Raw genomic sequence first — 72,089 nt, forward strand, 5'->3', positions numbered from 1 at the left:
TGTTATATATTATACCGCTGAGGTAACATAAAAGCTGTGCTGTGATTGGTTGTTATATATTATACTGAGGTAACATGAAAGCTGCGCTGTGATTGGTTGCTATATATTATACTGAGGTAACATGAAAGCTGTGCTGTGATTGGTTGTTATATATCATACTGAGGTAACATGAAAGCTGCGCTGTGATTGGTTGTTATATATTATACTGAGGTAACATGAAAGCTGCGCTGTGATTGGTTGTTATATATTATACCGCTGAGGTAACATAAAAGCTGTGCTGTGATTGGTTTTTATATATTATACTGAGGTAACATGAAAGCCCCTCTCTCCTGTCACAGACTGCTCCCCATACCAGCTCCTCTCCCCTGTCACAGACTGCTCCCCATACCAGCTCCTCTCTCCTGTCACAGACTGCTCCCCATACCAGCCCCTCTCTCCTGTCACAGACTGCTCCCCATACCAGCCCCTCTCTCCTGTCACAGACTGCTCCCCATACCAGCCCCTCTCTAACGTCACAGACTGCTCCCCATACCAGCTCCTCTCCCCTGTCACAGACTGCTCCCCATACCAGACCCATCTCTCTCAGTCTGCTTCCCATACCAGCCCCTTTCTCCTGTCACAGACTGCTCCCCATACCAGACCCTCTCTCCTGTCACAGACTGCTCCCTATACCAGCCCCTCTCTCCTGTCACAGACTGCTCCCCATACCAGCCCCTCTCTCCTGTCATAGACTGCTCGCCATGCCAGCCCCTTTCTCCTGTTACAGACTGCTCCCCATACCAGCCCCTCTCTCTTGTCACAGTCTGCTCTCCATACCAGCCCCTCTCTCCTGTCAGACTGCTCCCCATGCCAGCCCCTCTCTCCTGTCACAGACTACTCCCCATACCAGCCCCTCTCTCCTGTCACAGACTGCTCCCCATAGCAGCCCCTCTCTCCTGTCACAGACTGCTCCCCATAGCAGCCCCTCTCTCCTGTCAAAGACTGCTCCCCATACCAGCCCCTCTCTCCTGTCACAGACTGCTCGCCATACCAGCCCCTCTCTCCTGTCACAGACTGCCTGCCATACCAGCCCCTCTCTCCTGTCACAGTCTGCTCCCCATACCAGCACATCTCTCCTGTCACAGACTGCTCCCCATACCAGCCCCATCTCTCTCAGACTGCTCGCCATACCAGCCCCTCTCTCCTGTCATAGACTGCTCGCCATGCCAGCCCCTTTCTCCTGTTACAGACTGCTCCCCATACCAGCCCCTCTCTCTTGTCACAGTCTGCTCTCCATACCAGCCCCTCTCTCCTGTCACAGACTGCTCCCCATGCCAGCCCCTCTCTCCTGTCACAGACTACTCCCCATACCAGCTCCTCTCTCCTGTCACAGACTGCTCCCCATACCAGCTCCTCTCTCCTGTCACAGACTGCTCCCCATACCAGCTCCTCTCTCCTGTCACAGACTGCTCCTCATACCAGCACCTCTCTCCTGTCACAGACTGCTCCTCATACCAGCACCTCTCTCCTGTCACAGACTGCTCCCCATGCCAGCCCCTCTCTCCTGTCACAGACTGCTCCTCATACCAGCCCCTCTCTCGTCACAGACTGCTCTCCATACCAGCTCCTCTCTCCTGTCACAGACTGCTCCCCATACCAGCTCCTCTCTCCTGTCACAGACTGCTCCCCATACCAGCTCCTCTCTCCTGTCACAGACTGCTCCTCATACCAGCACCTCTCTCCTGTCACAGACTGCTCCCCATGCCAGCTCCTCTCTCCTGTCACAGACTGCTCCTCATACCAGCCCCTCTCTCCTGTCACAGACTGCTCTCCATACCAGCCCCTCTCTCCTGTCACAGACTGCTCCCAATACCAGCCCCTCTCTCCTGTCACAGACTGCTCCCCATACCAGCTCATCTCTCCTGTCACAGACTGCTCCCAATACCAGCCCCTCTCTCCTGTCACAGACTGCTCCCCATACCAGCCACATCTCTCTGTCTGCTCGCCATACCAGCCCCTCTCTCCTGTCACAGACTGCCTGCCATACCAGCCCCTCTCTCCTGTCACAGTCTGCTCCCCATACCAGCACATCTCTGCAGTCACAGACTGCTCCCCATACCAGCTCCTCTCCCCTGTCATAGACTGCTCCCCATACCAGCCCCTCTCCCCTGTCACAGACTGCTCCCCATACCAGCCCCTCTCCCCTGTCACAGACTGCTCCCCATACCAGCTCCATCTCTCTCAGACTGCTCCCCATGCCAGCTCCTCTCTCCTGTCACAGACTGCTCCCCATACCAGCCCCTCTCTCCTGTCACAGACTGCTCCCCATACCAGCTCCTCTCTTGTCACAGACTGCTCCCCATACCAGCCCCTCTCTCCTCTCACAGTCTGCTCCCCATACCAGCCCCTCTCTCCTGTCACAGACTGCTCCCCATACCAGCCCCATCTCTCTCAGTCTGCTCCCCATACAAGACCCTCTCTCCTGTCACAGACTGCTCCCCATACCAGCCCCTCTCCCCTGTCACAGACTGCTCCCCATACCAGCCCCTCTCCTCTCACAGACTGCTCCCCATACCAGCCCCTCTCTCCTCTCACAGACTGCTCCCCATACCAGCCCCTCTCTCCTCTCACAGACTGCTCCCCATACCAGCCCCTCTCTCCTGTCACAGACTGCTCCCCATACCAGCCCCTCTCTCCTGTCACAGACTGCTCCCCATACCAGCCCCTCTCTCCTCTCACAGACTGCTCCCCATACCAGCACCTCTCTCCTGTCACAGACTGCTCCCCATACCAGTCCCTCTCTCCTGTCACAGACTGATCCCCATGCTAGCCCCTCTCTCCTGTCACAGACTGCTCCCCATACCAGCCCCTCCTGTCACAGACTGATCCCCATGCCAGCCCCTCCTGTCACATACTGCTCCCCATACCAGCCCCTCTCTCCTGTCACAGACTGCTCCCCATACCAGCCCCTCTCTCCTGTCACATACTGATCCCCATACCAGCCCCTCTCTCCTGTCACAGACTGCTCCCCATACCAGCACCTCTCTCCTGTCAGACTGCTCCCCATACAAGCCCCATCTCTCTGTCTGCTCCCCATACCAGCCCCTCTCTCCTGTCACAGACTGCTCCCCATACCAGCCCCTCTCTCCTGTCACAGACTGCTCCCCACGACACCCCATCCCTCAAAGACTGTTCTCCGTTCTCTTCACTCTTCGCTCCATAGCGCTGCAGTAGGACTAAGCCCCTCCCCTTCTCAGTGCGGTCATGTGACTACCGAGTCATGTGACTGGAATGTCAACAGATGCGGCGGCAGCAGCAAGAAGAGCCCGTGTGACCGCCGATGGGGCAGGAGGAAGATGCCGGTGAGTCCGAAGGGAACCGCAGCCTCACTGCTAACAACTACAAGTCCCAGCATCCCTCGCGGTCACCTGATCATCATGCTGGCGTGTAGAATGGAGTGTCTGCTGGTAGTGTCTAGTCGGCTCCGTAGTGGGGTGATGGGGGTGGCGGCGGATGATGCGGGTGATGAGGATGATGGGGCAGTGATGGATGAAGATGGGGATGAGGGGCATGGTGTGATGGGGGATGATGATAGGACGGCTATGGAGGATGATGATGGGGTGATGTAACATAATGGGGTGATTGAGGATGATGGGGAGTGATGGATGATGGGGTGATGGAATGTGATGGGCATTAGGAGGGGGGTTATGGAGGATGATATGGGTGATGCAGGATAATAAGGGGTAATGGAAGATGATGAGGGGTAATGTCGGGTGATGGAGAATGATGGGGCGCTGATGACAGTGATGGGGGATGGGGCGAGTGATGGAAGGTAGTGGAGGATGATGGGGCAGTTATGGAGGATGATGGGGCAGTGATGACAGTAATGGGGGATGAGGGGGGTGATAAGGAAGATGGGTGTAATGGAGGATGATGAGGAGTAATGGCGGGTGATGTAGGATGATGGGGCTATGATGACAGTAATGGGGGATGAGGGGGGTGATGAAAGGTAGTGGAGGGTGATGAGGATGATGGGTGTGATGGAGGATGATGGGGGTAATGTAGGATGATGGGGCGATCATTGGGGTGATGGGGCGATCATTGGGGTGATGGAGGATGTTGGTGGTGATGGAGGATGATGAGGAGTAATGGCGGGTGATGGAGGATGATGGGGCTATGATGACAGTGATGGGGGATGTGGGGGGTGATGGAAGGTAATGGAGGATGATGGGGGGTGAAGAAGGATGATGGGGCGGTGATGACAGTAATGGGGGATGAGGGGGGTGATGAAAGGTAGTGGAGGGTGATGAGGATGATGGGTGTGATGGAGGATGATGGGGCGATCATTGGGGTGATGGAGGATGTTGGTGGTGATGGAGGATGATGAGGAGTAATGGCGGGTGATGGAGGATGATGGGGCTATGATGACAGTGATGGGGGATGTGGGGGGTGATGGAAGGTAATGGAGGATGATGGGGGGTGAAGAAGGATGATGGGGCGGTGATGACAGTAATGGGGGATGAGGGGGGTGATGAAAGGTAGTGGAGGGTGATGAGGATGATGGGGGTAATGTAGGATGATGGGGCGATCATTGGGGTGATGGAGGATGTTGGTGGTGATGGAGGATGATAGAGGATGATGGGGCTGTGATGATGGAAGATGGTAGGGTGATGGAAGGTGATGGGGTGGTGATGGAGGATGATTGTGTGATGGAGAATGATGGGGTGGTAATGGAGGTTGATGAAGATGTAGGTGATGAATGATTATGGGGGTTGATGAACATAATGAGGGGTAATGGAGGATGATGAGGGGTAGTGGTGGTTGATGGGGGTGATGGAGGATGATTGGGCAGGGATGACAGTAATGAGGGATGAGGGGGGTGATGAAAGGTAATGGAGGGTGAAGTAGGATGATGGGTGTGATGTAGGATGATGGATGTGATGTAGGATGATGGATGTGATGTAGGATGATGCAGGATGATGGGGTGATGATGGAGGATGTTGGGGCGGGGATGAAAGTGATGGGGGATGAAAGGTAATGGAGGGTGATGAGGATGATGGGTATGATGGGGGTGATTGTAGGATGATGGGGGTGATAGAAAATGATGGAGGATGATGGGGCGGTGATGGAGGATATTGAGGGGTGATGGAGGATGATGGGAAGTGAAGGAGGATGATGGTGGGGTTGTTGGGTGATGAGGGTAATAGAGGATGATGGGGCGGGGATGGAGGATGATGCGGCGGTAATGGAGGGTGATAAAGATGATGGGGGTGATGGAAGATGATGAGGTGATGAGCATAATGAGAGGTAATGGCAGGGGATGTGGGTGATGGAGGATGATGGGGCAGGGATCACAGTGATGGGGGATGAGGGGTGTGATGAAAGGTAATGGAGGATGATGGGGCAGGGATGGAGGATGATGCGGCGGTAATGGAGGGTGATGGAGGATGATGGGGGTGATGATAGAGGATGTTGAGGCGGTGATGACAGTGATGGGGGATGAAAGGTAACGGAGGTTGATGAGGATGATGGGGCGGTGATGGAGGACGTTGGGGGGTTATGGAGGATAATAGCAAGTGAAGGAGGATGATGGTGGGGTTGTTGGGTGATGAGGGTGATAGAGGATGATGGGGCGGTGATGGAGGGTGATAAAGATGATGGAGGGTGATAAAGATGATGTGGGTGATGAATGATGATGGGGTGATGAGCATAATGAGAGGTAATGGCGGGTGATGGAGGATGATGGGGCAGAGATGACAGTGATGGGGGATGAGGGGGGTGATGGAAGGTAATGAAGGGTGATGAGGATGATGGGTGTAATGGAGGATGATGGGGTGATGAGGGTGATGGAAGGTAGTGAAGGGTGATGACGATGATGGGTGTGATGAAGGATGATGGGGGTGATTGTAGGATGATGGGGGTGATGGAAAATGATGGAGGATTTTGGGGGGTTATGGAGGATGATGGGAAGTGAAGTAGGATGATGGTGGGGTTGTTGGGTGATGAGGGTGATAGAGGATGATGGGGCGGTCATGAGGGTGATGGAGGATGATGCGGCGGTAATGGAGGGTGATAAAGATGATGGGTGTGATGGAAGATGATGTGGTTGATGAATGATGATGGGGTGATGAGCATAATGATAGGTAATGGCAGTTAATGGGGTGATGGAGGATGATGGGGCAGAGATGACAGTGATGGGAGATGAGGGGGGTGATGGAAGGTAATGAAGGGTGATGAGGATGTTGGGTGTGATGGAGGATGATGGGTGTGATGGAGGATGATGGGGATGATGTAGGATGATGGGGCGTTGATGGAGGATGATGGGGTGATGAAGGATAATGGGGCGGTGAGGGTGATAGAAGATGAGGGGTCGGTGATGAGGGTGATGGAGGATGATGGGGCAGAGATGATAGTGATGGGAGATGAGGGGGGTGATGGAAGGTAATGAAGGGTGATGAGGATGTTGGGTGTGATGGAGGATGATGGGTGTGATGGGGCGTTGATGGAGGATGATGGGTGGGATAGAGGATGATGGGTATGATGGGGGTGATGAAGGATAATGGGGCGGTGAGGGTGATAGAAGATGAGGGGGCGGTGATGAGGGTGATGGAGGATGATGGGGCAGTGATGGAGGATGATTGGGTGATGGAGAATGATGGGGTTAAGGGGTGATGCAGGATGGTGGGAGATTTTTGGGTCATGAAAGATGATGGTGGGGATTGAGGATGATGGGTGTGATGGAGGATGATGGGGGTGATGTAGGTTGATGGGGCGGTGATGGTGTATGTTGGAGGGTTATGGAGGATGGTGGGGTGATGAGGATGATGGGGCGGTGATAAGGGTGATTGAGGATGATGGGGCGGTGATGGAGGATGATGGGGTGGGGATGTAGGATAATGGGGTGGAGGATAATGGGGCGGTGATGGATGAGGGTGATGGGGTGGGGATGGAGGATGATGGGGCGGTGATGCAGGGTGATGGGGTGGTGATGGAGGGTGATGGGGCGGTGATGGAGGATGATGGGGTGGTGATGTAGGATAATGGGGTGGAGGATAATGGGGCGGTGATGGATGAGGGTGATGGGGAAGGTGACGGAGGATGATGGGGTGATGAGGGTGATAGAGGATGATGGGATGTGATGGAGAATTATGGGGGTTATGGGGGGTGATGGAGAATGATAGGGCAATGATAGAGGATGATTGAGTGTTGGGAGGTGAAGAAGGACGATGGGGTGATGGAGTGGTGATGGGGGCTGATGGGGTGGTGATGGAGGGGGATGGGGTGGTGATGGGGGGATGGGGTAGTGATGGAGGGGGATGGGGTGGTGATGGGGGGGATGGAGGGGGATGGGGCGGTGATGGAGGGGGATGGGGCGGTGATGGAGGGGGATGGGGCGGTGATGGAGGATGATGGGGCGGTGATGGAGGATGATGGGGCGGTGATGGAGGAGGATGGGGCGGTGATGCAGGAGGATGGGGCGGTGATGCAGGAGGATGGGGCGGTGATGCAGGATGATGGGGCGGTGATGCAGGAGGATGGGGTGGTGATGCAGGAGGATGGGGGGTGATGGAGGGTGATGGGGTGGTGATGGAGGGTGATGGGGTGGTGATGCAGGAGGATGGGGTGGTGATGCAGGATGATGGGGTGATGGGGTGGTGACGGATGGTGATGAGGTGGGGATGGAGGATGATGGGGCGGTGATGCAGGAGGATGGGGTGGTGATGCAGGGTGATGGGGTGGGGATGGAGGGTGATGGGGTGGGGATGGAGGATGATGGGGTGGTGACGGAGGGTGATGGGGTGGGGACGGAGGATGATGGGGCGGTGATGCAGGGTGATGGGGTGGGGATGGAGGGTGATGGGGTGGGGATGGAGGGTGATGGGGTGGGGATGGAGGGTCATGGGGTGATGGAGGGTGATGGGGTGGTGACGGAGGATGATGGGGTGGTGATGCAGGATGATGGGGTGATGGGGTGGTGATGGAGGGTGATGGGGTGGGGATGGAGGGTCATGGGGTGATGGAGGGTGATGGGGTGGTGACGGAGGATGATGGGGCGGTGATGCAGGATGATGGGGTGATAGGGTGGTGATGGAGGGTGATGGGGCGGTGATGCAGGAGGATGGGGTGGTGATGGAGGGTGATGGGGCGGTGATGCAGGAGGATGGGGTGGTGATGGGGTGGTGATGGAGGGTGATGGGGTGGTGATGGAGGGTGATGGGGTGGTGATGGAGGGTGATGGGGCGGTGATGGAGGGTGATGGGGCGGTGATGCAGGGTGATGGGGTGGTGATGCAGGATGATGGGGTGGTGATGGAGGGTGATGGGGCGGTGATGCAGGATGATGGGGTGATGGGGTGGTGATGGAGGGTGATGGGGCGGTGATGCAGGATGATGGGGTGGTGATGGACGGTGATGGGGTGGTGATGCAGGGTGATGGGGTGGGGATGGAGGGTGATGGGGTGGGGATGGAGGGTGATGGGGTGGGGATGGAGGATGATGGGGTGGTGACGGAGGGTGATGGGGTGGGGACGGAGGATGATGGGGCGGTGATGCAGGGTGATGGGGTGGGGATGGAGGGTGATGGGGTGGGGATGGAGGGTCATGGGGTGATGGAGGGTGATGGGGTGGTGACGGAGGATGATGGGGTGGTGATGCAGGATGATGGGGTGATGGGGTGGTGATGGAGGGTGATGGGGCGGTGATGCAGGAGGATGGGGTGGTGACGGAGGGTGATGGGGTGGGGATGGAGGATGATGGGGCGGTGATGCAGGATGATGGGGTGATGGGGTGGTGATGGAGGGTGATGGGGCGGTGATGCAGGAGGATGGGGTGGTGATGGGGTGGTGATGGAGGGTGATGGGGCGGTGATGGAGGGTGATGGGGCGGTGATGCAGGGTGATGGGGCGGTGATGCAGGATGATGGGGTGATGGGGTGGTGATGGAGGGTGATGGGGCGGTGATGCAGGATGATGGGGTGATGGGGTGGTGATGGAGGGTGATGGGGCGGTGATGCAGGAGGATGGGGTGGTGATGGGGTGGTGATGGAGGGTGATGGGGCGGTGATGGAGGGTGATGGGGCGGTGATGCAGGGTGATGGGGCGGTGATGCAGGATGATGGGGTGATGGGGTGGTGATGGAGGGTGATGGGGCGGTGATGCAGGATGATGGGGTGATGGGGTGGTGATGGAGGGTGATGGGGCGGTGATGCAGGATGATGGGGTGGTGATGGACGGTGATGGAGGTCTCGCTGTTCTGTAGTCCCAGACATGCTGTTGGCCCCCCTTCGGTGCTTCTGTAGTAACAGGACGGGGCGCATTCTCATCCACCATCATGTCTGCCTCTGTTTAGTCTTCCTATAAAGTGACACAAGATGACGGAGCAGATCCTGACCCTCACGCTGGAGATCATCTGCCTGCTGGCCGGAGAGGTGAGACTGACCAAGGGAACATGGCCGGAGAGGTAAGTGATTCTGGGATTTTCGTCAGTTACGGGTGCCCTTCTCTACCCCCAGGACTACGCCGTGGTGAAGAAGACGTCCGGGGAGGGTAGTAGTCATCCCTATATATCAAGAGGATGGAGCCGGAGCCCCCCCACCACGGAGCAGAAGATCCTAGACATCACCTACAGGATCATAGAGCTGCTGACTGGGGAGGTGAGCGCTGCGGGGGGACATTGTATTGGGGGTCAGTACCTAGAAGGGGCCGAGCTGCCCCCCTGATCTTATAGTATGGCAGCACTAATGGGCTGTACCCCTCATGGTGCACTACATGTAACTGACGGGAGGTGAGCGCTGCGGGGGGACATTGTATTGGGTGGTCAGTACCTAGAAGGGGCCGAGCTGCCCCCCCTGATCTTATAGTATGGCATCACTAATGGGCTGTACCCCTCATGGTGCACTACATGTAACTGACGGGAGGTGAGCGCTGCGGGGGGCATTGTATTGGGGGGTCAGTACCTAGAAGGGGCCGAGCTGCCCCCCTGATCTTATAGTATGGCAGCACTAATGGGCTGTACCCCTCATGGTGCACTACATGTAACTGACGGGAGGTGAGCGCTGCGGGGGGCATTGTATTGGGGGGTCAGTACCTAGAAGGGGCCCAGCTGCCCCCCTGATCTTATAGTATGGCAGCACTAATGGGCTGTACCCCAGCATGGTGCACTACATGTCACTGACGGGAGGTGAGCGCTGCGGGGGGACATTGTATTGGGGGGTCAGTACCTAGAAGGGGCCGAGCTTCCCCCCCTGATCTTATAGTATGGCAGCACTAATGGGCTGTACCCCTCATGGTGCACTACATGTAACTGACGGGAGGTGAGCGCTGCGGGGGGGCATTGTATTGGGGGGTCAGTACCTAGAAGGGGCCGAGCTGCCCCCCTGATCTTATAGTATGGCAGCACTAATGGGCTGTACCCCTCATGGTGCACTACATGTAACTGACGGGAGGTGAGCGCTGCGGGGGACATTGTATTGGGGGGTCAGTACCTAGAAGGGGCCGAGCTGCCCCCCCTGATCTTATAGTATGGCATCACTAATGGGCTGTACCCCTCATGGTGCACTACATGTAACTGACGGGAGGTGAGCGCTGCGGGGGGCATTGTATTGGGGGTCAGTACCTAGAAGGGGCCGAGCTGCCCCCCTGATCTTATAGTATGGCAGCACTAATGGGCTGTACCCCTCATGGTGCACTACATGTAACTGACGGGAGGTGAGCGCTGCGGGGGGCATTGTATTGGGGGGTCAGTACCTAGAAGGGGCCGAGCTGCCCCCCCTGATCTTATAGTATGGCATCACTAATGGGCTGTACCCCTCATGGTGCACTACATGTAACTGACGGGAGGTGAGCGCTGCGGGGGGCATTGTATTGGGGGTCAGTACCTAGAAGGGGCCGAGCTGCCCCCCTGATCTTATAGTATGGCAGCACTAATGGGCTGTACCCCTCATGGTGCACTACATGTAACTGACGGGAGGTGAGCGCTGCGGGGGGCATTGTATTGGGGGGTCAGTACCTAGAAGGGGCCCAGCTGCCCCCCTGATCTTATAGTATGGCAGCACTAATGGGCTGTACCCCTCATGGTGCACTACATGTAACTGACGGGAGGTGAGCGCTGCGGGGGGCATTGTATTGGGGGGTCAGTACCTAGAAGGGGCCGAGCTGCCCCCCTGATCTTATAGTATGGCAGCACTAATGGGCTGTACCCCAGCATGGTGCACTACATGTAACTGACGGGAGGTGAGCGCTGCGGGGGACATTGTATTGGGGGGTCAGTACCTAGAAGGGGCCGAGCTGCCCCCCTGATCTTATAGTATGGCAGCACTAATGGGCTGTACCCCAGCATGGTGCACTACATGTAACTGACTGGAGGTGAGCACTGCGGGGGGCATTGTATTGGGGGTCAGTACCTAGAAGGGGCCGAGCTGCCCCCCTGATCTTATAGTATGGCAGCACTAATGGGCTGTACCCCAGCATGGTGCACTACATGTAACTGACGGGAGGTGAGCGCTGCGGGGGACATTGTATTGGGGGTCAGTACCTAGAAGGGGCCGAGCTGCCCCCCTGATCTTATAGTATGGCAGCACTAATGGGCTGTACCCCAGCATGGTGCACTACATGTAACTGACTGGAGGTGAGCACTGCGGGGGGCATTGTATTGGGGGTCAGTACCTAGAAGGGGCCGAGCTGCCCCCCTGATCTTATAGTATGGCAGCACTAATGGGCTGTACCCCAGCATGGTGCACTACATGTAACTGACGGGAGGTGAGCGCTGCGGGGGGCATTGTATTGGGGGTCAGTACCTGGAAGGGGCCGAGCTGCCCCCCTGATCTTATAGTATGGCAGCACTAATGGGCTGTACCCCTCATGGTGCACTACATGTAACTGACGGGAGGTGAGCGCTGCGGGGGGACATTGTATTGGGGGGTCAGTACCTAGAAGGGGCCGAGCTGCCCCCCCTGATCTTATAGTATGGCATCACTAATGGGCTGTACCCCTCATGGTGCACTACATGTAACTGACGGGAGGTGAGCGCTGCGGGGGGCATTGTATTGGGGGGTCAGTACCTAGAAGGGGCCGAGCTGCCCCCCTGATCTTATAGTATGGCATCACTAATGGGCTGTACCCCAGCATGGTGCACTACATGTAACTGCGGGAGGTGAGCGCTGCGGGGGGCATTGTATTGGGGGGTCAGTACCTAGAAGGGGCCGAGCTGCCCCCCTGATCTTATAGTATGGCAGCACTAATGGGCTGTACCCCTCATGGTGCACTACATGTAACTGACGGGAGGTGAGCGCTGCGGGGGGGCATTGTATTGGGGGGTCAGTACCTAGAAGGGGCCGAGCTGCCCCCCTGATCTTATAGTATGGCATCACTAATGGGCTGTACCCCTCATGGTGCACTACATGTAACTGACGGGAGGTGAGCGCTGCGGGGGACATTGTATTGGGGGGTCAGTACCTAGAAGGGGCCGAGCTGCCCCCCTGATCTTATAGTATGGCATCACTAATGGGCTGTACCCCTCATGGTGCACTACATGTAACTGACGGGAGGTGAGCGCTGCGGGGGGCATTGTATTGGGGGGTCAGTACCTAGATGGGGCCGAGCTGCCCCCCTGATCTTATAGTATGGCAGCACTAATGGGCTGTACCCCTCATGGTGCACTACATGTAACTGACGGGAGGTGAGCGCTGCGGGGGGACATTGTATTGGGGGGTCAGTACCTAGAAGGGGCCGAGCTGCCCCCCCTGATCTTATAGTATGGCATCACTAATGGGCTGTACCCCTCATGGTGCACTACATGTAACTGACGGGAGGTGAGCGCTGCGGGGGGCATTGTATTGGGGGGTCAGTACCTAGAAGGGGCCGAGCTGCCCCCCTGATCTTATAGTATGGCATCACTAATGGGCTGTACCCCAGCATGGTGCACTACATGTAACTGCGGGAGGTGAGCGCTGCGGGGGGCATTGTATTGGGGGGTCAGTACCTAGAAGGGGCCGAGCTGCCCCCCTGATCTTATAGTATGGCAGCACTAATGGGCTGTACCCCTCATGGTGCACTACATGTAACTGACGGGAGGTGAGCGCTGCGGGGGGGCATTGTATTGGGGGGTCAGTACCTAGAAGGGGCCGAGCTGCCCCCCTGATCTTATAGCATGGCAGCACTAATGGGCTGTACCCCAGCATGGTGCACTACATGTAACTGACGGGAGGTGAGCGCTGCGGGGGGCATTGTATTGGGGGGTCAGTACCTAGAAGGGGCCGAGCTGCCCCCCTGATCTTATAGTATGGCAGCACTAATGGGCTGTACCCCAGCATGGTGCACTACATGTAACTGACGGGAGGTGAGCGCTGCGGGGGGCATTGTATTGGGGGTCAGTACCTAGAAGGGGCCGAGCTGCCCCCCTGATCTTATAGTATGGCAGCACTAATGGGCTGTACCCCAGCATGGTGCACTACATGTAACTGACGGGAGGTGAGCGCTGCGGGGGGCATTGTATTGGGGGTCAGTACCTGGAAGGGGCCGAGCTGCCCCCCTGATCTTATAGTATGGCAGCACTAATGGGCTGTACCCCTCATGGTGCACTACATGTAACTGACGGGAGGTGAGCGCTGCGGGGGGACATTGTATTGGGGGGTCAGTACCTAGATGGGGCCGAGCTGCCCCCCTGATCTTATAGTATGGCAGCACTAATGGGCTGTACCCCTCATGGTGCACTACATGTAACTGACGGGAGGTGAGCGCTGCGGAGGGCATTGTATTGGGGGGTCAGTACCTAGAAGGGGCCGAGCTGCCCCCCTGATCTTATAGTATGGCAGCACTAATGGGCTGTACCCCTCATGGTGCACTACATGTAACTGACGGGAGGTGAGCGCTGCGGGGGGGCATTGTATTGGGGGTCAGTACCTAGAAGGGGCCGAGCTGCCCCCCCTGATCTTATAGTATGGCATCACTAATGGGCTGTACCCCTCATGGTGCACTACATGTAACTGACGGGAGGTGAGCGCTGCGGGGAGCATTGTATTGGGGGTCAGTACCTAGAAGGGGCCGAGCTGCCCCCCTGATCTTATAGCATGGCATCACTAATGGGCTGTACCCCTCATGGTGCACTACATGTAACTGACGGGAGGTGAGCGCTGCGGGGGGACATTGTATTGGGGGTCAGTACCTGGAAGGGGCCGAGCTGCCCCCCTGATCTTATAGTATGGCAGCACTAATGGGCTGTACCCCTCATGGTGCACTACATGTAACTGACGGGAGGTGAGCGCTGCGGGGGGACATTGTATTGGGGGGTCAGTACCTAGAAGGGGCCGAGCTGCCCCCTGATCTTATAGTATGGCAGGACTAATGGGCTGTACCCCAGCATGGTGCACTACATGTAACTGACTGGAGGTGAGCACTGCGGGGGGCATTGTATTGGGGGTCAGTACCTAGAAGGGGCCGAGCTGCCCCCCTGATCTTATAGTATGGCAGCACTAATGGGCTGTACCCCTCATGGTGCACTACATGTAACTGACGGGAGGTGAGCGCTGCGGGGGGCATTGTATTGGGGGGTCAGTACCTAGAAGGGGCCGAGCTGCCCCCCTGATCTTATAGTATGGCATCACTAATGGGCTGTACCCCTCATGGTGCACTACATGTAACTGACGGGAGGTGAGCGCTGCGGGGGGGCATTGTATTGGGGGGTCAGTACCTAGAAGGAGCCGAGCTGCCCCCCTGATCTTATAGTATGGCAGCACTAATGGGCTGTACCCCAGCATGGTGCACTACATGTAACTGACGGGAGGTGAGCGCTGCGGGGGGCATTGTATTGGGGGGTCAGTACCTAGATGGGGCCGAGCTGCCCCCCTGATCTTATAGTATGGCAGCACTAATGGGCTGTACCCCTCATGGTGCACTACATGTAACTGACGGGAGGTGAGCGCTGCGGGGGGGGGCATTGTATTGGGGGGTCAGTACCTAGATGGGGCTGAGCTGCCCCCCTGATCTTATAGTATGGCAGCACTAATGGGCTGTACCCCAGCATGGTGCACTACATGTAACTGACGGGAGGTGAGCGCTGCGGGGGGCATTGTATTGGGGGTCAGTACCTAGAAGGGGCCGAGCTGCCCCCTGATCTTATAGTATGGCAGCACTAATGGGCTGTACCCCTCATGGTGCACTACATGTAACTGACGGGAGGTGAGCGCTGCGGGGGGGCATTGTATTGGGGGGTCAGTACCTAGAAGGGGCCGAGCTGCCCCCCTGATCTTATAGTATGGCAGCACTAATGGGCTGTACCCCTCATGGTGCACTACATGTAACTGACGGGAGGTGAGCGCTGCGGGGGGACATTGTATTGGGGGGTCAGTACCTAGAAGGGGCCGAGCTGCCCCCCTGATCTTATAGTATGGCAGCACTAATGGGCTGTACCCCTCATGGTGCACTACATGTAACTGCGGGAGGTGAGCGTTGCGGGGGGGCATTGTATTGGGGGGTCAGTACCTAGAAGGGGCCGAGCTGCCCCCCTGATCTTATAGTATGGCAGCACTAATGGGCTGTACCCCTCATGGTGCACTACATGTAACTGACGGGAGGTGAGCGCTGCGGGGGGGCATTGTATTGGGGGTCAGTACCTGGAAGGGGCCGAGCTGCCCCCCTGATCTTATAGCATGGCATCACTAATGGGCTGTACCCCTCATGGTGCACTACATGTAACTGACGGGAGGTGAGCGCTGCGGGGGGCATTGTATTGGGGGGTCAGTACCTAGAAGGGGCCGAGCTGCCCCCCCTGATCTTATAGTATGGCATCACTAATGGGCTGTACCCCAGCATGGTGCACTACATGTAACTGACGGGAGGTGAGCGCTGCGGGGGGACATTGTATTGGGGGGTCAGTACCTAGAAGGGGCCGAGCTGCCCCCCTGATCTTATAGTATGGCAGCACTAATGGGCTGTACCCCTCATGGTGCACTACATGTAACTGACGGGAGGTGAGCGCTGCAGGGGGGCATTGTATTGGGGGGTCAGTACCTAGAAGGGGCCGAGCTGCCCCCCTGATCTTATAGTATGGCAGCACTAATGGGCTGTACCCCTCATGGTGCACTACATGTAACTGACGGGAGGTGAGCGCTGCGGGGAGCATTGTATTGGGGGTCAGTACCTAGATGGGGCCGAGCTGCCCCCCTGATCTTATAGTATGGCAGCACTAATGGGCTGTACCCCTCATGGTGCACTACATGTAACTGACGGGAGGTGAGCGCTGCGGGGGGACATTGTATTGGGGGTCAGTACCTAGAAGGGGCCGAGCTGCCCCCCTGATCTTATAGTATGGCAGCACTAATGGGCTGTACCCCTCATGGTGCACTACATGTAACTGACGGGAGGTGAGCGCTGCGGGGGGGCATTGTATTGGGGGGTCAGTACCTAGAAGGGGCCGAGCTGCCCCCCTGATCTTATAGTATGGCAGCACTAATGGGCTGTACCCCTCATGGTGCACTACATGTAACTGACGGGAGGTGAGCGCTGCGGGGGGCATTGTATTGGGGGGTCAGTACCTGGAAGGGGCCGAGCTGCCCCCCTGATCTTATAGTATGGCATCACTAATGGGCTGTACCCCTCATGGTGCACTACATGTAACTGACGGGAGGTGAGCGCTGCGGGGGGACATTGTATTGGGGGGTCAGTACCTAGAAGGGGCCGAGCTGCCCCCCCTGATCTTATAGTATGGCATCACTAATGGGCTGTACCCCTCATGGTGCACTACATGTAACTGACGGGAGGTGAGCGCTGCGGGGGGCATTGTATTGGGGGGTCAGTACCTAGAAGGGGCCGAGCTGCCCCCCTGATCTTATAGTATGGCAGCACTAATGGCCTGTACCCCTCATGGTGCACTACATGTAACTGACGGATGGTGAGCGCTGCGGGGGGACATTGTATTGGGGGGTCAGTACCTAGATGGGGCCGAGCTGCCCCCCTGATCTTATAGTATGGCATCACTAATGGGCTGTACCCCCTCATGGTGCACTACATGTAACTGACGGGAGGTGAGCGCTGCGGGGGGGCATTGTATTGGGGGTCAGTACCTAGAAGGGGCCGAGCTGCCCCCCTGATCTTATAGTATGGCATCACTAATGGGCTGTACCCCTCATGGTGCACTACATGTAACTGACGGGAGGTGAGCGCTGCGGGGGGCATTGTATTGGGGGGTCAGTACCTAGAAGGGGCCGAGCTGCCCCCCTGATCTTATAGCATGGCAGCACTAATGGGCTGTACCCCAGCATGGTGCACTACATGTAACTGACGGGAGGTGAGCGCTGCGGGGGACATTGTATTGGGGGGTCAGTACCTAGAAGGGGCCGAGCTGCCCCCCTGATCTTATAGCATGGCAGCACTAATGGGCTGTACCCCTCATGGTGCACTACATGTAACTGACGGGAGGTGAGCGCTGCGGGGGGCATTGTATTGGGGGGTCAGTACCTAGAAGGGGCCGAGCTGCCCCCCTGATCTTATAGTATGGCAGCACTAATGGGCTGTACCCCAGCATGGTGCACTACATGTAACTGACGGGAGGTGAGCGCTGCGGGGGACATTGTATTGGGGGGTCAGTACCTAGAAGGGGCCGAGCTGCCCCCCTGATCTTATAGCATGGCAGCACTAATGGGCTGTACCCCAGCATGGTGCACTACATGTAACTGACGGGAGGTGAGCGCTGCGGGGGGCATTGTATTGGGGGGTCAGTACCTAGAAGGGGCCGAGCTGCCCCCCTGATCTTATAGTATGGCATCACTAATGGGCTGTACCCCTCATGGTGCACTACATGTAACTGACGGGAGGTGAGCGCTGCGGGGGGCATTGTATTGGGGGTCAGTACCTAGAAGGGGCCGAGCTGCCCCCCTGATCTTATAGTATGGCAGCACTAATGGGCTGTACCCCAGCATGGTGCACTACATGTAACTGACGGGAGGTGAGCGCTGCGGGGGACATTGTATTGGGGGGTCAGTACCTAGAAGGGGCCGAGCTGCCCCCCTGATCTTATAGCATGGCAGCACTAATGGGCTGTACCCCAGCATGGTGCACTACATGTAACTGACGGGAGGTGAGCGCTGCGGGGGGCATTGTATTGGGGGGTCAGTACCTAGATGGGGCTGAGCTGCCCCCCTGATCTTATAGTATGGCAGCACTAATGGGCTGTACCCCAGCATGGTGCACTACATGTAACTGACGGGAGGTGAGCGCTGCGGGGGACATTGTATTGGGGGGTCAGTACCTAGATGGGGCTGAGCTGCCCCCCTGATCTTATAGTATGGCAGCACTAATGGGCTGTACCCCAGCATGGTGCACTACATGTAACCGACGGGAGGTGAGCGCTGCGGGGGACATTGTATTGGGGGGTCAGTACCTAGATGGGGCTGAGCTGCCCCCCTGATCTTATAGTATGGCAGCACTAATGGGCTGTACCCCAGCATGGTGCACTACATGTAACTGACGGGAGGTGAGCGCTGCGGGGGGCATTGTATTGGGGGGTCAGTACCTAGATGGGGCTGAGCTGCCCCCCTGATCTTATAGTATGGCAGCACTAATGGGCTGTACCCCTCATGGTGCACTACATGTAACTGACGGGAGGTGAGCGCTGCAGGGGGACATTGTATTGGGGGGTCAGTACCTAGAAGGGGCCGAGCTGCCCCCTGATCTTATAGTATGGCAGCACTAATGGGCTCTACCCCAGCATGGTGCACTACATGTAACTGATGGGAGGTGAGCGCTGCGGGGGGACATTGTATTGGGGGGTCAGTACCTAGAAGGGGCCGAGCTGCCCCCTGATCTTATAGTATGGCATCACTAATGGGCTGTACCCCTCATGGTGCACTACATGTAACTGACGGGAGGTGAGCGCTGCGGGGGGCATTGTATTGGGGGGTCAGTACCTAGATGGGGCCGAGCTGCCCCCCTGATCTTATAGTATGGCAGCACTAATGGGCTGTACCCCTCATGGTGCACTACATGTAACTGACTGGCACCATATCTTACACTAAGCAGCCCGCCTTCCCATGAAGATGGTTGGTTGCACCTCTACAACCTCTCCCGTATAGCATGTGCCCGTTGGTCGGCTCGGCTGCTTCCACCTGGCCTTGTGTCTCCATCAGTAAGTGTGGCCTTTTAAGTGATTTTAAGTGGACCTTCCCCCAAACAGTAAAGGTCGCCGTACTCGTTTCATTGCTGTTGCTTAATTGACCAGTCTTCTCCCCGACTCTCCTAAGCTAGGTGTGCCTGTGTCATTAAAGGGAATGTCACCTACTTCTATCCCTATGAGCTTGTGGGCTGACAGTAGGTGCCCCGCTGAGTCTGGGGATGTGTTATACTTACCTCCCCCGTGGTTCCCCTGGTGTCAGTGCTGCTAGCCGCCACTTAATGCATTGAGCGATTCTGTTAAGTAGTCCTCCCATTCCACAATTAGAAGAGGTTGGCCACTTAGTTACGCCACTTAATGCATTGGGCAGCGACTTCCAGGGCCAACAACGGGGGAATCATGGAGAAGGTAAGTATAACACTTCCATCCCCGTCCTCAGCGGGGCACCTACTGTCAGCCAGTAAGATGAGCTCATAAGACTGAAGGTAGGTGCCAGATTCCCATTACGGCACGTCCAAAGATCTCTGGTTACTGCTTATCTCCTGCCAGAACAAAGGATGGGCCGTGTTGGTATCTGACATTTCCTATCTATGTGTGTGGGCACCTCTAGGGCTAATCTACCTGGCTGATGACTGTGTATTGTGTATCAGGTTCCTATGAGGTGTCAGGATGTGGCCGTCTTCTTCACCACGGAGGAGTGGGAGTACGTGGAAGAACACAAGGGTCTCTACAAGGATCTGATTGTAAGCCAGCAGCCCGTCCCATCAGCAGGTATGAGACCAATGACCACAAGATGGAATGGAGAAACGGGGTTACAAAGTATTTAACTGCTGTTCTTTCTGTCTACCTAAAGGTGGTACAGACGAGCGTCCACCAATACCGATCAAGGAGGAAGCGGCCTGGTGTGATGGAGGAAGCCTCGAGGACCCCGACAGTCGCTCGCCGCCACATCGTACACCGCTGGATTTGCCATCTGCTATTAAGGAGGATCCAGACTTGCAACAGGAGAAATGTATCACAGACTCTATGGAGGAAACGGCCTCGTGTGATGGAGGAACCTCTGCAGCCACCAACACTAATGCAACATCGGATCATCCCCAACAGCAGCATCATATGAAGGGGGAACCTGCCACCCAGGAAACGGGAGCGCTGCCAGCCCCCGACATGGGTACCCTCGCAGCTCGTACACAACATCCAGCTACTGGTATTAAGGAGGAATCGGTCTCACGGGGTGCTGGAAACTCTACAGCCACCAACACCGATTGTCCATCTACTCCTAGTATAAAGGCACCAGTCACACCTGAGAGAAGTCCTCCAGGCCCCACAGGTCATGCCCAACAATACCCGTCTACTCCTACTATGGGGGAACCCGTCTCATGCCACGCTGGCAACATCACAGGCAGCAACATTTATTCATCCGCACAGCCAGCGGTCTCATTGGAAGGAGAACATCTATATAACAATTATGGCTATATCTTCACAGAACATACATATACACATCCCAGTAGAGAGGCACTCCGTTATGGGGCTGCAGGTTGTGCAGAAGATTGTATAGATTCCTTGCCTCACACGGTCGGGGCTTCAACCTCAGTGGGGGGCTTTTCTACAGAAGCCAGACCTGCCGAACTCCAGTATGTCTCCAATCATGTTCGATCTGCGGACTCGTGTCCGGCTCAGGCAGGGAGGCATCATGCCTTCCTTTCCAAGTGTCTAGAATATGAAAACCATTTCTGCAAGGTATCATGTGCCGGGATCTGTGGGACCCACCTTACTGAATGGGCTTTTAACTGCTCGGAATGTCACAATTGTCTCAATGCTACCCCGAAGCTCATAAGACAGAGTCCAAAGCCTCCACAAGTAAAGAGAAAGTCTGCGAAGAAAACCTCGTCTTTGGAGAAAAAGGAGTTTGCCTGCCTGGAATGTGGCAAACACTTCCCCAATAAGCGGTACCTACTGACACACAGGAGAGTCCACTCCCAGGAGAGCCCCTTTCATTGCCCGGCCTGTGGTCAAAGTTTTCAGAACCAGGAAGGTTTTGTTGCCCATCAGAGGAGTCCGGCCTGCGAGAAGCCCTTCTGCTGTTCAGAATGTGGGAAACGATTTAAAAGTAGATACAATTCAGAGTATCACAAAAAGATTCATACCGAAAACAAAAAATATCTGTGCCCGGTGTGTGGGAAAGGTTTCCGGAAGCAATCGTGCTTCATTGTCCATGAGAGGACCCACACTGGGGAGAAGCCGTATGCATGTCCAGAATGTGGCCGGTGCTTCAGCCAGAACGCATCGCTCATCTCCCACCAGAGGCTTCATACTGGGGAGAAGCCGTTCACGTGTCTCGAGTGCGGAAGGAACTTCACCCAACGCATCAGCCTTGTGGTGCATCAAAGGGTTCACTCTGGAGACAGACCTTACAAGTGTCAGGAGTGCGGCAAGGGATTCACCCAACGCATCGGTCTGGTCCAACATCAGCGAAGACACACGGGGGAGAAGCCGTTTACGTGTTCAGAGTGTGGGAAGTCGTTCACGCTCCACGATAGTCTAGTGAAACACCTGAGGACCCACACTGGAGAGAAACCGTATGTCTGTTCAGAGTGCGGGAAACGCTTCTGCCAGAGCTCACAGCTCACGGCCCATAAACGGTTCCACCATGCCACCCGACACAACAGTGGAGAAACCGTCTAGTAGTATTGGCAATATACATCCGACCAAGTGGGGAAGAGCACAAGGAAAAGGGGGTCAAATTGTCGCATTCTGCCTGACTGGACTTATGTGGTTTGTTACCCATAAAGGGTTCTAGTGAGAGTGATGTCCGCCTAGAGGGACACGTTGGGGGGCTCATTCCAGGAAAACTGGGGCTGCGCCACTTTTGTAACAGGGTTAACCACAGTTTAATTTTTATTCATTTTTTTGTGATGTGAATGTCAAAAAGTAGTAGAGAAAATGATTGTCCAGAACTGCCAGCGCCCAAAGGCTACGGGGCGCGGTGCAATACCGGGCTGGGACTTATGGGCCAATTTAACGCATGCCATTATACGGTTTCCCCACGGAGCCGCCTCGCATCACTTCGGGGAAGTAGCGATCCGCAGCTACAGCGGAGGAGCGCAGAGTTTTACCAGTTCTTTTAATGGGGAAGCCTGGCATTGCAGCTGGTGCGCCTACCACATGGTGCCATGCTGCTGCTGCAATGGGAGATGCAATGCGAGGACACGCTCCAGGATGGGACGCGCCGCCATTTGTTTCCCATATCGCATTGTGTTGCAGCACATAAATGGTGAGCGATTTTGTTGCTCGTGTGAATCCCGCACGAATATGAACGCCGTTCTTTCGAATGGCGTCGTGCGTGAGCGACTTATTTCTTCTTTTTCTGCTGCAGGAAAAAATGGTATCTTTGAGCGTTCCCTCGGAACACCTCAGCCATTGTTTACAACGGGGCCGGAAAAACACTGCAAGGCGTGCGAGGTGCAAAGCGATTCGCAGTCACGGAAACCTCGCACGAGCGCGATATTGGGCCGAGTCTCACAGCCCGCGATCGTACTCGCTGTGTGAAGTCAGAGGCTGGATGTGATTAAAGGGACACCATCGAAAAATCTGCTCATTTTTATTGTATTTTTGAATAGTGTCAGCAGCGCAGGGATTGTTTTTGCTTTCTTTAACCCTTTCCAATCCAATTTTGAATTCAGGGTTTCCTAAAAGGCTTTCTCTTTTTGCTGTTATACAAGGGTGCCATCTGCTGGCTAAACCAGTGTGTGCGCCAGAGAGACTCTGACAGCAGAGTGGCTGGCAATAGACGGTAAGAATATCCTGTCGGACGTCTTCTGATATTGGAGCTGTACAAGCTTCAATCACAATGTAGGAAGGCGTCAGACAGGGGATTGGAAAGGGTTAAAGGGATTGTCCAGCTGTAAACAAGTCATTAATAAAAGAGTAGCAGGGGTTGTTGCTAGGCTGTTTGCCGACCCGGCAGTTCCCTTCCCACTGCAGTGGCGCGGCTTGGCACTCGCTTCCATCCGGTTCACAGCTGGACACTCCCTAAAACACTTTAGATGTATTCTGTATAATTATTTCTTTTACAATGGAGCCCAAAGTCTCTTCTAGTAGACGGATGCCGTGGAGCGGGATGCTTCCTTGGGCTGTGATGTAACCACACTTTCATCTCTCCGAAGCGGTCCGGACCCTCTGAGGATGAGCTCACTGTAGTCTGCGGTGCAGCCCTTGTCGACACCCGAGGTTGGCATTTGGCCACGTTTGATGGTAATGTGCCTTCATGGGGTTCATGCCAGCTGATGCTCAGGACAGTCACGCCTGGCATGTGCCAGTATGAATGCTGTGGCGTTTCAGAATATGCACACTTTAATGTTTGACTTGGGAACGGGGCTCCGAGTCAGAGGCGGGCCGCGACGGCTTCTTCCCTCCTGCAGCATGAAGATTGACAGCTGTCGGTCGGGAGCAGCCATCGCGGCCCGCCTCTGACTCGGAGCCCCGTTCCCAAGTCAAACATTAAAGTGTGTATATTCTGAAACTCCGCCACCTTTCCGAATAACACATATACACGGGGCAATAAGCCTACCTGTCCTAGGGTCGTGACGCCAGGGGTTCGGCCAGCAGGAACCTGATGACAGGGTCTTGTTAGGACTATGGTGGTTCATCCTATAATCTCTATACGTGTAAAGGGTAACAAACTAATAATTCCAACAAGGGGAGTTAGGGCCTGTCCCAGAGCTTACAATCTAGGAGGAGATCTGGGTGATGCCAGAGGCAGCAGTGCTTGTCCTGGACAAGGGGTACTTCTCACTTGGTCATATAGCTTTATGTATACTACCCTGTATACGTTAGGGTGCAGGGAGTGTGGGGGATACTGCTGGATGAAGGAATGGGGTGCTGAGAAGTGTAAGATGGGGTAAAAAGAACGGAGTAGGAATAGGGAATGTGAAGATGTATTTTAGGGCGTGCCTAACACTGGGTGTAGGGAATGAATGTGTCTGGGGTAGTGCATGCCAGAGGACCGCTGCAGCACAAAAGGATCACATGAGGCAGAATCTGAGCAAATCCTGAGTTACAAGTTGGTACAAAGACCATGGTTGGAGCAGTCCTTAATGGCAGAAGACGCTCCCCAAAACATGAGGAAGTGCAACTATTTACGGTTTACTGCTCAAGCCATGACACTTTCTTCATCGCCATATTTCTTCGATGCAAGTGAGATAAGGATGAACTGGCGGAGGAGGACAGGAAGTGTCATTGGGCCAGTGACGCAATCTATCTCGTTTTTGTTTCTTATTGTAAATGACCGCGCAGCGGTCGGGCCCCCTCCCCCCGCACGCTCCTCAGCTCTTGTATACTTTGGGTGGGAAAGTGCGTTGTTGATTCCTTGAGGTTTGTCCCGGTGTGGCCAGTAGAGCGGTGTGTGATTGTCCTCAGAGAAACCGAGTCATCCTGTAGATATGAGACCTCTTAATGGCCAACAATACATGATGGTACAGCAGCTTTCGGGGATCTCGCCCCCTTTGTCAGGCTAGTGAATGTAGTTTGGGTGGCACACAATTATAACATACAGAGCGGAGGGGAACACATTCCTCTTGGCCTAAATTAATGTTCACACATTTATCCGGTGTTTCGGGAGACGACACTCAGAATGTGCGGAGGTGGGGATTGTGATAGTAATGAGTATGACTTACTCACAGGGGGGCTTGTGGTTAGGCACCCCTGGATCCACGATAGCAGGCAGACCTCAAATGAAGTGGACGCAAATTCTTTTATTGCGCCGCGTTTCGGCCGTAATCCCGGCCTTTTTCAAGCATAAAAACATATGCAACATACCTGCATTATATAGTGTAGATGGTGTAAGGGCCATGGCCCGCTCCAATGACATGACCAATGGGTTGTAACCAAAACATGGACTGGGTTGTATAGCGATGCAACAAACTAGATGGCAATATGATGTATATATGTATCTATCTATCCACATACTGAAACATGGACCCATCTACCTGCCCCTAACAGACATATATGACCGATGGGATTACAATCCGCAGGTTGGTTCACACGTATTGCCGGCACTTGGCTAGTGACGTTATGGGCGTGACTATGGTTTATCACATGGTCCCGAACGTAAGTAGTGCGCCGCATTTTCGCCGAAAATGATCGTGGCATGGTACCGGGTGTCAGTAGGCGTGCGCACATCTGATGACACGGGCGTGCGCACATCTGATGACACGGGCGTGCGCACTTCTGATGACACGGGCGTGCGCACTGCTGATGACGTGCATGACGGAGGGGCATGTATTATCCGAAGTCATTCGGAATACTATGATGATTCGTAGGGCGGGGCCAAGAGACCGTCATCAATGACGTTATACACGGGACTCTCTTTAGAGTCTATGGAAGTGTGTCACATGACCGCTTCAAAATGACATAACCTGGTGTAGCCCGTTAACAGGCGCCGCGTGTGTTTCATGGCGCCGCTTTTAAGGAACCGCACACCTTCGGGCGGAACTGCATCGTTCTAATCAATGGCGCAATGGGACACAAGTCCCATATCTCGATGAATAATATCTAAAGGACCATGTCACATGACTGCAGCGAAGATGCATGACTCCACCCATATTAATGTGGGCTTCATCATGTGATACACTGAAAGGCGTGTGCGAAAAGTAAAAATGGCCATAAAGACAATGAGCGCTGGTTACAAGCAAAGAGCCATGTCACTGCTCCTGTCTGACAGAGATACAATGTATCAACCCACATGGATGACATCTCATTACATTCACATATACTAATTATTATAAAACTAAACAATTACATGATGAGTGCGTGTGTGTATGGTATGTACTGATATATGTGATGTGTCTATGGTATGTACTGATATATGTGATGTGTGTATGGTATGTACTGATACATGTGATGTGTGTATGGTATGTACTGATATATGTGGTGTGTGTATGGTATGTACTGATATATGTGGTGTGTGTATGGTATGTACTGATGTATGTGATGTGTCTATGGTATGTACTGATATATGTGATGTGTGTATGGTATGTACTGATGTATGTGATGTGTGTATGGTATGTACTGATGTATGTGATGTGTCTGTGGTATGTACTGATATATGTGGTGTGTGTATGGTATGTACTGATATATGTGATGTGTCTGTGGTATGTACTGATGTATGTGATGTGTCTATGGTATGTACTGATGTATGTGATGTGTCTATGGTATGTACTGATATATGTGATGTGTCTATGGTATGTACTGATATATGTGGTGTGTGTATGGTATGTACTGATGTATGTGATGTGTCTATGGTATGTACTGATATATGTGGTGTGTGTATGGTATGTACTGATGTATGTGATGTGTGTATGGTATGTACTGATGTATGTGATGTGTCTATGGTATGTACTGATATATGTGATGTGTGTATGGTATGTACTGATGTATGTGATGTGTCTGTGGTATGTACTGATATATGTGGTGTGTGTATGGTATGTACTGATATATGTGATGTGTCTGTGGTATGTACTAATGTATGTGATGTGTCTATGGTATGTACTGATGTATGTGATGTGTCTATGGTATGTACTGATATATGTGATGTGTCTATGGTATGTACTGATATATGTGGTGTGTGTATGGTATGTACTGATGTATGTGATGTGTCTATGGTATGTACTGATATATGTGGTGTGTGTATGGTATGTACTGATATATGTGATGTGTCTGTGGTATGTACTGATGTATGTGATGTGTCTATGGTATGTACTGATGTATGTGATGTGTCTATGGTATGTACTGATATATGTGATGTGTCTATGGTATGTACTGATATATGTGATGTGTGTATGGTATGTACTGATGTATGTGGTGTGTCTGTGGTATGTACTGATGTATGTGATGTGTCTGTGGTATGTACTGATGTATGTGATGTGTGTATGGTATGTACTGATGTATGTGATGTGTGTATGGTATGTACTGATATATGTGATGTGTCTGTGGTATGTACTGATGTATGTGATGTGTGTATGGTATGTACTGATATATGTGATGTGTGTATGGTATGTACTGATACATGTGATGTGTGTATGGTATGTACTGATATATGTGATGTGTCTATGGTATGTACTGATATATGTGATGTGTCTATGGTATGTACTGATGTATGTGATGTGTGTATGGTATGTACTGATACATGTGATGTGTCTGTGGTATGTACTGATGTATGTGATGTGTCTATGGTATGTACTGATATATGTGATGTGTGTATGGTATGTACTGATATATGTGGTGTGTGTATGGTATGTACTGATATATGTGGTGTGTCTATGGTATATAGTGATGTATGTGATGTGTCTATGGTATGTACTGATGTATGTGATGTGTCTGTGGTATGTACTGATGTATGTGATGTGTGTATGGTATGTACTGATGTATGTGATGTGTGTATGGTATGTACTGATACATGTGGTGTGTGTATGGTATGTACTGATATATGTGATGTGTGTATGGTATGTACTGATGTATGTGATGTGTCTATGGTATATAGTGATGTATGTGATGTGTCTATGGTATATAGTGATGTATGTGATGTGTCTATGGTATGTACTGATATATGTGGTGTGTGTATGGTATGTACTGATACATGTTATGTGTGTATGGTATGTACTGATACATGTGGTGTGTGTATGGTATGTACTGATACATGTGATATGTCTATGGTATGTACTGATATATGTGGTGTGTCTATGGTATGTACTGATATATGTGGTGTGTGTATGGTATGTACTGATGTATGTGATGTGTCTATGGTATGTACTGATGTATGTGATGTGTGTATGGTATGTACTGATACATGTGATGTGTGTATGGTATGTACTGATACATGTGGTGTGTGTATGGTATGTACTGATACATGTGGTGTGTGTATGGTATGTACTGATATATGTGGTGTGTGTATGGTATGTACTGATACATGTGATGTGTGTATGGTATGTACTGATACATGTGGTGTGTGTATGGTATGTACTGATATATGTGGTGTGTGTATGGTATGTACTGATATATGTGGTGTGTGTATGGTATGTACTGATACATGTGGTGTGTGTATGGTATGTACTGATACATGTGATGTGTCTATGGTATGTACTGATACATGTGGTGTGTCTATGGTATGTACTGATGTATGTGGTGTGTCTATGGTATGTACTGATACATGTGATGTGTCTATGGTATGTACTGATATATGTGGTGTGTCTATGGTATGTACTGATACATGTGATGTGTCTATGGTATGTACTGATACATGTGATGTGTGTATGGTATGTACTGATATATGTGGTGTGTGTATGGTATGTACTGATACATGTGGTGTGTGTATGGTATGTACTGATATATGTGGTGTGTGTATGGTATGTACTGATATATGTGGTGTGTGTATGGTATGTACTGATACATGTGATGTGTGTATGGTATGTACTGATATATGTGGTGTGTGTATGGTATGTACTGATATATGTGGTGTGTGTATGGTATGTACTGATATATGTGGTGTGTCTATGGTATGTACTGATGTATGTGGTGTGTCTATGGTATGTACTGATGTATGTGATGTGTCTATGGTATGTACTGATGTATGTGGTGTGTCTATGGTATGTACTGATGTATGTGGTGTGTCTATGGTATGTACTGATGTATGTGATGTGTCTATGGTATGTACTGATGTATGTGATGTGTCTATGGTATGTACTGATGTATGTGGTGTGTGTATGGTATGTACTGATGTATGTGGTGTGTCTGTGGTATGTACTGATGTATGTGATGTGTCTGTGGTATGTACTGATGTATGTGGTGTGTCTGTGGTATGTACTGATGTATGTGATGTGTGTATGGTATGTACTGATGTATGTGATGTGTCTGTGGTATGTACTGATGTATGTGATGTGTCTATGGTATGTACTGATATATGTGATGTGTGTATGGTATGTACTGATATATGTGGTGTGTGTATGGTATGTACTGATATATGTGGTGTGTCTATGGTATATAGTGATGTATGTGATGTGTCTATGGTATGTACTGATGTATGTGATGTGTCTATGGTATGTACTGATGTATGTGATGTGTCTATGGTATGTACTGATGTATGTAATGTGTCTGTGGTATGTACTGATATATGTGATGTGTGTATGGTATGTACTGATGTATGTGATGTGTGTATGGTATGTACTGATGTATGTGATGTGTCTGTGGTATGTACTGATATATGTGATGTGTGTATGGTATGTACTGATGTATGTGATGTGTCTATGGTATGTACTGATATATGTGGTGTGTGTATGGTATGTACTGATATATGTGATGTGTCTGTGGTATGTACTGATGTATGTGATGTGTCTATGGTATGTACTGATGTATGTGATGTGTCTATGGTATGTACTGATGTATGTGATGTGTCTATGGTATGTACTGATGTATGTGATCTGTCTGTGGTATGTACTGATGTATGTGATGTGTCTATGGTATGTACTGATGTATGTGATGTGTCTGTGGTATGTAATGATGAATGCATGTGTCTATGGTATGTACTGATTGATGTATGTGATAATCTTTTTATTATAAAAGTAAAAAACATTACAGGGCGTAATAACAAAAATAGCAAAATAACAGAAAAATTTGCCAAATACAATCACAAGAAGCATATATATATATATATATATATATATATATATACACACACATAAATACATACACACACACACACACACACATTTACAAAACAGAAATATTTGCAAAAATTACAGAAATTAACAGAAATATTTGCAAGAAATAATAGCCAAACATTCATATTTACAAAATTTTACAAAAAACTGTACAGGAGTGAAAATTTACCGGTCTGGCCGCATCCCCAATCTCACACGTCCCATTTACACTACAAAATTGACATAAGAAAACATATCACAACAAAAACTAGACAACCTATTCCATAATCCCGTGGGGCTGCATATTCCAACCTACTAAACAGAGAAAAAAACACACATTAGTAAAACAAGAATATATATAAATGTTTTTGGGGGTTTTTTTTGTTTTTTTTTTTAATTTTTCTTAATTTTTTTATTTTAAATGTTTTTTTTTTTTATTTAGTTATTTATTATTATTATTTATTCCCCCCCTCCCCTCTAAACTACACACACATTACCCTCTACCCATCCCCTGGTCCGCTGCCAATACCTGCCAATCATGCTTATGAACATATATATATATATATATATATACACACACACACACGCGCATATACACATATATATATATACATATATACACACACGCATATACACACACATACCTATATATATACATATACACATACATATTTTTTTTGTATTTTTTTTTTTTGTAAATACACAGACCGTAATACTAACCCCCCACAAAAACTCATAATACCACCCATAAAGATACCACCCACAAAAACACATAATACCACCCATGAAACCACCCACGAAAAAACAAACAAACATAATACCACCCACAAACCCATATAATGCATAATAATCCACAGCCTAAATATACAGCAAAATATATAAATAACAAAAAATATAACCATTACCCCCAGCCCCGGTTCGGGTCCCGTAAGCCTTTTATTCAACTTTTAACTTAAAACAAAACAAAAAGCTAGGGTGAAAGAATCCAGCCCCCCACCGGGAAACAGTTCTCCAGGTAGGGAACCCCAAAGCAAAAACCCCTCCAAAGGAAGGCTGCTCGAGGCCTACCCAACCTTTCAAACTCCAGAGAACGCACCTTCACCAGGTCACCGAGAATATTCCTACTTACCTCGTCCTCGAGGAGGATTTTATGCTGCGTCGATACTAAACACAGTGCGCTCCACGTGTGATACCTAACCACTAGACTTACTAAAAATAAAGTGCAGCGGTCCCTGCCACCCAGATCTCTGAATGCTCCATAACACCACTCGGCGTAGGTAAGGTCAGCCAGCCGAGGCCAACCGATGGAAGCCCCTACCCTCTTGTATACCTCTATATTGAAGGGACAATGAAGCAGGAAGTGGTCCATGCTCTCCAGAGTGTTGCCACATGCCTCCCGGGGACAACCTCTGTCCTCGGTGTTCTTGTGCTTCAAGTTGTCCCCCACATATAGCTTACCATGGAAGCAGCGCCAGGTCAAGTCCCAATACTTTGAGGGGATTCTTACCGAATTTAAAAGAGACAAACCCACCCACAAATCCCCACCTGGGCAGTCTCTGAGGGCCAATGGATTCTGAAAGTGGGTTGCCAAGACCCTCTGGTCCAGCACATGCCTGGCCAGCGTCCTGACTTCCCCCACGGTCAGCCCCCATTGGCGTAAAACCTTCAGAACCTGTGCAACGTAAGCCAGAAGATGTCCGTGCGGTGTACGAAAGTCCTTCACACGCCCTCCTGTCTCCCACTCCTGGAAGAACGGCCGAAACCATCTCTTACAGGAGGATACCCACGGAGGAGCCCTCTCTTTCCAGAGGTTTGCGATATTAGCTTTCAAAAATGTATTCACGAGGAATACCACTGGGTTGACCATACCCAACCCGCCTAGTCTACTCGTACGGTAAGTAACCTCCCTCTTGACTGGGTTCAGCCTATTCCCCCATAAGAGCTGGAAGAACAGGCTGTAGACCCGTGACCAAAGAGGTTCTGGCAAAATGCAAACACTTCCCAGGTACATTAACAAAGGGAGCAGGTAAGTCTTGATCAAGCAAACCCTTTCCCTCAGGGTCAAAGACCACCCTTTCCATTGATCCACCTTTTGAGCGGCATTCCTCAATCTGCCTTCCCAGTTTTTCTCGGGATAATTCCCTTGGTCGAAATCGATGCCTAAAATTTTAGCGGAATCTTGGGATTCTGGGAGAGCGTCCGGAAGATCAAAAGCAGGATCTCCCCCTCCCAGCCAGAGACTCTCACACTTTTCCCGATTGATCTTTGACCCGGAGACCTCCGAGTAGCGGACAACTTCCGACATCACCCACCCCGCCTCCTCCTGAGAGGAGACAAAGATAGTAACGTCATCAGCGTACGCCACTGTCCTCAAGGCCAGGTCCGGGACCCCCGGGTCCATCCTCACCCCCGCCAACGGTCCCCCATCTACCCTTCTGAGGAAGGGATCAACAGCGAACACGTAAAGCAAGGGGCTCAGAGGGCATCCCTGACGAACTCCAGACCCGACTACAAAAGGACGGCCAACCCAACCGTTCACGAGCGGGAAACTCTCAGCCCCTAAATACAATGTTTTTAACCATTTAACGAACCCCACCGGCAGACCGTATCTCAAAAGGACAGACCAAAGGTACTCCTGGTTTACTCGATCAAAAGCTTTAGCCTGATCCAGGGAAAGTAAAAACCCCTTCCAGAGACCCGCCCTGCCCCGCTCAACAGCCTCCCGGACACTCAGCACGGTGCTAAATGTGCTTCGACCGGGAACAGAGCAGTGCTGAGCCCCAGAAAGGAGCTGGGGTGCAAATTTCACCAACCTACTGAACAGCACTTTTGCCAGAATCTTTCTGTCCGTATTGAGGAGCGCTATGGGACGCCAATTCTCAATACGGAGCGGATCTTTACCCTTTAACAGAATAATTAGGGCCGACTTCCTCATTGACTCCGGCAGAACGCCCAAGGATAGACATTCATTAAAAACCTCGGTCAAGAGGGGAACTAAAACTTCCTTAAAGGATTTATAAAACTCAGATGTTAAGCCGTCTGGGCCTGGCGACTTTTTGGACCGGAGCCCATCAATCGCCAGTCCGACTTCATCTTCCGTAATTGCTTCTGTCAAAACGCCAAGAGAGGGGTCTACTCCTGGTTCGGGAACGGTTTCTGCCAGGAAAGTCGAGATTCCATCCCGATTAAGTTCTTTCCCGCCCAAGAGATGTGAGTAGAAGGATCTGACGACCTCCAGGATCCCTGATCTGGACCTTTTCAGGGAGCCTGTACTGTCTCGCAGACCCGTAACCAATTTACAACTCACTGACATCTTACAGTTCTTGTAGGGGTCAGGCGAGCGGTACTTCCCAAAGTCCCTCTCAAGAACCAAAGATGCGTGCCTATCATACTGACATCTCTTGAGCAAGGATTTCACTCTGGAGATCTCCTCGCGGCTACCTCCAGTCGAGACCAAATGCTCGAGTTTCCTCCTCAGGCTCTGATACATACGCTTTCTGTTCAGGCTTCTGAGGTTGGAGATGTGTCGGAAGAACCTTCTTACCCGATGTTTGAACATCTCCCACCACTCTGACTTACTGCTGCATAGGCCCAGTAGTGGTTCCTGGCTCTGAAGAAAATCCTCAAAGGACCGTCTTATTTCCGCTTCTTCCAGGAGTGACGAATTCAATTTCCATAAACCTTTGCCCATCCGAGGGGTCTCTGTGACATTCAGAGAAAAAAGAATCCTACAGTGGTCGGAGAACTCCACCTCCACCACCGATAACGGTGAGGAGACTGCTTCCTCCTTTAAATAAAACCTATCTATCCTAGACCTGCAATAACTACCTCTAAACCAAGTGAATCCCGTGCGCCCTGGGGTGTGCCGAACGTGGACATCCACAAGGCGTTCCTCACTAACTACTCTATTTAACGCGACGCTATCATAGCCTAGCTGGTTATTGGAACCTCCTCTATCACAGAGCCTCGTGACATTATTAAAGTCTCCTCCAAAGACCACTTGCCGGCTTGTAAAAAGGAAAGGCTTAATTCTCATAAAGAGGTCTTTGCGCCCCTCCTTTGACTGGGGTCCATAGATGTTAATAAGACGCAACTCTTGACCTCCCATGAGAATATCCAGGATCAGGCACCTCCCCATTTCCAGCTCGATAACCCGTCTGCATTCTACCTGTGCGGTCTTAAAAAGGACCGCCACCCCGCTATACGGCTCGGCCGCAAGAGACCAATAGGAGGCTCCGCACCTCCACTCACGCTTGGCTTTGTTCATGACCGACAAATCTGTCAGCCTGGTCTCTTGCAAAAATAAAATGTCAGCTTCAACTCGGCTGAGAAAATCAAAGGCCGCAAACCTAGCCGCATCTGACTTAATGCTGGCAACATTAATGGATGGCAGCGTCAACAGGGTGAGCGCCGCCATCATTGGTGATCGAGCTGGATGGCTTTCCTCTTACTCTCCCCCTCCTCCCTGTCGGAAGAAGAGGTCTCTCCTTTATTTCTTTTTAATGAAATTGAAACATCCATATCACCACACTCATCCTTACCTTCACCTTCCGGCTTCAGGGTGGCCCCCTTCCCAGAAGAAACCGGGTCCCCCACAGAAAGAGACCCAGCGTCCCCCGGGGTTCCTTCCTCAATTATCTCCGCCACCACCTCCGGTACCTCACCCCCAGCCTCTCCCCCAGGCAGGGAGGAGGAGGTGTTATTGAGAGCTTGGTACCGGTTAGAGAGGTCGACCGTAAGGGAACTGATGGGGCCTTCCTTTGGTATCTGCACCAGAGTGAGTGGGACCGAGTCATCCCACTCTAGAGAGGAAGAACCCCTATTTTTCTTTCTTGTTCTTCCCTTACCCTTTTTTTTCTGCTTTTGCCATTTCTCGCTTTCCTCGTCTGCACTTTCTTCACGGGAGGATCCGGCAGAACTGGCAGCCACCTCCTCTCTCTCCATCCTTCTGGTTTCCTCATCCACATCACTATCCCTTGGGGCCTCAGCAGCTCGACTCCCCTCCTGCCCTGGCTGGCCAGGCACCCCGCCGAGACCCCGTAGCTCTTCCTCCTCCCTGCTGCCACCAGCTTCGCCCCCGGAGCGACGGCCCCGCTGGCCCTCTGACTGGGCTCGGCCGATGTTGGCACAGGATAAGGGACAACGACTGAATGGGTGCCCTAAAGCACCACACAGGTTACACCGAATGCTGCCACAGGAGGAGGATGGGTGGTCTCTGCCCCCACACAGCGCACACACCAGCACCTTACACTGTGCGCTGAAATGTGTGGGGTCCCCGCACCTGTGGCAGACCATCGGCTGCCCCTGGTAGAAAACCAGAATCCTGTCCCTTCCCAGGAACGCAGAAGAAGGGATGTGGGTAACGGAATTACCTGCACGTTTCAACTTTACCATGAAAGTCCAGGCCCCTGACCAGATACCGTGTGCGTCCCTGTTTTTCTGGGGAGGATGGAGAATCTCCCCATACCTGCCCATCCAGGTCATGATGTCAACATAAGACAGAGACTCGTTACTAGTCAGAACGGTCACTCTCTTAGTGTCATTCTGGCGGGTAATTGCTTGAACTGCAAAATCCCGCCACTCGAGCTCCGTCTGAGCCAGCTCGTATTTTGACCAGAACAGCTCGAGCCCCTCTGGTCTCACGAAGCTAACATCAAACAGGGAGGTCCCAAAGGGGTGGATCAGGGCAAAGATGTCACTCACCCTGAATTCCATCCCGAGGAGAAGCTCCACCACCCTAGCACGGTTAGGGCAGGCTTCACTGCCTCCCCATCGGAGACGAACCACATTCCTTCTGGACCCCCCCTGCCCGGCTGTAGGAAGCGACCATGCCTCTTCTCCCTGCCTTTGCTCTCGGAAGGCCCCTGTGCCAAACCTATCTATCCAAAAGGATAGGTCGCGCTTTTCACCCTCTATAGTGACCGACCTCTCTCCCCTCTTTAAGGCGGATAGGAATAGCTCGTGTGACCTGGGGTCCCTGAAGCCGGGAGGTGAAGGTCCCCCACTTACCCCGGCGGCAACACTAGCGTAGCTTCTAGGAGCAGTCACCGCCGGGGTAAGTGGGTTCCTTCCAGCGTCCCCCAGGGTTCCTTCCTCAATTATCTCCGCCATCACCTCCGGTACCTCACCCCCAGCCTCTCTCCCTGGCGGGGAAGAGGAGGTGTTATTGAGAGTTTGGTACCGGTTAGAGAGGTCGACCGTAAGGGAACTGATGGGGCCTTCCTTTTGTCAGGGTAATAAAATTCTAAGTACAGCACCAATCAGGCCCGCCCCGCTGCCGGCGATAAGAATAAAAAAAACCACACGGAGGTCTGGTATCATTCCTCACACGGGACATGGCTCTCTGCCGTGCTTTATTACAGATTACATGAGATCTTATACCCTTTGTCCCATCACCAGCAAGGGGTGATGGGCTCATAACCATATATGGGAAGTCCGGATTTCCGGCCTGAGACAGTGAAAACAGCCGTTATCTTGATATGGCGCCTCTGGCTTATGTACAGAAAATCACGTATTCAATTAACTCCAGTGCAAAGAATCACCCACTCAATTCTAAGAAAACGGCCAAGCATGCATTCTCCATATATGGGAAGTCCGGATTTCCGGCCTGGGACAGTGAAAATTATGTACATAGTGGAACATCTTGATATCTTGCTTCTGGGAAAACGGCCAAGTACACGCGTCCTTCGTCCGATTCTTCATTGCTGTACATTTTAAGATACATTTTGTTCAAGACACATTTTGTCTTCGCCTGGCAAGGCCTCTTGGCATATCTGATGTAAGGCGACATATAAGTTTTTTTCTCATTTGGAATTGAATAAAACTTGCATATAGGTATAAAGCATAAAAAAACATATGGCAATACATATATATATACCCTCACAAACCCCCCTAAAAAACTTAATATGGAGATCAAGCATCAGACCTTGCACTCTTCCTCGGTCGTCTCTCCCTTGCGTCAGGGTTTCTCCACTGCCCGTAAGTCCCTACTCCTAAAAGGGAGGGATCCCTACCTCACCTCAGAAGGAGGCCATGGATTCCCTGGGCTTATTTCCGGGCATCCATACCCTCTATCTGTACGAGTTAACACCCCGCAGGGTGTGCCCTCGCCGGAACCGGAGGTCTTCTGCACTATCCCTAGGCAAATGGGAAGTCCACTGACAATCCATCTTAGGAGATCGGGCCAGGCGCAGTACTAGTGCATTTCTCCATTTTTCTGGTAACGTATCTGGTTGGCATTATCGGAACTGGCTCTTCATCTTTTTTCAAACAAGGGAAACGTTGGTCACATTAAAGGGATAATACACAAACAGGAAATTACATACCCCACCTCTTTCTGCTAAAATCATATCCAGGGCCACTCTATTTTGGAACGCCATGGATGCAGTGGGCCCTAACTGGTCCGCTAACCCTTGTAAAGCATCCCTGGTGTAGTTTACAAACCTCTGCTGATTGTAATAGATATAATTCATCCAATCTACATTATTATTAACAGTGACAATAGCAAATAAGGACTCAAAACCTGCTTTAACCTGATCTCTAGAATTAAATTCATCTGGCACCCCCCTTGGCACTCCTATTACATCTATGTATACATGTGGATCAAAGTTACCACCTAGAGCGTCAACGTCTCTCTTAGCACGATGCGGTGTTGGATTCTCACCCTCAGTGTAGTCTTATTGATTGTATTAATTTGTTCTGAAACAGGGGGCTAGTGTACAGTAGTCAAAGGTGTGTGTTAGAGGAATTGTACCACATTATAGCATGTAAAGGATATGCAGGATCATGTTTTTTTTCAGTGCGAAGTGTGGATCCAAGTGGGCTTTCCTTCGAGCTTGACTGCAGTTGGGGTGGTGAACAACATCTGGTAAGGACCTTTAACCCCTTAATGACATGGCCTATTTTGGCGTTGAGGACCAAGCGATTTTTTGGTATTTTTCCATCTCCATTTTTCAAAAGCCATAACTTTTTTATTTTTCCGTGGACACGGCCGTGTAAGGGCTTGTTTTTTGCGTGGCGATCTGTAGTTTTTATCGGTGCCACTTTTGGGTATATAGACAATATCGTAAATTTTTTTTTTTTTTTTTTTTTAATGATAACAGGGAGAGAAAACGCATCAATTCTGCCATAGATTTTTTTTTTTTTTTTACAGCGTTAATCATGCAGCATAAATGACACACTAAAATTTTTCTGCGGGTCGGTACGGTAACAACGATACCAAAATTGTTATATTTTTTTTAGGTTTTTACACTTTTTTGCAATAAAACCCCCTTTTTTTGGAAATCTTTTTTTTTTCTCTATAGCTGCATTCAAAGTCCTGTAACTTTTTTATTTTTCTATGCACGGAGCTCTATGAGGGCTTATTTTTTGCGAGACGAGCTGTAGTTTTTATTGGTACCATTTTGGGAAATGTACGGCTTTTTTGATCACTTTTATTGCATTTTTTGTGAGGCAAAATGCTAAATATTAGCATTTTGCCTCTGTTTTTTAGCGTTTTTTTTTACGCTTTTTGTCGTACAAAATAAAAAGCATGTTCAACTTTTTGTACACGTCGTTACGGACGCGTCAATACCCAATATGTGGGGTTTTAGTTTTTTTTCCCTTTTTTTATGCTAATATTAGAAAAAGCATAAAAAAGGGGTTTTTTACATTTTTTTTTTTACATTTTTATTTTTTTTACACTTTTCTTTTCTTTTTTTTAATACTATTTGAGTCCCTCTGAGGGACTTACATCACTGTGCCTATGATCGCTGTCATAAGGCATGGCAGAGCTACTGCTCTGCCATGCCTTATCGCTTGTACAGCGATAATAGGCACAGGCAATACAGGACGCCAGTGTCTGGCGTCCTGTTGCCATGGTGACAGGCCGGGCTCTCGCGATAACATCGCGAGTTCCGGCCGGAGACACACAGGGATCGCGATCCCTCTGTGAACTCTTTCCCTGCCGCGATCTACTTAGATCGCGGCAGGGAAGGGGTTAACAGCGGCGGGCGCATCTCCGATGCCCCCCCGCTGTTGGAGCGGGACGCCGGCTGTGACAGACAGCCGGCTCCCGCTGCGGGATAGCGCGGGATCACATGTGATCCCGTGCTATCTCCAGGACGTACCAGGTACGTCATGTTGCGGGAAGTACCAGGCTGCCATGACGTACCAGGTACGTCCAGGAGCGGGAAGGGGTTAAACAGGGTTCCTCGCTCAAACTTTTTCACATAGACCCTGTCACCTGGTTTTAGATTGTGACACTCATCTGTAGGACCTGGGAGAAAAGCAGAGACTACAGAATGCATTATTGACAATTCCTTGGAGAGGCCTATGACAAAATTAACAAGAAAATCATTTCCCAAACTTGGCTACTGTGGCATGTATCCTCCTAAGAAAAAGAAAAACTAATGGAAGACACTCAATTCAAGATTTGCCTGTTTTCTTCATTGCCTTTTGTATCTACTTTCCCACTACTCCGCGGATGGTAGGGTGTGTGAAAAGCCTGGAATATACCCAAAGCAGACATGATGTGTTGCATTATTTCACCTGTGAAGTGTGTACCTTTGTTTGACTCAATCACTTCCGGTACCCCATATCTGCGGATTACCTCATTCATGAGCTTCTGTGCGGTTACCTGCTTATTTACTTTGGTAACAGAGTAGGCCTCCAACTTGAAAAGAAATCAACAACAACAAGCACATATTCATACTTCCCAACAAGTAGGAGCTGAGTGTAGCCAATTTGCAATCCCTGAAATGGGTAAAGTGGTCTAGGCAAGTGTGATGTGGCACATTTACTTCTGCCCTGTTGCTTACGGCAAAGATCATGCAAAATTGGACAAATGATGCAGCAGCTACAGAAAACCCAGGAGCCACTCGTCCTCGTTCAAGCACCGACATCATTACTGCTTTGAGAGGTGCGTCTTTCCGTGCGTCAGCTGGGCCATCATGGGGCACAGGGACTATGGTAAGCAAGTGCTGTTGACTGTTCACCATACGCCGTCCCTTTTTAGTCCATTTGTCTTTTTCTTAACTGTAAAGTCTTTAGCATATCAAAGTCCAAGTGTAGTCAAAGTCCAAGTGTAGTCAAAGTCCAAGTGTAGTCAAAGTCCAAAGTTATTGTCAAATTCTTCTTTTCTTCTGTTCTTCCACGGCTTGAGGACCGCTGCCTTTGCTGTGTGGCCTGTGATGACGTTGCCTCTCGCTTCTCCGGTGTAGGAATTGGTGTGAGCTTTCCACCTTGTCAGGTAGAAGTAGGGCCTCCGTGAGACTCTGCCCGCTGCATCATTCTTAATTGGCTGTCCTGCTGAAGTAAAAAACTGTCTGGCCTTCCATGTTGGGCCGTAATCATGAGCTATGCCAAATGCATACCGAGAGTCAGTGTAAATGTTTGCCGTCTTACCTTCCTCCACTCTACACGCCTCAGTGAGGGCCTTTAGTTCCGCTTCTTGTACTGCGACATGCGGAGGCATTCTGCTTTTAGGACATCTTGTTGTGTACCCACTGCATATCCAGTGTGGAGTCGTCAATCACCCTAGGTACCATCTATAAAAAACAACTCAAAATATGCATTATTAACAAGGGCTTTCAGTAACTTTTTAAAACTTAAATTTTCTTGTTGCATCAATGCTAGACAATCAGGCTGGTATTCTATTTCAAAAAAGATCAGAACCTTGTTGCAAAAAATTAAAAAATTAAAAAATGGCTTGCAAAAAATTTAAAAATGGCTGACTTGCAATACCTAGATCACCTATGCCTTCTCCTCCCCCCCTTTGAAACAGGGTACGCAATTGGAACAATAGTACCCGGTTTCAAGGTAGTATAACATTGTAAAAAGATTTGATGGAAGCAGATAAGGCCTGTAAGATGTTAGCACCAATAACAGAGACATGAGTTACATCGGGACAGAATAATCTACAAACATCTATTAATATTGGAAATGTGAGATCCCTTTAAGCAAATTCATTATTAGTCTGATCCTGCCTGCAATGTCTTATCAAAATTTGAGACAGGAGAAAAAAAAACAAAACAAAAACTTTTACTAGCTGCTCACGCTCCTCACCCCTCCCTTGTGCAGAAGAGGGATGAAACATTACGTACTATTACATCATCTAGCTCCACCCCTTCGATATTGGCTCCGTGCGTCCGTCTTCTCAGCTCATTTCAGCTTAACAGTCCACACGTCCACATCTCAACCAAGCAAAGTCCCATGCATGGGGTGGACTTTTATCCCCAGTCATTACCTGCATCACACATTCCACACAGCCCGAACACGGGTCACTAACTCTCATCCATCCATGCTCTCAATTCTGCTCCGTCACCCCCCATTGAGGTGTACCAGTACATACAGATGCACGGACAAAAAAAGTTTGACAAACATACATACATCAGTTGAAAAACATTGAGGTGAGTGCTATAATGTACATGATTCTATTGAGATGAGATTGTGAATGAGCGCTACTTATAACAAATTATGTGAAAAAAGTTTGCTGAGTGACTGAGACATTCTGCTTTTTCTTATTTACTGAAGCTATTATATGCTGTATTAAACGCTGAAGTATTTTAGAATGCGTGACCCTGAATTTGGAGTGAATTCTGAAAGCCCCCACCTTTTCAAAACAAACTGTTATCTCTCTGAATATGAAACAGACTGAATTGTTTTAGCTTAAACTATTGCCTGCATTTGAACTCATACTTACAGCGCAACATGTTCTTCATTTTCAACCCCTGTACAAGTAAGAATATACCTTAGAATGCTAGGTTTCCTGCCTACTAAGACGGTATAATTAATTAAATTCATTTCAAGCCTTCATTCCTTTACAGCAAGCAGAGATATTATCCAGGGTTATTATTGCATTTTCTCTCGCTTTGTTATCTTCTTGACCTTGAAAAGCTTACACAGACTCGCAGCTACATGTCAACAAACCCTTCTCCCCTAAAAGCAAGCTCAGTTAACTATTTGCACATACAGTATATACATATATACACACATATATATCCATATCTATTATCTATCTTGTATTATACACATTTTCTTTCTTTCTCTCTGCCAACAAATCACATGCATTGTAACTTTCTTCTCGACTTGCTTGTTCCTCATACTTCTCTCCCCTACCTAGCTGCCAATATAACCTTCAATAGACACTCTCCTGACGCCCTCTTGATCACTTACTGTACTTTTCAACATTTCACTTACGGATACTTTCTTAAACAAATAATGTGTACATACTTTCTCTGACTGTCTCTCTCTCTTCTAGCAAACCTTGGTCTTTCAAGGCGCCTCTTGGTCCTAAAAACTTCCTCCCAGACACCATTTTTGTAATCTACCGTGCGGGTCGATGTCACACATTTTCATAAAAGTTTTCTTACAGTTTACAAATTAGAACTCTTGTCTCTCCGCCATCAATTGATCCGCACGGCGGCAGCCCTTGAGGGGCTCTGTCTTCTTTAATAAGATCTTACGCATATTAGAACATCAACAACAATAATAATAACACACTCCATAGAGTGCATCCTTCTGACCCGAATTGTCAGCCCCTTATATATGGCAAAACAACCGAAGGCATCTTCTTCCATGGAACCAGTCCCAAAGAGTGCATCCCTCTCAGCTAAACCATCAACAACTAAACTAAACTAAAACGGAGGGTTCCTTCGTCTATGGGACCTGTCTCACAGAGTGCTTCCCTCTCCTCAGCTAAACCATTAACGACTAAATAAACTCAAACGGAGGGTTCCTTCGTCTGTGAGATCAAATGAAAAGAAAGAGAAAAAAAAAACTTCTGCAGATACAACAATCTCCACTATTATTAAAACGTTAAAACTTCAACAACAAATAGACTACAGACTAGTTTCCGGGTGAGCTATTGGTGCGCATATCACGGTCAGTGGTCCATAACGGCAAACCCGGAGCCCACACGAGTTACCGTGTAGAACTCTTAACCCAACCCGTCCGGTCACAAACCACAGATAGTCCCTCCCGCTGCAAGACTCGCAGTGTAAAACACAACATAAATATATGCTGGCCTTACCTGGAGTTCTGTGAGTTGATCAGGCTCGGTTTGCAGCAGGACGGCTTCCCCGTGGCGTGGATCCGGGTGAATTGCGCTGTAAGCTCCTGGTTTTACCGCCCCACGTTCGAGCGCCATTTGTCAGGGTAATAAAATTCTAAGTACAGCACCAATCAGGCCCACCCCACTTGCCCCGCTGCCGGCGATAAGAAGAAAACACCACACAGAGGTCTGGTATCTTTCCTCACACGGGACATGGCTCTCTGCCGTGCTTTATTACAGATTATATGAGATCTTATACCCTTTGTCCCATCACCAGCAAGGGGTGATGGGCTCATAACAATATATGGGAAGTCCGGATTTCCGGCCTGAGACAGTGAAAACAGCCGTTATCTTGATATGGCGCCTCTGGCTTATGTACAGAAAATCACGTATTCAATTAACTCCAGTGCAAAGAATCACCCACTCAATTCTAAGAAAACGGCCAAGCATGCATTCTCCATATATGGGAAGTCCGGATTTCCGGCCTAAGACAGTGAAAATTATGTACATAGTGGAACATCTTGATATCTTGCTTCTGGGAAAACGGCCAAGTACACGCGTCCTTCGTCCGATTCTTCATTGCTGTACATTTTAAGATACATTTTGTTCAAGACACATTTTGTCTTCGCCTTGCAAGGCCTCTTGGCATATCTGATGTAAGGCAACATATAAGTTTTTTTCTCATTTGGAATTGAATAGAACTTGCATATAGGTATAAAGCATAAAAAAACATATGGCAATACATATATATATATATACCCTCACACTTTGGTATCTGCACCAGAGTGAGTGGGACCGAGTCATCCCACTCGAGAGAGGAGGAACCCCTATTTTTCTTTCTTGTTCTTCCCTTACCCTTTTTTTTCTGCTTTTGCCATTTCTCGCTTTCCTCGTCCGCACTTTCTTCACGGGAGGATCCGGCAGAACTGGCAGCCACCTCCTCTCTCTCCATCCTTCTGGTTTCCTCATCCACATCGCTATCCCTTGGGGCCTCAGCAGCTCGACTCCCCTCCTGCCCTGGCTGGCCAGGCACCCCGCCGAGACCCCGTAGCTCTTCCTCCTCCCTGCTGCCACCAGCTTCGCCCCCGGAGCGACGGGCCCGCTGACCCTCTGACTGGGCTCGGCCGATGTTGGCAAAGGATAAGGGACAACGACTGAATGGGTGCCCTAAAGCACCACACAGGTTACACCGAATGCTGCCACAGGAGGAGGATGGGTGGTCTCTGCCCCCACACAGCGCACACACCAGCACCTTACACTGTGCGCTGAAATGTGTGGGGTCCCCGCACCTGTGGCAGACCTTCGGCTGCCCCTGGTAGAAAACCAGAATCCTGTCCCTTCCCAGGAACGCAGAAGAAGGGATGTGGGTAACGGAATTACCTGCACGTTTCAACTTTACCATGAAAGTCCAGGCCCCTGACCAGATACCGTGTGCGTCCCTGTTTTTCTGGGGAGGATGGAGAATCTCCCCATACCTGCCCATCCAGGTCATGATGTCAACATAAGAGAGAGACTCGTTACTAGTCAAAACGGTCACTCTCTTAGTGTCATTCTGGCGGGTAATTGCTTGAACTGCAAAATCCCGCCACTCGGGCTCCGTCTGAGCCAGCTCGTATTTTGACCAGAAGAGCTCGAGCCCCTCTGGTCTCACGAAGCTAACATCAAACAGGGAGGTCCCAAAGGGGTGGATCAGGGCAAAGATGTCACTCACCCTGAATTCCATCCCGAGGAGAAGCTCCACCACCCTAGCACGGTTAGGGCAGGCTTCACTGCCTCCCCATCGGAGACGAACCACATTCCTTCTGGACCCCCCCTGCCCGGCTGTAGGAAGCGACCATGCCTCTTCTCCCTGCCTTTGCTCTCGGAAGGCCCCTGTGCCAAACCTATCTATCCAAAAGGATAGGTCGCGCTTTTCACCCTCTATAGTGACCGACCTCTCTCCCCTCTTTAAGGCGGATAGGAATAGCTCGTGTGACCTGGGGTCCCTGAAGCCGGGAGGTGAAGGTCCCCCACTTACCCCGGCGGCAACACTAGCGTAGCTTCTAGGAGCAGTCACCGCCGGGGCGGCAGCTGGACCAGGGCCCCCACTCCTCCCCAAACCACCAGACACTCCACCCTCACTTGTGACTTTTGTAAATTTACCTGTACCTCCCTCCGATCCTCCTCCACCAGCAGACACCCCAACATTTAATCTTGTATTATTTAAATTCCCCACACCCCTGGACTCTCCCTCACGCACACCTCTCACCATGATGTTGCTCCCTTCATCCCTTTCACACACCTCCATGCCTTCCATACTCTCACGCTCATCATTCTCCCTATTCTTTGCGACCAGACCGGTAATGGCTTCTCTCTTGGCCGGAAGAGTAAGGGGCACCTGGCGGCTCGGAGGTTTCCCAGCCGCTCCCCCCTTGCCTGCAGGGGAGCAACCCAGGGTGGGTTTCTTAAATATAGTCCCCTCCGAGCCTCCAGACCCAACCCCCTTAGCACTGGGGGGTAAGGGACTTCCAGCCACGCATTCACGACCTTTGGCTCCGCCTCCTGCCATCATATTTCGTGTAACCCCGGCAAAGGAATTCCGGCGTTTTGGGTCTCCACTTTTTTTAGGGTCCACCGCAGGGCCCTTATTGGGGCCACCCGACGCCGGATGGCCCCCCAAACTCCCAGGATGTTTGGGATCACCCGACGCCGGGCAATCCCCTTTTTCCAGGCCCACCGCAGGGCCTTTCTGGGGGCCACCCGACGCCGGATGACCCCCCACCTTCCGTGAACCTATGGGATCACCTGCTGGTGGGTGACCCCCCTTACTTAGGCCCGCCGCAGGGCCTTTCTGGGGGCCAGCCGACGCCGGATGACCCCCCATCTTTTCCTCCACCTTCCCTGAACTCTTGGGATCACCCGGCGCCGGGAGACCCCCCTTACTTAGGCCCGCCGCAGGGCCTTTCTGGTGGCCACCCAACGCCGGGCAACCCCCTTTATCCAGGCCCACCGCAGGGCCCTTCGGGGGGCCAGCCGACGCCGGATGACCCCCCATCTTTTCCTCCACCTTCCCTGAACTCTTGGGATCACCCGACGCCGGGAGACCCCCCTTACTTAGGCCCGCCGCAGGGCCTTTCTGGGGGCCACCTGATGCCGGTGCACCCCCCACCTCCGCAACCTTTTTTGTCATTGTATCTGGATCATCCGACGCCAGATGACCCCCCACCTTCGCAGCCTTTTTTGATATTTTACCTGGATCATCCGACGCCGGATGACCCCCATTCTTAGGAATCTCACTGTCAGACACCAGCTTCTGCCCATCACCCCTCCTTTTATTACGAACCGGGGGGGTGTTTGGATCAGGATGCCTAGTACTCTCCCCTTTCCTTTGCACTGAACCCACATTAGCAGAGTCCAGGCTGGGTCGGACCTGGGGGCTACCCATGCAGCTACCCCCCTCCCCTGGTTCAGAGGCTTGCCCAGGGAGGCTGACGTACCTGTACTCCACCTGGGTGATCTTTTTGCCACTTTTCTTTTTAGCCTGGGGGTCTCGCTCAGGAAGGTCATTGCCAAAATAGAGACCCTCCAGGGGATTCCAGGTGACTTATGTACGCCATTAGTTGCCCCCCTGGGCCGCTGTCCTCGCCCTCTTCCCCAGAGGAGTCTGAGCTTGAAATAATAGTAGCTTGCCCAGCTGGAAGGTCACTGCACAGGGACTGCTGACTATCCGCTGTCTGCAGTTCTCCAGCAGGGGCCTGCTCCATCTTGGACACTAGGCCCTTCATATCCTCACAGACCCCAGCCAGAGCCGGCTGAGACCCTTCAAACCGGTCACCATTCACCAACTTCTCTGCGAAAGGACCTGCACCCCTTAAGATGTCCGCCCTCCTCTCAACCAGGGTGAGGATCTCGCTTTTCAATTCCTGGACGGCCTGGTTGTATTGGGCCCTCCTTGACCCACCTGAATTGTTGGCCAGGGACCTGGCTGCCTTTAACTCCTCCTGAAGCCTTCTGATGGTGCCACCGGCCTCACGGTACTCCTGGGTCCTTGAAGCGAGCCTGGCAGCAAAGACGGTTACATCCTCCCTAGGCCGCAGTGTCCCCCAGTGCTCGATGGTAGGACTGGGGTTTCCCCCAGGAGTACCTGGCCTGGCTCCAGGAGGGCCTTTGCTGGAAGTCCCAGCAGCCGAGGTCCCGGAGGGCCGCCGTCCCTCACCCTGGCTAGCCCGACGGCCACCTCGGGTGGTCTCCAGGAGGGGTGCAGGAGACACATTGCCACGTCTCCTGCTAGATCTCCTCAGCCCCTCCTGGGTAGCCGGTTGTGAAGCATCCCCATCCTCCGCCGGCTGGCTCCGGAGAGTGGGGGTAGTAGTCCTCCCTCTAGCCATAGCCCAGGACCTCACTCCCTCCTGGGTAGGAGAGAGCAAAATTCCCAGGCCCTGGAGGAGAAGGAGAGAAGCTTGGAGCTGCTAGCACCTGCTCACAAGTGAACCACACCCTGCAACTGGAAGTGAAGGGGTGTGTCCCTGCAGTCCTATGTCAAACCACAGATAACACAGTGATAATCTTTTTATTATAAAAGTAAAAAACATTACAGGGCGTAATAACAAAAATAGCAAAATAACAGAAAAATTTGCCAAATACAATCACAAGAAGCATATATATATATACACATACACATAAATACATACACACACACACACACACACACACACACACACATTTACAAAACTGAAATATTTGCAAAAATAACAGAAATTAACAGAAATATTTGCAAGAAATAATAGCCAAAGATTTATATTTACAAAGTTTTACAAAAAACTGTACAGGAGTGAAATTTACCGGTCTGGCCGCATCCCCAATCTCACACGTCCCATTTACACTACCAAATTGACATAAGAAAACATATCACAACAAAAACTAGACAACCTATTCCATAATCCCGTGGGGCTGCATATTCCAACCTACTAAACAGAGAAAAAACAAACACACATTAGTAAAACAAGAATATATATAAATGTTTTTTTTTTGTTTTTTGTTTTATTTATTTTTTTATTTAATTTTTTTTTTTTTTTTTTATTATTTTTATTATTATTTATTCCCCCCCTCCCCTCTAAACTACACACACATTACCCTCTACCCATCCCCTGGTCCGCTGCCAATACCTGCCAATCATGCTTATGAACATATACATACATACCTATATATACATATACATTTTTTTTTTATTATTTTTTTTTATTTTTATTTTTATTTTTTTTTTGTAAATACACAGAACGTAATACTAACCCCCCACAAAAACTCATAATACCACCCATAAAGATACCACCCGCGAAAACACATAATACCACCCATGAAACATGAAACCACCCACAAAAAAAACAAACAAACAAACATAATACCACCCACAAACCCATATAATGTATAATAATCCACAGCCTAAATATACAGCAAAATATATAAATAACAAATATATAACCATTACCTCCAGCCCTGGTTTGGGTCCCGTAAGCCTTTTAGTCAACTTTTAACTTAAAACAAAACAAAAAGCTAGGGTGAAAGAATCCAGCCCCCCACCGGGAAACAGTTCTCCAGGCTAGGGAACCCCAAAGCAAAAACCCCTCCAAAGGAAGGCTGCTCGAGGCCTACCCAACCTTTCAAACTCCAGAGAACGCACCTTCACCAGGTCACCGAGAATATTCCTACTTACCTCGTCCTCGAGGAGGATTTTATGCTGCGTCGATACTACACACCGTGCGCTCCACGTGTGATACCTAACCACTAGGCTTACTAAAAATAAAGTGCAGCAGTCCCTGCCACCCAGATCTCTGAATGCTCCATAACACCACTCAGCGTAGGTAAGGTCAGCCAGCCGAGGCCAACCGATGGAAGCCCCTACCCTCTTGTATACCTCTATATTGAAGGGACAATGAAGCAGGAAGTGGTCCATGCTCTCCAGAGTGTTGCCACATGCCTCCCGGGGACAACCTCTGTCCTCGGTGTTCTTGTGCTTCAAGTTGTCCCCCACATATAGCTTACCATGGAAGCAGCGCCAGGTCAAGTCCCAATACTTTGAGGGGATTCTTACCGAATTTAAAAGAGACAAACCCACCCTCAAATCCCCACCTGGGCAGTCTCTGAGGGCCAATGGATTCTGAAAGTGGGTTGCCAAGACCCTCTGGTCCAGCACACGCCTGGCCAGCGTCCTGACTTCCCCCACGGTCAGCCCCCATTGGCGTAAAACCTTCAGAACCGGTGCAACGTAAGCCGGAAGATGTCCGTGCGGTGTACGAAAGTCCTTCACACGCCCTCCTGTCTCCCACTCCTGGAAGAACGGCCGAAACCATCCCTTACAGGAGGATACCCACGGAGGAGCCCTCTCTTTCCAGAGGTTTGCAATATTAGCTTTCAAAAATGTATTCACGAGGAATACCACTGGGTTGACCATACCCAACCCGCCTAGTCTCCTCGTACGGTAAGTAACCTCCCTCTTGACTGGGTTCAGCCTATTCCCCCATAACAGCTGGAAGAACAGGCTGTAGACCCGTGACCAAAGAGGTTCTGGCAAAATGCAAACACTTCCCAGGTACATTAACAAAGGGAGCAGGTAAGTCTTGATCAAGCAAACCCTTTCCCTCAGGGTCAAAGACCACCCTTTCCATTGATCCACCTTTTGAGCGGCATTCCTCAATCTGCCTTCCCAGTTTTTCTCGGGATAATTCCCTTGGTCGAAATCGATGCCTAAAATTTTAGCTGAATCTTGGGGTTCTGGGAGAGCGTCCGGAAGATCAAAAGCAGGATCTCCCCCTCCCAGCCAGAGACTCTCACACTTTTCCCGATTGATCTTTGACCCGGAGACCTCCGAGTAGCGGACAACTTCCGACATCACCCACCCCGCCTCCTCCTGAGAGGAGACAAAAATAGTAACGTCATCAGCGTACGCCACTGTCCTCAAGGCCAGGTCCGGGACTCCCGGGTCCATCCTCACCCCCGCCAACGGTCCCCCATCTACCCTTCTGAGGAAGGGATCGACAGCGAACGCGTAAAGCAAGGGGCTCAGAGGGCATCTCTGACGAACTCCAGACCCGACTACAAAAGGACGGCCAACCCAACCGTTCACGAGCGGGAAACTCTCAGCCCCTGAATACAATGTTTTTAACCATTTTACGAACCCCACCGGCAGACCGTATCTCAAAAGGACAGACCAAAGGTACTCCTGGTTTACTCGATCAAAAGCTTTAGCCTGATCCAGGGAAAGTAAAAACCCCTTCCAGAGACCCGCCCTGCCCCGTTCCACAGCCTCCCGGACACTCAGCACGGCGCTAAACGTGCTTCGACCGGGAACAGAGCAGTGCTGAGCCCCAGAAAGGAGCTGGGGTGCAAATTTCACCAACCTACTGAACAGCACTTTTGCCAGAATCTTTCTGTCCGTATTGAGGAGCGCTATGGGACGCCAATTCTCAATACGGAGCGGATCTTTACCCTTTGACAGAATTATTAGGGCCGACTTCCTCATTGACTCTGGCAGAACGCCCAAGGATAGACATTCATTAAAAACCTCGGTCAAGAGGGGAACTAAAACTTCCTTAAAGGATTTATAAAACTCAGATGTTAAGCCGTCTGGGCCTGGCGACTTTTTGGACCGGAGCCCATCAATCGCCAGTCCGACTTCATCTTCCGTAATTGCTTCTGTCAAAACGCCAAGAGAGGGGTCTACTCCTGGTTCGGGAACGGTTTCTGCCAGGAAAGTCGAGATTCCGTGCCGATTAAGTTCTTTCCCGCCCAAGAGATGTGAGTAGAAGGATCTGACGACCTCCAGGATCCCTGATCTGGACCTTTTCAGGGAGCCTGTACTGTCTAGCAGACCCGTAACCAATTTACAACTCACTGACATCTTACAGTTCTTGTAGGGGTCAGGCGAGCGGTACTTCCCAAAGTCCCTCTCAAGAACCAAAGATGCGTGCCTATCATACTGACAGCTCTTGAGCAAGGATTTCACTCTGGAGATCTCCTCGCGGCTACCTCCAGTCGAGACCAAATGCTCGAGTTTCCTCCTCAGGCTCTGATACATACGCTTTCTGTTCAGGCTTCTGAGGTTGGAGATCTGTCGGAAGAACCTTCTTACCCGATGTTTGAACATCTCCCACCACTCTGACTTACTGCTGCATAGGCCCAGTAGTGGTTCCTGGCTCTGAAGAAAATCCTCAAAGGACCGTCTTATTTCCGCTTCTTCCAGGAGTGACGAATTCAACTTCCATAAACCTTTGCCCATCCGAGGGGTCTCTGTGACATTCAGAGAAAAAAGAATCATACAGTGGTCGGAGAACTCCACCTCCACCACCGATAACGGTGAGGAGACGGCTTCCTCCTTTAAATAAAACCTATCTATCCTAGACCTGCAATAACTACCTCTAAACCAAGTGAATCCCGTGCGCCCTGGGGTGTGCCGAACGTGGACACCCACAAGGCGTGCCTCACTAACTACTCTATTTAACGCGACGCTATCATAGCCTGGCTGGTTATTGGAACCTCCTCTATCACAGAGCCTCGTGACATTATTAAAGTCTCCTCCAAAGACCACTTGCCGGCTTGTAAAAAGGAAAGGCTTAATTCTCATAAAGAGGTCTTTGCGCCCCTCCTTTGACTGGGGTCCATAGATGTTAATAAGACGCAACTCTTGACCTCCCATGAGAATATCCAAGATCAGGCACCTCCCCATTTCCAGCTCGATAACCCGTCTGCATTCTACCTGTGCGGTCTTAAAAAGGACCGCCACCCCGCTATACGGCTCGGCCGCAAGAGACCAATAGGAGGCTCCGCCCCTCCACTCACGCTTGGCTTTGTTCATGACCGACAAATCTGTCAGCCTGGTCTCTTGCAAAAATAAAATGTCAGCTTCAACTCGGCTGAGAAAATCAAAGGCCGCAAACCTAGCCGCATCTGACTTAATGCTGGCAACATTAATGGATGCCAGCGTCAACAGGGTGAGTGCCGCCATCATTGGTGATCGAGCTGGATGGCTTTCCTCTTACTCTCCCCCTCCTCCCTGTCGGAAGAAGAGGTCTCTCCTTTATTTCTTTTTAATGAAATTGAAACATCCATATCACCACACTCATCCTTACCTTCACCTTCCGGCTTCAGGGTGGCCCCCTTCCCGGAAGAAACCGGGTCCCCCACAGAAAGAGACCCGGCGTCCCCCGGGGTTCCTTCCTCAATTATCTCCGCCACCACCTCCGGTACCTCACCCCCAGCCTCTCCCCCTGGCAGGGAAGAGGAGGTGTTATTGAGAGCTTGGTACCGGTTAGAGAGGTCGACCGTAAGGGAACTGATGGGGCCTTCCTTTGGTATCTGCACCAGAGTGAGTGGGACCGAGTCATCCCACTCTAGAGAGGAAGAACCCCTATTTTTCTTTCTTGTTCTTCCCTTACCCTTTTTTTTCTGCTTTTGCCATTTCTCGCTTTCCTCGTCCGCACTTTCTTCACGGGAGGATCCGGCAGAACTGGCAGCCACCTCCTCTCTCTCCATCCTTCTGGTTTCCTCATCCACATCGCTATCCCTTGGGGCCTCAGCAGCTCGACTCCCCTCCTGCCCTGGCTGGCCAGGAACCCCGCCGAGACCCCGTAGCTCTTCCTCCTCCCTGCTGCCACCAGCTTCGCCCCCGGAGCGACGGGCCCGCTGGCCCTCTGACTGGGCTCGGCCGATGTTGGCACAGGATAAGGGACAACGACTGAATGGGTGCCCTAAAGCACCACACAGGTTACACCGAATGCTGCCACAGGAGGAGGATGGGTGGTCTCTGCCCCCACACAGCGCACACACCAGCACCTTACACTGTGCGCTGAAATGTGTGGGGTCCCCGCACCTGTGGCAGACCTTCGGCTGCCCCTGGTAGAAAACCAGAATCCTGTCCCTTCCCAGGAACGCAGAAGAAGGGATGTGGGTAACGGAATTACCTGCACGTTTCAACTTTACCATGAAAGTCCAGGCCCCTGACCAGATACCGTGTGCGTCCCTGTTTTTCTGGGGAGGATGGAGAATCTCCCCATACCTGCCCATCCAGGTCATGATGTCAACATAAGAGAGAGACTCGTTACTAGTCAGAACGGTCACTCTCTTAGTGTCATTCTGGCGGGTAATTGCTTGAACTGCAAAATCCCGCCACTCGGGCTCCATCTGAGCCAGCTCGTATTTTGACCAGAAGAGCTCGAGCCCCTCTGGTCTCACGAAGCTAACATCAAACAGGGAGGTCCCAAAGGGGTGGATCAGGGCAAAGATGTCACTCACCCTGAATTCCATCCCGAGGAGAAGCTCCACCACCCTAGCACGGTTAGGGCAGGCTTCACTGCCTCCCCATCGGAGACGAACCACATTCCTTCTGGACCCCCCCTGCCCGGCTGTAGGAAGCGACCATGCCTCTTCTCCCTGCCTTTGCTCTCGGAAGGCCCCTGTGCCAAACCTATCTATCCAAAAGGATAGGTCGCGCTTTTCACCCTCTATAGTGACCGACCTCTCTCCCCTCTTTAAGGCGGATAGGAATAGCTCGTGTGACCTGGGGTCCCTGAAGCCGGGAGGTGAAGGTCCCCCACTTACCCCGGCGGCAACACTAGCGTAGCTTCTAGGAGCAGTCACCGCCGGGGCGGCAGCTGGACCAGGGCCCCCACTCCTCCCCAAACCACCAGACACTCCACCCTCACTTGTGACTTTTGTAAATTTACCTGTACCTCCCTCCGATACTCCTCCACCAGCAGACACCCCAACATTTAATCTTGTATTATTTAAATTCCCCACACCCCTGGACTCTCCCTCACGCACACCTCTCACCATGATGTTGCTCCCTTCATCCCTTTCACACACCTCCATGCCTTCCATACTCTCACGCTCATCATTCTCCCTATTCTTTGCGACCAGACCGGTAATGGCTTCTCTCTTGGCCGGAAGAGTAAGGGGCACCTGGCGGCTCGGAGGTTTCCCAGCCGCTCCCCCCTTGCCTGCAGGGGAGCAACCCAGGGTGGGTTTCTTAAATATAGTCCCCTCCGAGCCTCCAGACCCACCCCCCTTAGCACTGGGGGGAAAGGGACTTCCAGCCACGCATTCACGACCTTTGGCTCCACCTCCTGCCATCATATTTCGTGTAACCCCAGCAAAAGAATTCCGGCGTTTTGGGTCTCCACTTTTTTTAGGGTCCACCGCAGGGCCCTTATTGGGGCCACCCGACGCCGGATGGTCCCCCAAACTCCCAGGATGTTTGGGATCACCCGACGCCGGGCAATCCCCTTTATCCAGGCCCACCGCAGGGCCTTTCTGGGGGCCACCCGACGCCGGATGACCCCCCACCTTCCGTGAACTTATGGGATCACCTGCTGGTGGGTGACCCCCCTTACTTAGGCCCACCGCAGGGCCTTTCTGGGGGCCAGCCGACGCCGGATGACCCCCCATCTTTTCCTCCACCTTCCCTGAACTCTTGGGATCACCCGACGCCGGGAGACCCCCCTTACTTAGGCCCGCCGCAGGGCCTTTCTGGTGGCCACCCAACGCCGGGCAACCCCCTTTATCCAGGCCCACCGCAGGGCCCTTCGGGGGGCCAGCCGACGCCAGATGATCCCCCACCAGTTCCTCCACCTTCCCTGAACTCTTGGGATCACCCGACGCCGGGAGACCCCCCTTACTTAGGCCCACCGCTGGGCCTTTCTGGGGGCCACCTGATGCCGGTGCACCCCCCGCCTCTGCAACCTTTTTTGTCATTGTACCTGGATCATCCGACGCCGGATGACCCCCCACCTTCGCAGCCTTTTTTGACATTTTACCTGGATCATCCGACGCCGGATGACCCCCATTCTTAGGAATCTCACTGTCAGACACCAGCTTCTGCCCATCACCCCTCCTTTTATTACGAACCGGGGGGGTGTTTGGATCAGGATGCCTAGTACTCTCCCCCTTCCTTTGCACTGAACCCACATTAGCAGAGTCCAGGCTGGGTCGGACCCGGGGGCTACCCATGCAGCTACCCCCCTCCCCTGGTTCAGAGGCTTGCCCAGGGAGGCTGATGTACCTGTACTCCACCTGGGTGATCTTTTTGCCACTTTTCTTCTTTTTAGCCTGGGGGTCTCGCTCAGGAAGGTCATTGCCAAAATAGAGACCCTCCAGGCCTCCAGGGGATTCCAGGTGACTTATGTACGCCATTAGTTGCCCCCCCGGGCCGCTGTCCTCGCCCTCTTCCCCAGAGGAGTCTGAGCTTGAAATAATAGTAGCTTGCCCAGCTGGAAGGTCACTGCACAGGGACTGCTGACTGTCCGCTGTCTGCAGTTCTCCAGCAGGGGCCTGCTCCATCTTGGACACTAGGCCCTTCATATCCTCACAGACCCCAGCCAGAGCCGGCTGAGACCCTTCAAACCGGTCACCATTCACCAATTTCTCTGCAAACGGACCTGCACCCCTTAAGATGTCCGCCCTCCTCTCAACCAGGGTGAGGATCTCGCTTTTCAATTCCTGGACGGCCTGGTTGTATTGGGCCCTCCTTGACCCACCTGAATTGTTGGCCAGGGACCTGGCTGCCTTTAACTCCTCCTGAAGCCTTCTGATGGTGCCACCGGCCTCACGGTACTCCTGGGTCCTTGAAGCGAGCCTGGCAGCAAAGACGGTTACATCCTCCCTAGGCCGCAGTGTCCCCCAGTGCTCGATGGTAGGACTGGGGTTTCCCCCAGGAGTACCTGGCCTGGCTCCAGGAGGGCCTTTGCTGGAAGTCCCAGCAGCCGAGGTCCCGGAGGGCCGCCGTCCCTCACCCTGGCTAGCCCGACGGCCACCTCGGGTGGTCTCCAGGAGGGGTGCAGGAGACACATTGCCACGTCTCCTGCTAGATCTCCTCAGCCCCTCCTGGGTAGCCGGTTGTGAAGCATCCCCATCCTCCGCCGGCTGGCTCCGGAGAGTGGGGGTAGTAGTCCTCCCTCTAGCCATAGCCCAGGACCTCACTCCCTCCTGGGTAGGAGAGAGCAAAATTCCCAGGCCCTGGAGGAGAAGGAGAGAAGCTTGGAGCTGCTAGCACCTGCTCACAAGTGAACCACACCCTGCAACTGGAAGTGAAGGGGTGTGTCCCTGCAGTCCTATGTCAAACCACAGATAACACAGTGATATGTACTGCTATAATGATGTCGCTGCAGTCCCATGTCAAACCACAGATAACACAGTGATATGTACTGCTATAATGATGTCGCTGCAGTCCCATGTCAAACCACAGATAACACAGTGATATGTACTGCTATAATGATGTCGCTGCAGTCCCATGTCAAACCACAGATAACACAGTGATACGTACTGCTATAATGGTGTCCCTGCAATGGTAATTTATTCTTTCCAGTTGTGTTTTATATTCATTCTGTATTGTTATTGTTTTTGGTATTACAGACCAGAGTTATTCTCTATTAAATGGGGTTTGAGGTGTTTTGGAATGTCTGGAACCAATTAATTGGATTTACCTTAATTCCTATAGAAATAATGTCCTCAACTAACATTGGTTTCTACTAAAGTCCATTGCTTCCGGACGGATTAACGACGTTAGTTGAGGTTCTTCTGTATTTTGCTTATACTTTATGGTAATGTCTTGAATTTGAGGGTACTATATACCAAAAGATTCAGACCGGTGTCACACAGTTGTATTTGCGCAGCGTACTGCCTGCATACAATTTTCACGAGCAAAACGCAGTTACTAGAACACGTGTTGATATTTTGTGCGTACACAAAAAAACCATACTAGTGGCGAACTACGTGGGTGTAAATACATTTCAGCAGTGCAAACACACCGTGCTTCCGCGGCAGAGTTGCGCTTACATCGGTGTGACTCCAGAATAAGGGTTGTGCTATGGCGTCCTCCTTCTCTTCTGCCTTGGTATGCTTCGGGTTGGTTTGCCCATTTCCCCTGGAGGGGCTGCATATACTGTCTTCATTCATGTTGCACCGTCAGTGCAGGCCCTACGGCTGAAGGCTCCCCGGTTTTCCTCCCTGTGACCAGTTGATCCGACGCTGTTTTAATATTGTAGGTGTCATTATATAAGTAGGCAGCTGCTGCCGATCACAGATTCTCCCCTTGAACAGCATCACTTCCTTGCACTTCAGTATGGGCAGCAGGCATTCAGCACATGACTTGGACTACACCTACCCCTGAGCCCCCTCTTCTCTCCACCCCCCTCCCCCCCCCTCCCCCCCTCTTCTCTCCACCCTCCCCCGAGCCCCCTCTTCTCTCCCCCCCCCCTCTTCTCTCCACCACCCCCCCCCGAGCCCCCTCTTCTCTCCACCCTCCCCCGAGCCCCCTCTTCTCTCCACCCTCCCCCGAGCCCCCTCTTCTCTCCCCCCCCCCTCTTCTCTCCACCCCCCCCCCCCCCCCGAGCCCCCTCTTCTCTCCACCCTCCCCCGAGCCCCCTCTTCTCTCCGCTGCCTCTCAGCTTCCACAGCCTTCAGCTGCAGGCACAAGTGACATGGGGATGTGTTTGCCATATCAGGGAGGGACAGTGGCTGAGAGGGTCCCGGCACCCCGTAATCCTGTGAGTACCCCACAGTCTCTGTAACTCTGTAACCCGGTCATTCTGGGTGACGGATACCGTAGCTACCAGTCCGGATTTGAAGAGGGTGGGAGCGGGGAAGATACGGAATCTCTGAAGGGCTTGGATAGTGTTTGCAGGACATCCTGGAGTTTCTGTTTGGAGTTTGTGGGACTTTTTGATCGCTTCCCATAAAGTTATTGCCCGGAGACAGCGGGATCACAAATGGGAATTCTGGTGTTTTTTCTTTCTGCATTATTTGATAGATCGGACTGTTATGGACACAGGGATAACAAATATGCTTTTATTAGCAATACAGGAAAAGTGGTTTTTTTTACTTCTATTTCCTTTATTTTTTTCCAATAATAATTAAAGCAACTTTTAGGTCATTTTGCATTTCCTTTTTGTCCCCCCGTGGGTCTTGAACTTGTGATCCTTTGATCGCTCATACAGTATAATGTAATAGCACAGTATTACATTGCGCTGTATTTTGACAGGCAGACTATAAAGACGTGCCTGTGGCATGTAATAGGCAGTTATTCATGGCAACCCTGGGGGTCTTCAGAAGGCCCCCCGACTGCCATGGCAACTAAACGGCACCCTGCGATCGCATCTCAGGGGGGCCATTTGGAACCCCCAAACAATAATCAGGGGATTTAAATGCTGCTGTCAGAATTGACAGTGGCATTTAGAGGGTTAACAGCTGTTCGTGGCTGTTGCAGCCGGTGTCTGCCATCACAGACAGTTGGCATCCGCCTTGTATGGAGCGATCCCGCACACCCAGGATGTAAAGGTACTCCCTGTTAGGGGTTAAATGAGGGTTAGGGTACTATCTGGTAGCAATGTAGGCAGCCTCAGTATTAAATCAATAGTAGGTCCCATTAAGGTGGTCTCAAGGTTGGGTTAGTGGTAGGTCACATTGAGGTGGTCTCAAGGTTGGGTTAGTGGTAGGTCACATTGAGGTGGTCTTAAGGTTGGGTTAGTGGTAGGTCACATTGAGGTGGTCTCAAGGGGTTAGGTTATTAGTAGGTCACATTAAAGTGGTCTCAAGGTTGGGTTAGTGGTAGTATCAGGGTAATAAAAAATATTCTAAGTACAGCACCAATCAGGCCCGCCCCGTTGCCGGCGGTAAAGAAAAAAAACACCACACAGGGAGGTCTGGTATCATTCCTCACACGGGACATGGCTGCGCTTTGCCGACGTGCTTTATTACAGATTACATGAGATCTTATACCCTTTGTCCCATCCCCAGCGAAGGGGTGATGGGCTGATAATCATATATGGGCAGTCCGGATTTCCGGCCTTGCTACGGCGCCTCTGGCTTATGTACAGAAAATCACGTATTCAATTAACTCCAGTACAAAGAATCACCCACTCAATTCTAAGAAAACGGCCAAGCATGCATTCTCCATATATGGGAAGTCCGGATTTCTGGCCTAAGACAGTGAAAGTTATGTACATTTGAACATCTTGATATCTTGTTCCAGCGCTTCTGGGAAAACAGCCAAGTACATGCGTCCTTGTGTCTGGTTCCGTATCTTCTCTGAATTTCTAGAACATCTCTCTCAGCCTTCTAAAGCCTTGGAATATCTGATGTAAGGCGACATATAAGTTTTTTCTCTCATTTGGAATTGTATAGAACTTGCATATAGGTATAAAAGTATAAAGAACATATGCCAATATATATATATATATATATATATATATATATATATACCCTCACAGTAGGTCACATTAAGGTGGTCTCAAGGTTGGGTTAGTGGTAGGTCACATTAAGGTGGTCTCAAGGTTAGGTTAGTAGTAGGTCATATTTAAGGTGGTCTCAAGGTTAGGTTAGTGGTAGGTCACATTAAGGTGGTCTCAAGGGGTTAGGTTATTAGTAGGTCACATTAAGGTGGTCTCAAGGTTAGGTTAGTAGTAGTTCACATTAAGGTGGTCTCAAGGTTAGGTTATTAGTAGGTCACATTAAGGTGGTCTCAAGGTTAGGTTAGTAGTAGGTCATATTTAAGGTGGTCTCAAGGGGTTAGGGTATTAGTAGGTCTCATTAAGGTGGTCTCAAGGATAGGTTAGTAGTAGTTCACATTGAGGTGGTCTCAAGGTTAGGTTAGTAGTAGTTCACATTAAGGTGGTCTCAAGGTTAGGTTATTAGTAGGTCACATTAAGGTGGTCTCAAGGTTAGGTTAGTAGTAGGTCACATTTAAGGTGGTCTCAAGGGGTTAAGTTAGTGGTAGGTCACATTAAGGTGGTCTCAAGGGGTTAGGTTAGTAGTAGTTCACATTAAGGTGGTCTCAAGGTTAGGTTAGTAGTAGTTCACATTGAGGTGGTCTCAAGGTTAGGTTATTAGTAGGTCACATTAAGGTGGTCTCAAGGTTAGGTTAGTAGTAGGTCACATTTAAGGTGGTCTCAAAGGGTTAAGTTAATGGTAGGTCACATTAAGGTGGTCTCAAGGGGTTAGGTTAGTAGTAGTTCACATTAAGGTGGTCTCAAGGTTAGGTTAGTAGTAGGTATTGCTTAGAGGTTCTCAGGGTAACATTAGGATTAATCTCAGTATTAGATTAGGAAGAAATTGATAATTAGTTTCCTAGAAATACTGGAAGACCTTATTTAGGGAGACTCCTGCACAATCCCAGCTCTTTGCCCTATATGGTCAGAAATGAAGAAAAGTGCTCTGGAAGTTGTAAGAGAGGACATTAGTCCCATGTGGTTTGGCAAACTGCTGTGAAAGTGTTAAATGCTTTTCAGCATCCAGGAAAGCTGGGTGCAGAAATACCTTTGAAGTAGACTTCAGTAGAGGATGTTACACCCCCCAGGGGGCTCTGGTGTCCCTCTGAAGCCAGAGCTAGAAAATCTTTATACTAGCTGATCATTTCAGGCTTCACACCCAGTAACGCTCTCACCCCCCACTGGTCCAGCTGGCCTGATAACTGGAACGGGGCTCAGGACAAAGAAAAGATGTCATTTAGAAATCACGAAGGATCCGTACGTCGCAGCCCGCTGAGAAGGGTATTTAGTAGAGATGAGCGGGCACACTGGTCTGAGCTTCATGCTCCATCGAGTATTAGGGTGTTCGAGATGCTCGGTACTCGAGTCACATTTATTTCCCTTCCCCGCATGTTTAGCGCCATTTTTTATCCAATAGACATGTAGGGAAGGCATTACCACTTCCTGCTGTGACGTGCCAGCCCTCTGCCCGCCAACAGCAGTGAGTGGCTGCCGGAATCAGGTGACCGGAAGAACCCAAAAGTCCTTCTAAGGACAACTCCTCTCCGAGTATTAAAGCTGTTGCCACCCGCGGCTCGCCTCAGACGCATGCTGGCAGAGGTTAGGGATAGAGCTGCTGAGATAGGGAAAGTGTTAGTGTAGGGGTTAGGTTGCAGGTTAGGCAGGGATCCTGACTACAAGAACCCAAAAGTCCTTCTAAGGACAACTCCTCTCATTGTGTGCATTAGCATTTTGGCTGGCTGGGACCGGTAGTGCACCAATATTTTTTTTCAAGCTGTAATCTGCCCACGTGTGTTGGTGTACGCTATATACCCGTGGGTGGGTGCTGTTTTGCAGTGTATCTACCAGTGCTATACAGTGGGTTCATTTTTTCTGGCACAGCTCAGCGCCTCTCAAATCTACCAGTCTCTGTGTGCGGTCAATTATCCCTAGATCTCAGCGCTATACACTGGTTAAAGGGGTTGTCCGGCCATAAACAATTCATGTCATCACTTCTGTTTGCCCAATACAATGCCCTTTGTAATATACATTGTGCATTGTAAATTAGGCAAACAGAAGTTATTCACTTACCTTTAAGGGTGCCCCCCCCCCCCGTGTTGCTCCTCCGTCGTCCTTGGATACGACAAGTCTTCTCCTCTTCTTGTTGGGCCAGCTCTAGGTCTTGTCAGGACGGGGACGCGCTTCCTCTGCACCGCCCATGCTCAGTAGAACTTCTTCTGCCGGGATCTTCAGGAAGCTCTGGTCTGCCTGCAGGGGACACACGGCCGCTGGATCATCACCTGAAAGGTAAGAATCTGAGGGGAGGAGGGGGAGTGAAGTGCCAGGTTCTCGGGGGGGGGGGGGGGGGGGACGGTTCGTGCGAGAGCCGAGCTGTCAGAAGTGGCGGAGAAGGGGGGGGCGGGTGCCGAGCTGTCAGTAATCGCAGGGGGGGGCGGCGGGGCAGGGTGGAGTGTGCTGTCACATAGACTTGCCGCGGTGGGGTGTGCTGTCATATAGACTTGTCGCTGTGGAGTGTGCTGTCACATAGACTTGTCGTTGTGGAGTGTGCTGTCACATAGACTTGGCGCGGAGGGGTGTGCTGTCACTTAGACTTGTCGTGGTGGAGTGTTCTGTCACATAGACTTCTTGTTGGGGGTCGGGATGCTGTTACATAGACTTGTCGTGGTGGAGTGTTCTGTCACATAGACTTCTTGCTGTGGAGTGTGCTGTCACATAGACTTGTCGTGGTGGAGTGTGCTGTCTCATGGACTTGTCGTGGTGGAGTGTGCTGTCACATAGACTTGTCGCGGTGGGGTGTGCTGTCATATAGACTTGTCGCTGTGGATTGTGCTGTCACATAGACTTGTCATGGTGGGGTGTGCTGTCATATAGACTTGTCACTGTGAATTGTGCTGTCATATAGACTTGTCGCTATGGGGTGTGCTGTCACATAGACTTGTCGTGGTGGAGTGTGCTGTCACATAGACTTGTCGTGGTGGAGTGTGCTGTCACATAGACTTGTCGCGGTGGGGTGTGCTGTCACATAGACTTGTCGCTGTGGGGTGTGCTGTCACATAGACTTGTCGCGGTGGGGTGTGCTGTCACATAGACTTGTCGCGGTGGGGTGTGCTGTCACATAGACTTCTCGCTGTGGGGTGTGCTGTCACATAGACTTGTCACGGTGGGGTGTGCTGTCACGTAGACTTGTCACGGTGGGGTGTGCTGTCACATAGACTTGTCGCTGTGGGGTGTGCTGTCACATAGACTTGTCGTGGTGGAGTGTGCTGTCACATAGACTTGTCGCGGTGGGGTGTGCTGTCACATAGACTTGTCGCTGTGGGGTGTGCTGTCACATAGACTTGTCACGGTGGGGTGTGCTGTCACGTAGACTTGTCATGGTGGGGTGTGCTGTCACATAGACTTGTCGCTGTGGGGTGTGCTGTCACATAGACTTGTCGTGGTGGAGTGTGCTGTCACATAGACTTGTCGCGGTGGGGTGTGCTGTCACATAGACTTGTCGCTGTGGGGTGTGCTGTCACATAGACTTGTCACGGTGGGGTGTGCTGTCATGTAGACTTGTCATGGTGGGGTGTGCTGTCACATAGACTTGTCGCTGTGGGGTGTGCTGTCACATAGACTTGGCGCGGAGGGGTGTGCTGTCACATAGACTTGTCGCGGTGGGTTGTGCTGTCACAGACTTGTCACGGTGAGGTGTGCTGTCACATAGACTTCTTGTTGGGAGTCGGGGTGCTATTACATAGAATTGTCGTGGTGGAGTGTGCTGTCACATAGACTTGTCACTGTGGATAGTGCTGTCATATAGACTTTTCGCTGTGGGGTGTGCTGTCACATAGACTTGTCGTGGTGGAGTGTGCTGTCACATAGACTTGTCGCTGTGGGGTGTGCTGTCACATAGACTTCTCGTGGTGGAGTGTGCTGTCACATAGACTTGTCATGGTGAGGAGTGCAGTCACATAGACTTGTCACGGTGGGGTGTGCTGTCACATAGACTTCTTGTTGGGGGTCGGGGTGCTGTTACATAGACTTGTCGTGGTGGAGTGTGCTGTCACATAGACTTTTTGCTGTGGAGTGTGCTGTCACATAGACTTGTCATGGTGGAGTGTGCTGTCACATAGACTTGTCGTGGTGGAGTGTGCTGTCACATAGACTTGTCGCTGTGGACTGTGCTGTCACATAGACTTATCGCTGTCGGGTGTGCTGTAACAAAGACTTGTTGTGGTGGAGTGTGCTGTCACATAGACTTGTCGCTGTGGGGTGTTCTGTCACGTAGACTTGTTGCTGTGGGGTGTGCTGTCACAGACTTGTCGCGGTGGGGTGTGCTGTCACAGAATTGTCGCTGTGGATTGTGCTGTCATATAGACTTGTCGCTGTGGGGTGTGCTGTCACATAGACTTGTCACTGTGAAATGTGCTGTCATATAGACTTGTCGCTGTGGGGTGTGCTGTCATATAGACTTGTCGTGGTGGAGTGTGCTGTCACATAGACTTGTCAAAGTGGAGTGTGCTGTCACATAGACTTGTCGCTGTGGGGTGTGCTGTCACATAGACTTGTCACGGTGGGGTGTGCTGTCACATAGACTTGTCGCGGTGGTGTGTGCTGTCACATAGACTTGTCACGGTGGGGTGTGCTGTCACATAGACTTGTCACTGTGAAATGTGCTGTCATATAGACTTGTCGCTGTGGGGTGTGCTGTCATATAGACTTGTCAAAGTGGAGTGTGCTGTCACATAGACTTGTCAAAGTGGAGTGTGCTGTCACATAGACTTGTCGCTGTGGGGTGTGCTGTCACATAGACTTGTCACGGTGGGGTGTGCTGTCACATAGACTTGTCGCGGTGGTGTCTGCTGTCACATAGACTTGTCACGGTGGGGTGTGCTGTCACATAGACTTGTCATTGTGGGGTGTGCTGTCACATAGACTTCTCGCGGTGGGGTGTGCTGTCACAGACTTGTCACGGTGGGGTGTGCTGTCACATAGACTTGTCACGGTGGGGTGTGCTGTTACATAGACTTCTTGTTGGGGGTCGGGGTGCTGTTACATAGACTTGTCGTGGTGGAGTGTGCTGTCACATAGACTTCTTGTTGGGGGTCGGGGTGCTGTTACATAGACTTGTCGTGGTGGAGTGTGCTGTCACATAGACTTGTCGTGCTCGAGTGTGCTGTCACATAGACTTGTCGTGGTGGAGTGTGCTGTCACATAGACTTGTCGTGGTGGGGTGTGCTGTCACATAGACTTGTCGTGGTGGGGTGTGCTGTCACATAGACTTGTCGCGGTGGGGTGTGCTGTCACATAGACTTGTCGCTATGGCGTGTGCTGTCACATAGACTTGTCGCTGTTGGGGTGCTGTCACATAGACTTCTCATGGTGGAGTGTGCTGTCACATAGACTTTTTGCTGGGCGTCGGGGTGCTGTTACATAGACTTGTCGTGGTGGAGTGTGCTGTCACATAGACTTGTTGCTGTGGAGTGTGCTGTCACATAGACTTGTTGCTGTGGAGTGTGCTGTCACATAGACTTGTCGCTGTGGAGTGTGCTGTCACATAGACTTGTCGCTGTGGAGTGTGCTGTCACATAGACTTGTCGCTGTGGAGTGTGCTGTCACATAGACTTGTCGCTGTGGGGTGTGCTGTCACATAGACTTGTCGCTGTGGGGTGTGCTGTCACATAGACTTGTCGCTGTGGGGTGTGCTGTCACATAGACTTGTCGCTGTGGGGTGTGCTGTCACATAGACTTGTCACTGGGGAGTGTGCTGTCACATAGACTTGTCGCTGTGGGGTGTGCTGTCACAGAGACTTGTCGTGGTGGAGTGTGCTGTCACATAGACTTGTCACTGTGGATTGTGCTGTCATATAGACTTGTCACTGTCGGGTGTGCTGTCACATAGACTTGTCAAAGTGGAATATGCTGTCACATAGACTTGTCGCGGCGGGGTGTGCTGTCACATAGACTTGTCGCGGTGGGGTGTGCTGTTACATACACTTGTCGCGGTGGGGTGTGCTGTCACATACACTTGTCGCGGTGGGGTGTGCTGTCACATACACTTGTCGCTGTGGGGTATGCTGTCACATAGACTTGTCGCTGTGGGGTGTGCTGTCACATAGACTTGTCACGGTGGGGTGTGCTGTCATATAGACTTGTCGCTGTTGAGTGCTGTCACAGACTTCTTGCGGGGGTGGGAGTGCTGTCACGGTGGGGTGTGCTGTCATATAGACTTGTCGCTGTGGGGTGTGCTGTCACATAGACTTGTCGCTGTGGAGTGTGCTGTCACATAGACTTGGCACGGTGGGGTGTGCTGTCACATAGACTTGTCATGCTGGGGTGTGCTGTCACATAGACTTCTGGTTGGGGGTCGGGGTGCTGTTACATAGACTTGTCGTGGTGGAGTGTTCTGTCACATAGACTTCTTGCTGTGGAGTGTGCTGTCACATAGACTTGTCGCGGTGGAGTGTGCTGTCACATAGACTTGTCGTGGTGGAGTGTGCTGTCACATAGACTTGTCACTGTGGATTGTGCTGTCATATAGACTTGTCGCTGTGGGGTGTGCTGTCACATAGACTTGTCGTGGTGGAGTGTGCTGTCACATAGACTTGTCGCTGTGGAGTATGCTCTCACATAGACTTGCCATGCTGGGGTGTGCTGTCACATAGACCTTGTTGGGGGTCGGGGTGCTGTTACATAGACTTGTCGTGGTGGAGTGTGCTGTCACATAGACTTGCCGCTGTGGGGTGTGCTGTCACATAGACTTGTCACTGTGGATTGTGCTGTCATATAGACTTGTTGCTGTCGGGTGTGCTGTCACAAAGACTTGTCGTGGTGGAGTGTGCTGTCACATAGACTTGTCGCGGTGGGGTGTGCTGTCACATAGACTTGTCGCTGTGGATTGTGCTGTCACATAGACTTGTCATGGTGGGGTGTGCTGTTACATAGACTTGTCACTGTGAATTGTGCTGTCATATAGACTTGTTGCTGTGGAGTGTGCTGTCACATAGACTTGTCGTGGTGGAGTGTTCTGTCACATAGACTTCTTGCTGTGGAGTGTGCTGTCACATAGACTTGTCGTAGTGGAGTGTGCTGTCACATAGACTTGTCGTGGTGGAGTGTGCTGTCACATAGACTTGTCGCGGTGGGGTGTACTGTCACATAGACTTGTCGCTGTGGGGTGTGCTGTCACATAGACTTGTTGCTGTGGGTTGTGCTGTCACATAGACTTGTCATGGTGGGGTGTGCTGTCACATAGACTTGTCAAAGTAGAGTGTGCTGTCACATAGACTTGTCGCTGTGGGGTGTGCTGTCACATAGACTTGTCGCTGTGGGGTGTGCTGTCACATAGACTTGTCAAAGTAGAGTGTGCTGTCACATAGACTTGTCGCTGTGGGGTGTGCTGTCACATAGACTTGTCGCGGTGGGGTGTGAAGTCACATAGACTTGTCGCTGTGGAGTGTGCTGTCACATAGACTGGAGCCGGCGGCGGGTGAGTGACGTTTCTATGCGGGGTTCTGCGAGCCCCGCACAGAAATAGAACATGCCACGGTTTGTTTGCCGCATGAGATTTCGCACGGCCAAACCGCGGCCGTCTGCATAGGATTGCGTTTGTTAACACAATCCTATGCAGGCTTACAGCGGCGGAAATCCCTCCGCGGAATTTCCGCCTGTCTGCAGGCGGCCTAACAGAGGCACCGCGCAGGGTGCTCAGGTCCATGCAATACCACAAATGAGAGCTGCACCATGCAAGGTGCTCAGAGGCTTCCTCCTCAGGCTGTCAGGCCCTGACTTCCTGGAGCTGCAGCCTTTTATGCCCCAGTAATGAGGTCAGGGCCTACAGCTGCGGTTCCTGAGAATCAGGGTGAAATTGTGGACTGGACCTCCACCCTGTCCAGACTAAGAGCCTGGGAGGGAGATATACTCCATCCACAACTTCACCCTTTAACTGCCTACATACCCCCCTCCCTCTTCTCCAGATTGGAGGGCTGGGCCTTTGTGGTGGTCAGACAATGCACCCTAGACAGGACATCAGCATTACCTTGTGACTTGCCTGGTCTATACTCGAGGGTGAACTTGAAGTTCTGAAGTGAAAGAAGCCACCTGGTTACCCTCGCATTCTTTTCCTTATTTTGCTTACTCCAGGTCAGGGGGGCATGGTCTGACACCAACTTGAACTCTCTCCCCAAGAGATTGTGCCTCAATGTTTCCAGAGCCCATTTTACTGCTAAACATTCACGTTCCGCAATAACGTAGTTCTTCTCCGCAGGAGATAGCTTCCGGCTTTAATACAGTACTGGATGTTCTTCCCCATTTATGGACTGGGACAACACTGCACCCAACCCTACATTAGAAGCTTCCGTCTGCACAATAAACTCTTTTGAGAAGTCAGCCGTTATCAACACTGGCCGTTGGCAAAGGGCCGACTTTAAACTTTGAAAGGCCTGCTCGGCCTTGGCTGTCCATGGCACCATTACCTACTTGCCCCCTTTCGTCAAGTCCGTAAGTGGTGCTGCAATGGAGGCAAAGTTAGGCACAAACCTACGGTAGTACCTGGTCATTCCTAGAAAGGCTCTGACCTGTTATTTTGTTATCGGTCTAGGCCACGCCTCTATGGCCTCTACCTTGTTGACCTCGGGTTTAATGACGCCATGGCCAATAACATAGCCAAGGTACTTGGCTTCCTCCAGGGCTACTGCATATTTCCCAGGGTTTAAGGTTAAACCTGCCCATTTTATGGCATCCATGACCGCCTGTACCTTCCCAAGGTGACTCTCCCAATCGGTACTATAGACTATAGACTATGACATCGTCTAGGTATGCGGCAGAATAGTTATGGTGAGACCTCAAAATCCGATCCATTAACCTTTGGAAGGTAGCAGGCGCGCCATATAAACCAAACGGCATGTCTTTGCACTGAAACAAGCCCTCTGGGGGTTGAGAAGGCCGTTTTCTCTTTGGCCTTGTCAGTCAGAGGTATTTGCCAGTACCCTTTAGTAAAGTCAAATGTGGGGATATATCTGGAATTACCATCTCTCAATTAATTCATCCTCCCTGGGCATGGGATCTGCATCAAATTTGGAGATTTCGATTAACTTCCTGAAATCATTACAAAACCTCCAAGTCCCGTCTGGTTTGGGGACTAACACAATGGGGCTTGACCACTCGCTTTTTGATTGCTCTATCACCCCCAGTTCCAGCATGTACTTAACCTCGGCAGAGACTGCTTCCCTACGGGCTTCTGGAATCGTGTATGGTTTTAGGTTTACCTTCATCCCGGGTTCAGTTATGATATCCTGTGTTATGACGTGTGTACAACCGGGCAGTCAGAGAATTTGTCTGTGTTTCTTTGCAGGAGCTCTTTTGCCTCCTGCCGTTGGCACACCGAGAGGGCCTCACCTACTCTAACATCGGGCAGGGAGGGCTGCGGCCCACCCCTCCTGATGCTTGGGATAGCCAGCGCTTCTCTGTCCTTCCAAAGTTTTATTAAATTAACATGGTACACTTGATACAGCTCCCTTTTCCCCAGCTGGTGCACTCTATAGTTTATGTCGCCTACCTTCTCACCGATTTCGTAGGGACCCTGCCATCTAGTGAGGAATTTACTCTCTACAGTAGGCACCAAGATGAGAACTCGGTCACCGGGACTAAAAGTTCTCACCCTGGCAGAATGATTCTACTCTCTGCTTTGGGCCTCCTGTGCCCTCTGCAAGTGTTCCCTGACAATGGGCATTCCAGTATTAATGCGGTCCTGCATCTGAGCCACGTGCTCTATGACGCTCCTATAGGGAGTAGAGTCGGCCTCCCAGGTTTCTCTCGCTATATCCAACAACCCTCTGGGGTGCCGACCATATAGCAACTCAAATGGCGAGAATCCTGTGGTACTTCCCATATGGAGAACATGAGATAAGGTAACAGACGGTCCCCGTCCCGACCATCTTTCTCTACTACCCGCTTTAGCCTTTGCTTCAGGGTCTTATTGAACCTCTCCACCAACCCATCCGTCTGAGGGTGGTATACCGAGGTTCGTAAGTGATCAATTTTAAAGAGTTGACACAATTCTTTCGTTACTTTGGACATGAATGGGGTCCCCTGGTCCATGAGGATTTCCTTGGGAAGACCTATTTTGGAGAACATAAGGGATAACTCTTGTGCAATGTTTTTGGCAGTAGGGCATTTTAAAGGGATTGCCTTAGGGTATCGAGTGGCATAATCTAACACGACCAAAATGTATTGATGTCCTCTAGCCGACTTGACTATGGGACCCACTAAATCCATTCCAATTCTCTCAAAGGGAACCTCTAATCGGGAAAGGCACTCAGGGACTGCAGAACTGCGACACAGGAGCGGTGCTCTGACAGGTGGGGCACGACTCACGGTACTCTTTTATGTCCTTGTACACCCCTGGCCAGAAGAACCTTTGGAGAATTCTATCCTGTGTTTTATCAGTTCCTAAGTGTCCCCCTAATATATGATTATGTGCCAAGTCTAGCACCTTGCGCCTGTACGGCTTCGGCACGACCAACTGTTCCACCACTTTCCGGCTTATTTGCCTTACTCTATACAACAAGTTATTATTCATGGCAAAGTGGGGGAACCGTTGGTCAGAACCCGGCTCCTGTAACACACCATTTATCACTATGACATTTTCTTTGGCATTGATAAGAATTGGGTCCCTTAACTCGGCTGTCCCAAAGTTCCCAGGCGCATCCTCCAGATCGGACACATCCTGAACCGAGGGGTAGACTTCCTCCTCAGCCTCATCTCCAGCCAAGACCTGTAAAGGAAAAGTTACATCCTCTGGTTTAACGTCCACATTGACCCCGCTATCCTGCGGAGGTGTAAGGTCCACTGGGTTTGCGTCAGTCTCTTTAGAAGGGGTTGTCATTTTTCCCCACAAGTCCAAGAATAGAGGAAAATCGCACCCCAATATCACGCTGTGCATTAACCCTTTGACAACACTTACATCGTAGGTCACAGTTCAGACATGAGTTTCAAAGTTACACTGTGCCATAGGATACACCCTTGTGTCACCGTGTATACATACCACACTTATGTGCTTACCTGGTATGAAACCTTTTGCTATCAGGCTAGCATGCACTAAGGTGACCAGGCTACCCGAGTCCAGTAGAGCCTCCACAGAATGGTGGTTTACACTTATGCGACACAGTTGTGGCTTAGTCTCTAGTCTCTGTGAGGCACTGCAAACAGGGTGCACGAACAAGGACTGGCGCCAAGCACCACCACACTCCATAGGCTCATTGGTCACAGGGCACCAAGCTAACACATGCCCAAGCCCTCAAAGGCCCTGGTTTCCTATGCTTAGCAAATGGGCCAGGGCTAGCAGAGGCTTTCAACTCCAATGGTGTCCCCTCCGGTGGCCCGACCTCCTTCCCGTCATGCCAGAGCTTCTCTCCGGCATCTTGCAGTCTCCCACCCCGTGTAGGCCTGGAACTCGCAGCCGGGGTCTGGACGGAATGGACGTCCCAGAGGCAGTTCCCAGTCGCAGCGTAGTGGTCGACCAGATCCACCAGCTGGTTAGCCTCCCTGGGTCCTCCATGGCCGACCCAGCGCCGCAGATCCACCGGCAAGGCATGGGTACATCGATCCACCACGACGCTATCGACCCTCTGGGCGGGTGTGCAAACATCCTTTCTCAAGGTCAGATGCTTTAGGAGGACATCCGTTAGACTGTCCACCCGCGCCAGCAGCTCTTCCATTCCTGGGGTTGGTGCCTGCATTGCAACTGCAGACTTCACACAGGAAATTTACCAGGTGCCGTTGCCCTCAGCAGTTAGGATTGCTGCCCACATCCAAGCACCAAATGTAAGAGTGTTACCCAGGGGGTGGGGGCTGTAACGACACACTGGACTCCAAAGTTCATCAAAACTCACTTTTAGTCTTTATTTTGGCGTATGCTCCAGGCCGCACAAAACAGCAACACAAAGTCCATGCAGTATAACAGAGGCAACACGCAGGGTGCTCAGGTCCATGCAATATCACAAATGAAAGCTGCACCATGCAAGGTGCTCAGAGGCTTCCTCCTCAGGCTGTCAGACACCGACTCCCTGAGAGCTGCAGCCTTTTATGCCCCAGTAATGGGGTCAGTGCCTACAGCTGCGGTTCCCGAGAACCAGGGTGAAGTTATGGACTGGACCGCCACCCTGTCCAGACTAAGAGCCTGGGAGGAAGGTATACTCCACCCTTTAACTGCCTACAGCGGTATATAACCACTAGGTATCAGCACTATACAGCAGTTTAATATTTTCTGGCACTGCATAGAGCCTCTCATATCTACAAGTCTCTGTGGGCGGTGAATTAGGGCTAGGTATCTGCGGTATACAGTGGGTTAATTATTTCTGGCGCAGCTCAGTGTCTCTCAAATCTACCATTCTCTGTGTGCGGTCAATTATCCCTAGTTCTCAGTGCTATACACTGGTTAAATTTGTTCTGGCCTTGCTCAGAGTTTCTCAAATCTAAAAGTCTCTGTGCGCTGTGAATTAGCCCCAGGGATCAGCAGTATACACTGATTACATTTTTTCTGACCTTGCTCTATTCTTTATCCTACATGATGAAGAATAGGGGTGAGGGTCGAAGTCGAGGACGTGGACGCAGGCGTCCGAATGAGGGTGTGGGCAGAGGCCGAGGTCCTCGGCGGGGTAAAACAGTGCCGGCGGCTGAGGGATTGGTAGAGTGCCACGTATCTCCACTCCCCAGCTTCATGTCACATTTTGCAGGTCCGCGTGGTAGACCATTATTAAAAGCACAGCAGTGCGATCAGGTGATGACGTGGATAGTGGATAACGCATCCACTACTTTATCCAACACCCAGTCTTCCACGCAGTCCACTCACGCCACCCAAGGGAATGCACTTTTAAATCCTCAGGCTGCTCCTCCTTCCTCCCAGCCTGGTCACTCCAGGAAAAGGAGAGATTATGATGAACAGGCATACTCCCAGGAACTCTTCCCGGGTCCCTGCCCTGAGTCTGAAAAAACGGTACCACAGCCACATGAGGAGTTCGTCGTGACCGATGTCAAAAATGTGGAACTTTCACAGACTCAGGGTGATGAGGCTGGGGACTTT

General features: G+C 51.1%; 1 protein-coding gene across 1 annotated transcript; it reads left to right on the forward strand.

Moving 5' to 3' along the window:
• The first annotated feature begins 3,082 nt into the window (after positions 1–3,082).
• On the forward strand, positions 3,083–22,655 carry LOC136587515 (oocyte zinc finger protein XlCOF7.1-like). The gene is made up of 5 exons (XM_066586124.1): positions 3,083–3,341; positions 9,327–9,405; positions 9,490–9,630; positions 19,730–19,850; positions 19,933–22,655. The coding sequence occupies exons 2-5, from the start codon at positions 9,349–9,351 to the stop codon at positions 21,759–21,761; spliced, it is 2,148 nt and encodes a 715-aa protein (XP_066442221.1). The 5' UTR covers positions 3,083–3,341; positions 9,327–9,348; the 3' UTR covers positions 21,762–22,655.
• Positions 22,656–72,089: the final 49,434 nt, after the last annotated feature.

This window comes from Eleutherodactylus coqui, chromosome 13 (genome assembly GCF_035609145.1).
Source record: "Eleutherodactylus coqui strain aEleCoq1 chromosome 13, aEleCoq1.hap1, whole genome shotgun sequence".
Lineage (NCBI taxonomy): Eukaryota > Metazoa > Chordata > Amphibia > Anura > Eleutherodactylidae > Eleutherodactylus > Eleutherodactylus coqui.

Excerpts from the sequence above, each read along its gene's own strand:
- LOC136587515 (XM_066586124.1), top strand. The coding sequence starts at position 9,349 with ATGACGGAGCAGATCCTGACCCTCACGCTGGAGATCATCTGCCTGCTG. Across the intron at positions 9,406-9,489 it reads TCTGCCTGCTGGCCGGAGAG|GACTACGCCGTGGTGAAGAA; the intron begins GTGAGACTGACC and ends CTCTACCCCCAG. Across the intron at positions 19,851-19,932 it reads GCAGCCCGTCCCATCAGCAG|GTGGTACAGACGAGCGTCCA; the intron begins GTATGAGACCAA and ends GTCTACCTAAAG.